Genomic DNA, 72089 nt, shown 5'->3' with positions numbered 1-72089 from the left:
ATGAACAATATAGTGCGTAAAAAATAAAAATAAATTCCAATCGGTTTTTCTGCCAAAACAGAGCACCTGAGAGTATGAACTTAACAAGTTTCAGAGCTTTAGGCTCTCAAAAAAGTTCAGCTGACTTCCACAAGGTTATAAGAACAGTCCAGCTTCTATTTTACACAACATTGACCCTGAGGCGTCATACGTGCATAACATCTATTTCACGGACAGCGACCTCATGCAACATATAAGACGGGTAGCCTGCATTGTTGCAGTATTTGCCAAATTTGGATACAAATTCAATTTAAAAAAAAACAAAATAGCCTTCCTTAGTGGCCTGTTTTTGGGATAAGAACTGTCGGATGAAGGCAAGAGCCTTGCACCCCAATTTTTAGAAAAATGTGCACAATTACAATCACCAAATACATTAAAAAAGCTCTAGTCCTTATTGGGCTTTCCAAACTTTTGGCGAACATACAATCCAGATTATGCACAATCCATTAAACCATTGTATGACTAAATATGTCCTGACTTTACCAGCAAATACTGGACAGTCGAACACACGTGCATTCTCAGAGCATTATAAAAAGACACAGTTAAAGCAAAATACCTACAGACAAGGGACAGCAAAAACATCTGGTCATCAGAGTAATTGCTGGTGCCATTGTTTTCACCTACGTGACATTCAATGAGGGTGAGACTGACCCGATTGCATACAAATCACACTTGTATTCCACAGCTGAACAATGCTTTGGTCCCACTGAGAAAATTCTCACAGCTGTTCAGATGCCCCTCAGAGAGACCCCTGAGACAGGGGAAACGTATCATGGTTGTATCCCCCATTCCAGCCCTTGAAGCTGTTACCAAAGCTAGTGTTCCTAATGCTAAAGCATTATATCAACTTTGGATCAAATGGGAAACATCTCTGACAGCCACTTATGTTGACTATATTTTTGACTCAAAGTTACAAACCCAAGAGTTCTTGCAATATGAACTTGAATATCCAGTTCCAGCAAACACATCAGACAATTTTGTGCACTGATGGTTTAGCCCAACCAGTTATAGTCACCAAACATCAATATTCCGCTGCTTGTGCAGTCTTGAGTGGATACATGAAGAATGGCAGGTTCTGTCCACAACATTCTTACACGCAAACCGTAGGGGACTGCACTGCAAACTTTCAGAGCTCAAGGCTCTGGTAATGGCACTTGAACATACGGATCCTGAGCAGATGAGGCTGACTGTATGTGATTCATAATATTGTGTCTAGTCCTTCAATGAATATCTGCATTACTGGCACCAGAATGGGTTCACTGATTCAAAAGGACACACCATTAAACACAGACGCCTGTGGGGGAAAGTAGCGGATCTGAAGGAAACGCTACCCAGCGTCCATGTTGTACATATACTAGGACACCTGCATGTTGGTATACGTGTTGCAGGCAACACTTTGGCTGATGAAGCAGCCAAATCAGCAGTAGCTACAGCTTCTGTTGCTGCAGTAACTTATTCTAGAACAAAATGGGATGATGAAACACTGGCAGCTGTGAAAGCTTTGACTGATGGCACGCCCTTACCCAAAGCATATCCTGCTAAATACTCCTACCGCATATCATGCCTAAATACAGCCCTGGTAGTGATACCAGGGGTGGAAAATCGTGTGATTCTCAATAAAGATCAAAGATCAGAATTGATTAAAACAGCGCATGAGGGAGTTGCCTCTGCCCATGCTGGTGTGGCGGCTACAATTTAATTGAATCAAGCATGTTACTGGTGGCCAGGTGTCTATAAACAGACCAAGCAGTATGTCTTTTGTTGTGACATCTGCTAGTAAATAAAATGATCCAACGGTCAAACGCCCACCACAGATACACCTCTTTCTATCCAAGAGACCATTAAAATGTGTGTACTTGGACCATTGTGGTCCTCTGACACCTGATAATGCATACAAATGCATTTTAGTCGCTGTTGGTTCATGTTCCAGATTTGTATGGGTTTAGCCACAACGCTCGGTTGACGCTCTAACTGTTATTTAAGGTTTGCAAGTCTTTCTCAGCACATATGCTGTTGTGGCTTTCCTCTCGGATCAGGGCCCTGCTTTTGCCTCAAGAGCTTTTAGGGACACCATGGCTTTGTTAGGGATCCAACTGCATTACTCCTCTCCATTTCATCTCGAGGGAACTAGTGTCATGGAGCGACAAGACCGAGATTTAAAGCAATCCTCAACTGCCAGAGTATTATGCACGGGTCGAAGTTGGCTTACACACCTGTATGGAGTCCAAAGAGCATTTAACAATCTGTCCAGAAGGTCCCTAGGGTGGAGTACTTCATACATATGCCTGTTCAGAACAAAAATGTATGTTCCAGGTCTTGATGGTCCTGGCGTGAAGGCGACAGATACACCTTTTGACATAAATGAACGTGCCACTGTCTTGCAGGACTTACAGCAGTCCCATGATGACAACACATCTGCCAGTTCTACCTCCTTGGGAATAAGGGATGTATCAATAACATCTACCGCCTGGATTCCAAAACCTAGGGATCTAGGGCCATATGTATGAAGCAAGCAAACAAATTGCGAGTCGGAAATAGCGACTGCTTGCGAATCGCTATTTCCGACTCGCAAAACAGGATGTAGGTAAAAACCGCAATACCTATTTGCGATTTGGTGTGGAGTCGCACCGCAATTTGCGATATCACAATTTGCGAAATCGCTATTTGTGAAATTGCAATTTGCGATGTCGCAAATTGCACAAGGATGTGGTCCGGAGTCGCAAATTGCGACTGGCTTGCAAATTGCACACTTCCTGGTTCTCAGTGATGACATCAGAACCAGGAAGTACCCTCATGGAACAGGGAGGAGCCTACCCAGCACAGGCAGCAGAGGCACACCCAGCTGAGAGGAGCAACTACAGCCATGTCAGCTCAGGACAAGCAGACACCCACTGCTGGGAGGAAGAGGAAACTCAAGTTTTCTGAAAAGGAGCTGGAGGTCCTAACTGAGGAGTGCTGCCTGCACCATGATGTCTTGTTTGGCAAGGCATCAATGAGTGTCCTTGACACACAAAAGAAGAAGATCTGGCAGGACATCCTGAGTAAGATGAATGCGATATGAGTCAGCCATCGCACCATCAATGAGGTCTGCAAAAGGTGGTACGACCTCAGGTCCAGGACCAAGGAAAGGGTGGCAGAGCGGATGAGGGAGATGCACGGAACTGTAGGAGGACCATCAACAGTACCACCTCCTACAGCCATTGAGAGCATGGTGGAGACCACTCTGGAGCCGGAGGCAGTGGTAGGAATCGAAGACCTGGACAGTTGTGCACCGGGAACATCCAAAAGTAAGTACCAAAAATCACTTATTTACACCACTCAATGCACCATGCACACAACCATAGTACACAAAATCATGCATCCTCCAGATATGCTCCATTCCCATATTGCAACCTACAGAACAATGCATTATGGGCAATGTAGTACAGTAGTCCAACTTTTGAGAAATATTTATTGTGATACACCAAACATATGAGAGACACTGACAGTGTATCCTCTGTTTCCCACAGGTCTCCCACAAGTACCCACCAACAATCCTACTGTGCAGGGAGAAGAATCTACCACCAACACAGCAGACAAGACAGCCAGTGTAACAGCAGGGGATTACATGACTACACCACTCGTCCACCATGCACGAGGGACCACAGAGGACACAGATATTGATCTTGAGGCATGCAACCTGACACCGGGCCACAGATAAGTGGGAGTCGGCCACATAGGTCAGCTGGGTCTGGGCGGAGACGGCAACGTCCAACACAGTCAACCAGTGAGGAGGATGTCACCGGTGAACAATTCCTAGGACTGGAGGCATCCTTACTGAGCAGTCACCGGCTGCAAAATAAACACATGCGGGTTATGAACAGGAACCTGCACACACTGCAACAGACCCTCTAATAGGGTTGCCAATGTTGACAACCAATTCACTGCCATGAACAACAACATGGCAAACCTCACCAGCTCCATTCATGACTTGGTCAGGGAAATGGTGGCAGATGGTGACAGGTGGCTGATGCAAGGCGCAGAGAGTGCAACACTGCTGCCCGTTTTGACCGACTGAGTCAGTCAATTGGCCGCCTTGCAACCACTACTACCTGCCTAACAAGGCGCACCGTAAAGCTGCAGGTTGAACTTGGCCATTTTGCTGGTGATGTAGCAAGGGGACTAGCGCGCATCAGCCATGCAGTGGACCTAATAGAGACCACCCAGGAAGCAAGGGGCATTGGCGATATCCCTCAGGATAGTGAGGGCATCTCAAGCGTGAGCAGTGTTTCTGCCTCAGATGCACGCATCCTGTGGAGTAGCAGTGCCCGCCAAGGATCAGGGGACCAACCAGGATTGGGCCATGGTGGCCGTAGTTGCAGGAGGGTGTGAGTTACCTATTCTGTGATTTGCCTGAGGCACATGATGTTAATGTGTCAGACATTCTATTTTGCTTTTTTCTTGCTGTTGAGATGTCAAAAGTTCATCATTACATTCCTGACATTAAAGGGATTTTTTTTTGTACTGCACAACCTGGCTATGTGTGCCTTACACTTGTGAGTGTTGTCACGGTTGCCACGTACCTGCCAAAGTAGTGAGTTGCAATGTGGTCCCGTCTCTGTCTGCCCTCCAATGCGATGCTACCATCCCCAGGCTGCTGGTGTGGTAGCTCTTGCTCCTAATCCTCCGAATCTGCGTCGTCAAGGGTGAGATGTAGCCCACGTCTGGGTGCTATGTTGTGGAGGATGGCACATGTTGTAACGATCTTGCATGCAGTCTCTGGGGCATACCGGAGTGCCCCTCCACTTTTGTGCAGGCATCGGAAACGTGACTTCAAGCCAAAGATCCTCTCAATCACAGCTCTGGTCCGCCGATGTCCTATGTTGTATCGCCTCTCATTCTGATTGCCAGGTGTTAGGTATGGGGTGAGTATCCATGGCCTCAGAGCATATGCACTGTCACCTGTGTGACAAAAGAGCCAATATTAGCACGACATCACATGGTTATGCAGTGACATGTATTTAAGACATCAGAGTGTATTACACAGTACCTAATAAATATCCTTCGCCAAACTCCCCAAGTTCTAGGCGTCGGTGTATCCCACTGTGCCTGAATATGTATGCATCATGTGTACTCCCTGGAAATGTAGTCACTATGTAAGTAATGACATTATGGGCGTCACATACCACCTGGATGTTTAGTGAGTGGGTACATTTCCTATTGGGGAACACATATTCCAGATTTGCTGGTGGGTAATTGGTATATGTGTCCCGTCCACATACCCTATTACATGGGGGAAGTTGGCAATTCTGTAGAAGTCAAACTTGGTGCTGTTAATTTCCGCCTCATTCCTGGGAAGGTATATATATTGGGACATGTGTGGGAGTATGGCATCTAGGAACCGTCTGAAGAATCATGACAGGGCACTTTGGGACACCCCACCAGCAACAGCAATCACCCCCTGATAGCTACCCAAGGCCAAGAGGTGCATTGAGCAGAGCACTTGCACCTGTGTGGGGATGGAGCAGCTGTGAGTTGTCTGGCGTTCTAGCTGAGGTTTCAGCAGTTCAGTAATCTCTAGGATAACTGCGCTGCTCAGTCTGTATTTATCATAATTCTTGTCCTCACTTTGTTGAAATAAGGTCGGCCTGGTTCGGTATATCCTCTCCTGTCTCTGCGTCCTCCTCCTCTGCTGGGCAGCCTGGACTCTCCTCCTCCATGCATTCATGGATAGTGCAGCCATTTTGGGAAACCCTGATGCCTTCTGGGTCTCCTTTTATACTTTGGCTAATCTGGGTGTGAAAAACTGGCTTTTTGCGACTAGTCGCAATTTGCTACTGCCTTGTGCATTCAGTTTGCGAGTCGCAATTTCAAGTCGCAATTTTTGCGAGTCGGTAATGGGTTGCATCGTTATTTGGAACTCTGAAATGGTATTGGAACATACCATTTTGCTTTTTGCGAGGTCGCAAATAGCCCTGAGACCGATTTGCGACTCGCAAAACTTTCGTACATCTGGCCCTTAGTGCGTGAAAAGATTGCTGTGAAAAAGGAATTTGGAGCTTCTTATCATGCACTGGTTCCAGTTTGGGAATGAATGGTACCAAACTGTCATACTACCACCACTGTCTGGTTCTAAAGAAAATCGCTTTATCTCCATCGACAATATCAAGTTACACCATGTGGCCAATCTTGCACAGCAGACCTAGGGGACTCCTGGGTAGTACTCAAACCCCTCTCACTGCAGACCAGGAGGACCCTCAAAAGGTTTTCAGCAGCAACACTGACACCACTCCAAACTTGGGGAGGGTGGAAAATTAGCTTTCATTGGTTCCACTAACTTCTACTACTACAAATAACACTGATAAGATTAATCAAGGTTATTCACATTCTACACAAACCAATGGCATAGTCTACTATGAACCACAAAGGGAGTCATCTGCAAATTCTCCACTTCCAAACTCGGCTCCAGTTTTTGCATGACTGCTTCTGGATATTTTACCAACATCAATGACACCTTCACTGACTCATTTGCCTCTACTACAACAGAACTGTCAAGAGCGCATAAGCTAATAATTTGGCTCAAAATTAATTACTTTGTTCTTCCATGGTACTACCTATGGTTCTTACTAACTGCACTTGCTTTTGTCCTTTGGATTGGGTTTGTCATTGTTTTCTTTTTACTCATATATTGCCATTACTTTCCTAAGCGCTCTACAGTTGAATTGGTGGATGAAGTCCTAAAACCACATTTTGCATCGCACAAAGTCTGCAGAGACTTGTCCTTAGTGAACATTTCTGACATACCAATTCCTGATTGGATTGTTTGGGATAAAGTATTATTTGATATATATGGCCAGACGGAGGTTGTTCAAATTCCATATGTATTTAAACTTTCGATGAAAGATGTAATTACACCCAGAGTAGTTTCTGATGATAGGGATTTGAAAACAGTTGATTGCATGATGTCTTATTTACAGTATTATACAGTATTTAAAAATGAAGATGTGTTAGAAACGGGGTATTTGTTCGACAGTCAGGTTACTCCATGTCCAAGCAATGACCCTCACTCTAGTCAGGGTAAATGAGAATCACACTCAGTTAACCCCTGCTCGCCCCCTTGGTAGCTTGGCACGGGCAGGCAGGGTTAACTCAGAGACGATGTGTTAAGTATCTGTACAAACATACACCTTAATACAGTGAACCACTACAAAATGACACAACACAGGTTTAGAAACATAGTCAATATTTTATCTGGATAAAATAGACCAAATATGATATAAACCCACAATATACAGTTAAAATATTAATTTAGCACTCAAAAGCAAGAAAACAGTCCCTTTGGGCACAAATACGGCAAGTTGGTATTATGCGCCGTCGTATCGGAGTTGTTTCCTCCAAAGGCGACACCAATGGCACAGTTTACGGAGTCGTTCGACCCCCAAGTACAGTACGTTAAGAAACAAGTAGAAAACAGGCTGGTGCACAGAGTCGGGGAGAGCAGCTTCACTGGGTTCGAGGTGGCGTTGGTTCTGGTGTCACAGGGTAGAAGGACTGCAGTGTTGCTCAGCCGCGTCAGGTCCTCACCACAGCGTGGTGGAGATGAAGCGGTGTCAGATGCGAAGTTGGTCCCTTAGTTCCGGCAGATGTGAAGTTTGGCGGTGTCACGATGCTGCTGGGCAACCTCACAGGATCGTGATGACGTCACAGGGCTGCAAGCACTGCAATTGTGTCAAATTGTCACAGACGTTGGACTTAAGACACTCCGGTCTCAGCGAAATCGGGCAGGATCAGTGGCTGCAGCGACGCGAGGCCTTCAGGGTTGTCAGACTTCTGCGAGGTCCACAGCCTTGGGGCAGGCATTGTCACAGTTCTGGGATAGTGGGGTTAGCTCATAGGGTTGTCAGATTCATCAAGTCAGTGAGGTCCATGGCCTCGGGGCAAGCAGCATTGAAGTTCCGGGCAGCGGAATCCTTTGCAAAGTTGCACAGCGTTGTCCAGTGTCATTAGACTGTTTTTTCTACAGGATTTCACTTGCAGGGGTCCAGGAACTGGAATGGCCCCCTCTGGCAAGCTAGAGTCCACGGCAAGTAGACTCAGGTCTGGTTGGTGAAGCCTTTGCTGTCCCTGAGGCTTCAAAACAGGAGGCAGGCTCTTCTCCAAGCCCTTGGAGTCACCTCTCAAGCAGGAATGTAACAAAGACCAGTCTCTGTCCCCTTGCACAGGCAGAAGCAGCAACTGCAGGATAGCCCAACACACCACAATCACAGGCCAGTGCAGCACTTATCCTCAGCTCACCAGCTTTTCTCCAGGCAGAATCCTTGAAGTAATCTAAAGTCTGGGGTTTGGGGTCTGATACTTATACCTCTTTCTGCCTTGGCAAACTTCAAAGTAAAGTCTCAAGTGTCTGGAAGATCCTTTCTTGTCCAGGCCAGGCCCCAGCCACACACCAGGAGGTTGGAGACTGCATTGTGTGAGGGCAGGCACAGCCCATTCAGTTGTGAGTGACCACTCCTCCCCTACCCTTCAGCCAATGCTACTATTCATCCACTGTGGGGCAAAATTAGTGATTACCATCCAGGCAGAGATATCTGCTGTGGCGTCGGCACAAATCTACATGTGGGGAGATCTTCACATGTAGAATAGTGGCCTGTAAATTTATATTAAATAACAAAAGGAATCCCTGAATATTAGACCTTATGGAGCTGCCTGGAATGTGCATTTATTTTTTATTATCTTAAGTAGCTTTTTGTGGGAAACGCCCTGAATGCCGACTCCGGAACAACAAAGTCGTGGGCAACGAAAGCGGAACAACGCCTTCATTAACCACGACTTCGTTGTTTTGTGCCTTAACCACGCATGTGCTGAACAACGCACATCCGTGGTTAAGGCACAAAACAAGGGAGTCGGCTGAGGAGGATGACGCGACGAGTTAGGTAAGTGGGGCGGGGTGGGGGGCTGGGGTTTTAGTTTTAGGGGCGGGGGTCGGGTATTTTTTGTTTTAGGGGTGGGGCAGGGGGTTGGGGTTTTAATTTTAGGGGTGGGGGTGGGGAGTCGGGGTATTTTTAGGGGCGGGGGTGGGGGGTTGGGGTTTTAGTTTTAGGGGCAGGGGTATTTTTAGTGTTAGGGGCGGGTGAGGGTTGGGGTTTTAGTTTTAGGGGAGGGGGCGTCGGGCGGTTTAGGGGAGGGAGTGGGGGGTCGGGGTATTTTTTGATTTCAGGGCAGGGTGGGGGGTTGGGGTATTTTTAGTTTTAGGGGCAGGGGTGGGGGTCGGGGGTTTTAGTTTTAGGGGAGGGGTGGGGGGTCAGGGTATTTTTAGTTTTCGGGGCAGGGGTGGAGGTTGGGGGGTTTTAGTTTTAGGGGCGGGGTTGGGGGTTTTAGTTTTGGGGGTGGGGGTGGTTGGGGTATTTTTAGTTTTAGGGGCGGAGTGGGGGTTGGGTTTTAGCTTTAGGGGAGGGAGTGTCGGGCGGTTTAGGTTTAGGGCGGGGGAGGGAGGGGAGGGGTATTTTTAGTTTTAGGGGCAAGGGTGGGGGTATTTTTAGTTTTAGGGGTAGGGGGTCAGGCGGTTTAGGTTTGGGGGAGGGGTATGGGTGGGGTGTCAGGTATTTTTAGTATTTGGGGTGGGGGGTCGGGGTGGTTTAGGTTTTCAGGGGTGGGGTGAGGGATTGGGTTGGTTTAGATTTTAGGGGTGGGGGTTGGGGTGGTTTTAGGTTTTAGGGGAAGGGTGAGGGGTTGCGGTAATTTTAGGGGTGGGGGTTGGGGTGGTTTTAGGTTTTAGGGGTGGGTTGGGGGGTCGGGTAATTTTAGGGGTGGGGTGGGTGGGTTGTGGGGTTATAGGTTTTAGGGGTGGGGTGGGGGGCTCGTGGTAGTTTTAGGGGCGGGCTGTTGGGGTGGCTTTAGGTTTTAGGGGTGGGGGTTAGGGTAGTTTAGGTTTTAGGGATGGGGTGGGGGTTGGGGTTGTTTTAGGGGTGGGGTTTGGGGTGGTTTTAGGTTTTAGGGGTGGGTTGGGGGGTCGGGTAATTTTTAGGGCGGGGTGGGAGGCTCGGGGTAGTTTCAGTGTCAGGGTGGTTTTAGGTTTTAGGGGTGGGGGTTGGGGTACTTTAGGTTTCAGGGATGGGGTGGAGGTTGGGGTTGTTTTAGGTTTTGGGGCAGGGTGGGGGTTGCAGTAATTTTAGGGATGAGGTGGGGGGTTGAGGTAGTTTTAGGGGAAAGGGTGGGGGGTTGGTGTGGTTTTAGGGGAGGGGGTGTGGGGGTCGTGATAATTTTTAGGGGTGGGGGTGGGGGTCAGGGGGGACGCATGCTGGAACCATGCAAGCCTATCACTAATGCCTTTACCAGGAATGACTTTACAACGAAAAAGCGTTGTTATGGCATTCGTGGTAAAGGCATTAGTGGTAACAACGCGGTCGTTGTTTCGACCTCGTTGTTCAGGCATGCGTTGTTCCAGCATGCGTTGTTCCGACATACATTCACTTTGTGTTACCCAAACGAAACTGTATTTGTCAGAAAGGCTACTATGACTGCATATTATCAGGCAGCCATTACAGTTATTGTTTAAATACAGAACAGTAATTTTGAAATCACATAAAAAAAGCAGACCATGTTGATGTTTCCTCCTTGTCTATTTATTCCTTGCTGTTTCTTCCTCCTCTCACCCTTAAAATGGCTAAGGAAATTCTCATGCCTAACGTGCCATGAGTTTTAAAGGGCCAAATAAGACTTCCATCCTTCTGAGACCGGCAGATTGAGTACCATTAAGTTGAGTGAAATTGGCGTCTGCTGTTTAATGCTGTTAGTAAAGGGCGGGTGTATGGTATTAAGCACTCCATATCGCTCTATAAAACAACTTATTTATAATGCTTATTATGAAGCTCTCTTTAGCCAGAGGTAACTTGGTGTATTTGCCTCACCGGCACAGGAAACCTATCTGTTCGATTATGACTCACTCGTTGTGTTCTCTTTTGCATTACAGCGAGCACATCACACATGCATTTTCCTTTCACATTCACTTCTTTCAAACTAAAAGGTCACTGCGTCCTTCCTTGAGGCCCATACACCTGTTATTTATATTGAACAGACAGCCACAAATTCCCTCCTTTATCTGTAGCATATTCAATCTCTAGAAAGAAAAAGGCGTTTTCGGTATCTGTGTATAGTAGGGGGATATTAGAAGAGTATGTCTAGTACATTGCTATATTGCTAATGAACAAGTATGGAGTTTTTGGGCTCCAGAGTCTGAAAAAAGCATTTACTGTTTAACATGTTACAGGAATTTTGCTTTGGAGGTTCACCCTGAATTTCTCAACGCCCTTTTCTAATAATATATCACGGTTCATTTTTAAAGAAACGGCACATTTATTGAAAACAAATCTAATTTTCACCAGCATAAATATATTTTATATCTGAGCCCCCAGCAAGATGAATTCTCTAAAGATCTCTCTAGATGCGAAAGCGCAGTAAATTTCAATTTAAATCTTCCAAGCAAGCCCCACATCACGGGCCTACAACCACGAAAAACGACATTTACATGTAAACATATTCCAGCATTGAATATTGCATTTTTATTTATAGGAAAGACACAGGTCAAGATTATTTTTAAAGAGCATCCCCAGTTGAACAGAATCACTAAAAGATTGAACATTTATCCACCAATTGCAGCCATAAAAGATGTGCAAATCTGCCGGATAAGCATAGGGGCAAAAACATTATTCTTGGGTGTAGTAATCTCTCAGCAGCCTCCCACACATAAACACTAACTGTAATCACACATTTTAGTTTACCTCTCTCTCGCACCCTGATGGCCAATTTATCTACAGCAGCATATTTACAGCCCTGTTTACTACATTGAAATTCTCCACCAGGGCTGTTGCTGCGCTGCCTTGAAGCACTATTGAATTTAATTGAACCAGCATGAGAGAGCTGATGAATGGATTTTGTTGCAACGAAGGGACTGGCGCTGGGTTGGAATTTCAATAGATGTTTCAGAAAGAGCTCGTGTGTTTGCTACAGTGTCAGTGGGCAAGTACTGTTCACTTCTAAAGAACAGTATGTATAAATGTAGAGAATGCTTCTGCTTTGGTACTAATAAGAACTCTCGTCAAGAATGTATCATTATTTTTTTATCACGAAGCGTGCACTTGTGCATTGTGTTCGCTGTTTAGCTATGCAGAAGTGACACCGGCCTGAAAGTAGCACTCGTTGCAAGCCCTTCATACCACAGTAAATGCTCTGTTTTTGTCACCAGTATAGATCAGTTGAGGCTGCTGCTCCACTGCCTCTAAAAAAGCCTAAAACATTCTGCTCTTGGTAAATTGTGTCTCCTACCCCCTCGGTGAATTATTTCTCCTGTACATGCAGGATGTACCGCCTCTCCTGTGATTCTGTGTTAGTTTGAGCAGGAACTTGCTATATAATTCTAGTACACAGGTTTAAGAAAATTAGGCCCATATTTATACTCTGTTTGTGCCAGTATTTGCGTCATTTTTTTTACGCAAATTCGGCGCAACTTAACTCCATATTTATGGAGTTTGAGTCATTTTTTGTATGTGAAAACCTACCTTGTGCTAATGACATGCAAGGTAGGCATTCCCGTGCAACACATTACTCTAAGGCATGTGCGCCTTATTTATCCTCCAGTGTCAAAATGACGCACAAGAGGAGGCAGGCCTTAAAACATGGTGCCCAGCCAGATTTGCGCCGTTTTTTAACGCCTGGGTCAAGGCAGGTGTTAAGGGACTTGTGGGCTCATTTCCATGGTGGGAGACCATGGAAGCAGTCACCCCCTGCCACCCTCGCCCACCCCTGGAGGACACCCATGGATGGTGGGACCCATCCATGGTGAGTGCAGGTAAGTGCAGGTAAGTATATATATATATTTTATTTTTTATGTGGCATAGGGGGGCCTAACTTGGGCCCCCATACTTGCCACTGTGCCCAATGGCCATGCCCAGGGGACAGAAGTCCCCTGGGCATGGCCATTGGGCAGGGAGGCATGACTCCTGTCTTTGCTAAGACAGGAGTCATTTCCATGGGGGTTGTGCGTCAAAAAATGGCGCAAGTCAGGTTAGAGCCAATATTTTGACTCTAATCTGACTTGCACCATTCTTTGGCGCACAACCCCAGTCTTCCCTTCGCCTCCGCTGCCCGGTTACTGTCATTTATTTTGACGCTAATCAGGCCGCAGTGCCGGCTAACGTCATTCCATAAATAAAGCGCCCGGCTGGCGCGTTGGAATGGCATTAGCCGGCGGTAAATTCTTTGACGCAAATCTGCCCTAGCGCTGATTTGGGTCAAAAAGTATAAATATGGGCTTTAGTCCCCCTTAAGAGGCACTTTGGATGTATATTTTTACATTTATTTAAATATATCCAACTCTGCATTTGTATATACATTAGTTATTCAATATATGCAACTGTGATAGACATGAGTGATGCATATTTTCACATCATATATTAATGATTGGGTGGCACAATATGGATGTAAACATGCTATTGGACATCTTGTTGGACCAGAACCATTTTAATCTCAGGATATCAGTTCAATATATGTGCTATTATATTTACATGTATGTACACACTGGGATAACCCGCTGAATAATGCCATACACCACATCTGAGAACAAGATATAATGGTGATAGTGAATAATTAAACTAAAGAGTAGTTGTGTACACAACATTTTGTTTGATATGTTGGATAGATTATGTAGCTTTCTTAAAGTTAGTTTTCGTATGTTTTAGATGTCAGGGCACTCTGTGTCCAGGATATCATCCTATTACAGAACATCTCAGCAGTGACTGGTGACCCTATTAGGGTAAACATATTTTGATAATACTTACTTTGTCCCTGCCCTGAAACATAATAGGGCATCTTAGATAGAATGGAACTCAGTCACAACAGACCAAAAACAACAGTATTAACATCCCAAAAAACAGGCATTATTGTACTATGGATATATGGTGTATGCCCAATCCCAGCATGAGGTTTAATATTAATATATTACCTCCTAAGCACACTGTGGGGCATATTGATAATGCCCTAGCGCCACCTTGCGCCACATTAACATCATTATTTTGTATGTTAATGTGGCCCAACGAGGCCCGAAATCCCAGTGCCGAATTTACAGAGTGGCGCAATTCATGCATTGCGCCACTCTGTAACCCTTTGCGCTACATTAGGCCTGCACCAGGCATAATGTATGCAAAGGGGGGGGGTTCCCCTCTTATGGAAGCAGGAAAAATGGTGTAAGGAAATCTATGAGATTTTCTTGCGCCATTTTATACAGAACTTTTAAAGCCTGCTCAAGAGCACGATCTCTTGCTCTAGCAGGAACATAATACCAAGATTTATCTTGACATTTTATTGCTGCCTGAAAGTTATCTATGCCTGATATATATATATATATATATATATATATATATATATATATATATATATATATATATATATATATTAGAAAAATACCCCTCTCTATATTGCATACATATATATGTTTTATGATTTTGTTTGGCTTTAGCAACCCACTTGGGATATAATTTTAAAATGTGCAGGACTACCTTTACCAGGAGCTCACTTGAGGTCCACTAGGACAGAACTGGTATTCAACTGATAGCAGGGTCCTGCAATTAAATCTGCTGTACAGCCAGGAAGTTGGCCTTTGAAAAAGAAAGGAAATGTTTGTTCTCTGCTGTTAGAAATTGGGTTTTTGGTTGGCAGTCAGGTTATCCTCTGTCCAAGCAAGAACCCTCACTCTAGTCAGGGTAAGTCACACACAATCCAAATTATCCGTGCCCACCCTCTGGTAGCTTGGCATGAGCAGTCAGGCTTAACTTAGAAGGCAATGTGTAAAGCGTTTGTGCAATAAATCATACAATAACACAATTTAGCACCACACAGTGTGTAGAAAAATATATAATATTTATCTGGGTATTTGCAGGTCAAAACGATCAAAGATGCAATATGAATTTGTAAAGATATCACTAAAAAGTGATATAAAGGCGGTCATTCAGAAGGCCGCCCGCCCGCCCAGCGGGAAACCCCCTTCCACGAGGATGCCGGCTCCGAATGGAGCCGGCGGAGTCGAAGGGGTGCGACGGGTGCAGTTGCACCCGTCGCGATTTTCAGTGTCTGCCACGCAGACACTGAAAATCTATGTGGGGCCCTGTTAGGGGGCCCCACGACACCTGTTCCCGCCAGCCAGGTTCTGGCGGTGAAAACCACCAGAACCAGGCTGGCGGGAAGGGGGTCGGAATCCCCATGGCGGCGCTGCTTGCAGCGCCGCCGTGGAGGATTCCCTGGGGCAGCGGGAAGCCGGCGGGAAACCGCCGGCTTCCCTTTTCTGACCGCGGCTTTACCGCCGTGGTCAGAATGCCCCCGGAAGCACCGCCAGCCTGTTGGCGGTGCTTCCTCCGTCACCTACCCTGGCGGTCATAGACCGCCAGGGTAGGAATGACCCCCAAAGTGTCTTAAGTCTTTAAAAAGCAAACAAAGTCTCTTTCAAGCACAAAGTACCTGGTTTGGAGTGGAAAATCTCCGCAGAGGGCCGCAGAAGAGGAGATGCGTGGAAAAATGGTGTGTGCGTCTGTTTCGCCCCTTCACACACGGACTGCGTCGTTATTTTTCACTCGGGGAAGACGTGCGTCGTTTTCCAGCGCGTGGACTGTCTCCTTCTGTGGATCGCAGGATTACCAGATGTCCCAGGGTCTGTGCGTGGATTCCTCGGCTTGTTATCCGGCTGCGCGTCGTTCCGGGGGGCTGTGCGTGGTATTTTCTTTCTCACGGCAGACGTCGCGTCAATTTCCTTTCTGGAAGTCAGGCACCATTGTCCATGCGAGGCCGTGCGTCGAAGTTCCGGTCGCACCACAGGCGTCGCGGCGAGCGGCGTCTTTCCGGATTGGCGTGCGGTGAATTTCTCACTGTGGAGCAAGCTGTGCGTCGAAATATTCGGTGCACAAGGAGTCCAGTTGAAAAACAGAAGTCTTTTTGGTCCTGAGACTTCAGGGAACAGGAGGCAAGCTCTATCCAAGCCCTTGGAGAGCACTTTTGCAGCAAGACAAGAGTTCAGCAAGGCAGCAGGCCAACAGCAAGGCAGCAGTCCTTTGTAGAAAGCAGTCAGGTGAGTCCTTTGAGCAGCCAGGCAGTTCTTCTTGGCAGGATGCAGGTTCTGGTTCAGGTTTCTTCTCCAGCAAGTGTCTGAGGTGGTAGGGCAGAGGCCCTGTTTTATACTAAATTGTGCCTTTGAAGTGGGGGTGACTTCAAAGAGTGGCTAAGAAATGCACCAGGTCCCCTTTCAGTTCAATCCTGTCTGCCAGGGTCCCAGTAGGGGGTGTGGCAGTCCTTTGTGTGAGGGCAGACCCTCCACCCTCCCAGCCCAGGAAGACCCATTCAAAATGCACATGTATGCAAGTGAGGCTGAGTACCCTGTGTTTGGGGTGTGTCTGAGTGAATGCACAAGGAGCTGTCAACTAAACCTAGCCAGACTTGGATTGAAAAGCACAGAAAGATTTAAGTGCAGAGAAATGCTCACTTTCTAAAAGTGGCATTTCTAAAATAGTAATATTAAATCTGACTTCACCAGTCAGCAGGATTCATATTCGTACTAAATATGACCTTCCTGCTCCTTTCAGATCAGCAGCTGCCACTTCAACAATGTATGAGGGCAGCCCCAATGTTAGCCTATGAAGGGAGCAGGCCTCACAGTAGTGTAAAAACGAATTTAGGAGTTTTACACTACCAGGACATATAAACTACACAGGTACATGCCCTGCCTTTTACCCACACAGCACCCTGCTCTAGGGGTTACCTAGGGCACACATTAGGGGTGATTTATTTGTAGAAAAAGGGGAGTTTTAGGCTTGGCAAGTACTTTCAAATGCCAAGTCGAAGTGGCAGTGAAACTGCACACACAGGCCTTGCAATGGCAGGCCTGAGTCAAGGTTAAGGGGCTACTGAAGTGGGTGGCACAACCAGTGCTGCAGGCCCACTAGTAGAATTTAATCTACAGGCCCTGGGCACATATAGTGCACTCTACTAGGGTCTTACAAGTAAATCAAATAGCCAATCATGGATAAACCAATCAACAGTACAATTTACACAGAGAGCATATGCACTTTAGCACTGGTTAGCAGCGGTAAAGTGCCCAGAGTTCAAAAGCCAACAACAACAGATCAGAAAAAATAGGAGGAAGGAGGCAAAAAGTTTGGGGATGACCCTGTCAAAAAGCCAGGTCCAACATCTGCTGATGAAGGGCTGAACCTAGAAACACGTGTCCAGAGATGCTTGAAAACCTAAGGCCTAAAATAATGAAAATGCAAAGATTTCTCTGTAAGTTGCTGACTTTGTTACAGTCCATAAGGACTTTAGCATATATATATATATATGTATATATATATATATATATATATATATACATATATCTTTACATCCCAAAAAATACAAATTAGTTCTAGAGAATTTGACAAATGACTCAGCCTGCGTTAGTAAGATAATGACTTAACACAAGATAAAGTTACTCAACAGGTTACTATAAATTTCTGTGTTTTTTATTTTGTGAAAATGGCACAAACACACATCAAAACTAATTAAAAATATGCTGGTTTAATGTTCCAGAATGTGTGTGACTGATTTGTCAAATTTGTGTTTCATAAAAACATAACTAATTAGAAGTCACTAAATGTTTTTGCTCTTTGCTTTTTTGTATCCATACAGGTCAACTCCCATCAGAAAAAGGAGATCTGGAAGGCCATCACCAAGAAGGTGTGGATCCTGGGGGTCTACAAGCTGCACAGCATTTATTGCAGGAAATGCTGTGAGGACCTTCAACGCTGGACCAAAAAGTCAGCTAAAGATCAGCTCGGCCACTCCTCCGAACTTGGGGAGTGTGTGTGCAGCACCCTGACCCTCCTAATGGCGCACATACTTGCTGTGGCCTGTCCCTAACTTGATGGGCAGTTGAAGGCAACACAGCAGCATGAAGGAGGTAAGTTTGGTTTGCAATTTTCTTTTAAAATAACTAATATTGGTTACTGCAATAATATTTCCCTTCAACATTAACTGTGACAAATGAATAACACACAAGAAGTGTTCTGGAAGGTGTAAGTTTTTCAGAAGGTGTCTGATGCTGAGTTTTTTTTGCAAAAAAGATACTGTTATATTTTGCTAGAATTACAAAGGACTGTTTTGAGCAGACACATAAGCTAACACGTAAGAATCTTTTGTGACATTTTATAAAGGACAGTTGTACTAAACAGGGCAAAAATACTTTTTATGTCACGCGTGTTACTTCTTCACAATTGTGAAGGTTGTTATGTTTCCCCTATTACAAATGACATAGCATCAAATGCAGCTATGATATAGTGGATATTTCTAAATTCACAATTGTAAGTCCGCATTTTGAACAATCAGCATAGAACATGTGAGCCAAAATGACCAAGTACATTACAATATATGGTTTAAAATTTGAATATTACCATATTAGAAATGTGTGTTTAATGTCAATTTATGTCAAACATGACAATTTTCCATTATGTGTTATCTATTCATAAATGTGAATGTAAGCCAGTATTTTTTTTTAGAAAAATGCATTTTATAGGCATAATTTATTTAAAACAACGGAGAGGAATGTGAATACATTTGCAACAGGGTAACATATGGTAAAAAACGTATTAATTGGCTGTCCTTTGATACATCCAGTTGAAATATCAATAATGAGGATAATCAGATTCCTTGAAAGGTCTTTTGCTGATGGATGTTCCTTCACATATATATTGGAGTATCCCATCGAGAAAACCCTACATCAGACATTTTTACAATGCATCAAGCTATGATCTTTTGAATAAGTGTATTTAAAATATGATGTAAGGTTTCACCACTGTTTTTCTAAAATGAAAGGCAGATACCATTTTTTAAAATTCACAATGGTAAAACAATTTTAAAATAACTAAAGATATTTAGGAGTTGATTGTAAAGTTTTTTTTAGCTCTGTGCTAAAGTGGATTGGAAATGCATAAAACCCTATGTGATTATTTATGCTGTAGAAGTAATTTTGAAATTTAAACAAATAGTATTTTTGTGTTTCTTCAACAGCATAAATAAATACATAGGACCCTATTTCGAGTTTGGCTGATGGAAAACTCTGTCTGCCAAACTCCCAACAGGGTGGCCGCCGCCCATGTGGCGACCTCCCAGACGAAGTTAATAAGAGTTTCCCACTAGGGCAGTGGGAGGAAACAGTGCATGGGCATGGGCTGTGCATGAGCCCCCCTGGTCCCACTATGAAACTGCTGGCGGAGAAGGGGGTCATAATTAGGACCGCCGCTGCCTCCACACTGCCGGTATATCTGATCCTGGTTGAGCTGGCAGCTCCCTAGAGGCCCAACCGCCAGGGTTGTAATGTGGCGCTCAAACAGCCACATTGGCAATGGACTGACCACCATCCGCAAACTGCCATTCTAGTGACCGCCAGATTCGTAATGAGGCCCAGAGTACATGATTTATTAATAAGCATCTTAGGTTCTCAACCCATTTCATTAATTTTCACTTTTGAAAAACACTTAAGTTACTTGAAGTAAGTGTTACAAATGTGAAATACCGAAACAAAAGCAGGTTATACAAATATTGGTACAACATTGCAGGGATTATTAACACACATTGATTCATGGTTATATTTTTTAAATGATGATAAATCAGCATTTTTGACTTATACACATAATGTACAAAGAGATTTCTGCTTTATATTATTGTTTGTGGCATATGTTGAGAATTCAAAAGAACAAATCAGAACCATTCCGAGGTGTTAAACAGCTTTTGGAGAACTGAAAATGGTTAGGAGATTTTAACAAATAATATAAGAACAATAATGAGAAATGAAAAAACTGTGCCAAAATGGTTTCTGAAAATTGTCCCTACATGCATGAGATAATGATAAAAATAAGCATAAAACAAAGTTTAATAGCCTTGAAGCAAGTGGAATATGCAAGTGTTTAAAAGGTTTTGAGAAAAAAGTTCATGGTCAATCATAGTTACACAGATACACTAAAACTATTGTATATGTGCATCTTCAAGAACAGGAAAAGGGACATTGGTGAAGAAGGTGGGGAAGCATCTGGCTACTTTCTTTCAGGTGGTGAAACATCTGACACTGATAGACACAGGGGCAAGGAGGGTGAGAGGTCTGGAACAGAGGCCACCATCTCTTTATCATCTTCGAAGGCCTCCACAAGCGACAAGTCCCTAGTGGTGGTGAACTCTACAGGAACTGTTCCAACATCAACCTTGTCCTCCACCCTGAGACCCATCTCTACCTTTCCTCTTGTCCACCCCCTCAATTTGCCAACCTGACTCCCTAAAAGGACTATGGTCTCCTTCGCCACAGACACCTCACCCCTTGTCCTTTTCATTCTGGCTGCACTGAGTAAGAAGGTTATTGACCTCTTACGCTGATTCTCTGTAGACCAGACCGCCTCCTTACTGACCACAATCTCCAAATCAGCCCAAACTTCTGCCCCAACTCCGGTCCCTTCCTGAACCCAAATCCCAATTCCCACCACAATCCAAAGCACTCTCATGTCTATGCAGGTGCCCACTCCAACAGACACAAGCAGCACAATCACACACACACCACACAAATAATCAGACAAACAACACACACACACTAATGACCCCACACCCACAGGCACCACAAACACCATCAGACCACAACCACCACAATCACCACCACAGCCACTACTACACCCACAACCACCAGCACAACCATCACCACATCCATACCCATATGCACCACAATCACACTAACCACTTCAACAGCACACTTTTCCAAACCAACATACTCACACAAAAGCACATCTACATGCACAACACCACCCAAAACCAAACACTTACCCAAATACCACACACCTGCACAATTCACACATCCAAACATATACCACATATACCAGACCCGCATGCAACACCGAAGCATGCAGACACACACACACCTCCCACTCCAGCCTCTTCTCCCTCTAAAACCCAAACTTCTCCCATCCCTCCTCACTGTTCCCCTCTTTCTGAATTCCCAAAAAAAAGATCCTTGAGATTCCTGCTCTGTGCACACTAGATGCCCCATACTCTTAGCATGTGTAGGAGGCAAGTTAAGGGCAACACAACCACAGCCTGTGATCACATTAAAGCATTTTGCTCTCCTCTTGCGTTTTAATTTTATTAAATAATTTATGAGAGCATTATCTCATCTAATAATAAAAATAATTTGATTTTACAAAGTTTGTCTGAACATTAGTTTTCTTCTACAGTTCATTGATTCATAAAAATGTTAATAATGAGAATGTGATTTGCATAATTTTACTTACCATTACCATTATGACAGGAAATACAACTGTTATGTTTTTAAATGTTTTATTTGTAAAGTCCATACACTAGAAAAAAAAGAATGTGATGGACATACAATGTTTGTTGCAAGCATTCATTATGCTAATTGAACATACAAAAAATTGTGTTTTTTAAGTTTTTATACAGGTGTTTTATTTAAACTTAGTTAGTGAATAAATGAACACATATGCATTGCACCTTACAAAAAATAAGTTAATTTGAATTTAATCAAATACAGAAAAACAATAGACACAGAGAAATGTTACATTAATAAATATATGAAATTATTTAAGTATAGGACTACAATTGATGTTACTTCTATTTTTAAAAACAAAACATTTTACCTTCTTTAGTGCCATTACTTAATTATATTAAATTTAAATTATTCAAAAAAATGTGATGCATATTTTTATAATGGTATAGTTTACAAAAAATGAGGAAACACACTTATATGAACACATTACAATGTTTTTTTACTGTCATCTTTGTGTAAGTGTCCATTATCATGAAGGAAGTATGCAACAAATTTGACATTAACGAAATTAATTTAATGCAGGCGTGTTTCTTAAAAATTCTTAAAAGACAACATTACACATAGATGCATTACACATTTATCATAAATTGCTTGTAAGGGAAATTAAAAAATGCAGGAGTCCAGAGCTAATGTAAACAGAAACTTCAAAAGGAAGCAAGTAAAAAAGACACTTATCTTTGATTCCGGCGGCAATGGGGCTGATTTGCTGCATGGTCAAATAGCAGCAGCAAAGGAAGGACTTAGACGATCGGGTTCATGCCAGAAAAGCAAGTGGAAAAAACAAAAAAAGGTAAGTTGCTCCCTTATATCCCTTTGAAACTGCCAACTCGGGTGTGGAGGTTTAACTGCTACAGTTATGTCGATATGAAGCCGCATCGTGATTGGTCTGGCAAAAATATTGGCTGCACTCTCTCTCCACAGTGGGTGGAAAATTCTGGTGAAGAAGGTGTGACATGGATGGACTATCGTCCTTAGACCCAACAGCATCTAAAGAGAGCGGGTAGACCACCTAGTAGGCCAAAGGATTAACCAACAGAAAAGTGACAGTTGGACCAAATCCACCAAGATCTATGGGCCTGATTTAGATGTTGACGGTAAGCAGTCTTTCAACCAAAACCCCGTCCGCTGCCTTGATGTTCAGCCTGACTGATTTAGATGTTGCTATTATTTACTGAAATCTTTAAAAATTCACTGCTCCAGTTTTCCTCATTGGATTTTTTTGTCTTTTCATTCTCATTTCCTTCATTTAGTTGTTTTTTTATAAATTGCACTGTGATTTTTGTTGTTTTGGTTTTGTGACTTTTTTCACTGTCTTGGTACTTCTAAATACTTTACTCATTCTCTTAAGTTAACCTTGTCTGCTCTGTTGCGTAGCTCTCAGAAGTTGAACTCTGGTTTACTTTACGGAAACCTTTGATTGAATATAACAAGATAGTCACCCTATTACTTGTGGAGGACTCCCATCCACCCTACCCTAAGAGCTGTTCATTTATTGTTCACTGCCCAGACAAACAGAACCTTATAATGCTCTGAGGGAGCTTTTCAATTAAGGTTTGTGACCCTGGTCATGCCCTAAATGGGGCTAGGGCACCACCATCCATTTTTTAATGTTGTGGAGGGCTGCAGGGAATGCAGAAGCCCACCAGGTAACATTGGAATAAAAATAAATGACCCAAGGAGAGCTTACCATAATGTTTAAAGCATTCCATGCTACTACTGTATGCTTCTCAGCTGGATTGCAGACACCCCTTGTGGTTGGTTCTATGGCTTCGTTTTGTAGCCTCAAAATGTGAAAGAAGAAAAAAGTATTATATAATATTTCAATGTATGTATTTTTAAAATATACATTTGATTATTATTGCTGCTGAACTAAATCAATAGATCTGGCATGTAATGTAATGTAAGGTAGATTTGTAGAGTGTGTCATGTAATCTGCTAGGGTGTCCAGGTGCTGATCTGCTTTATGTATATTGATGTGCTCACCTCCTGATATTGTGAAAGCTAACAGACCTGCCTTTTATATTTATATATTTTATAAAGGGGGCTTGGCACTCATGGGGGGGGTTAGACGTGGGGCTTGTCCACAGGGTGAATGGCACCACTCAGTACACATGGGAGAAGCCATTTTTGTACTTGCTTCTGCTTCTACTGCCATGCTGGTCCTGCTTTTTCTGAATGCAACTTAATACTCCATCATCTGCTGGTCACTCCAATCTCCCACCCATCATTTACTTCGTCTCTATCACTGTGTGTCTTTCTATGTTTGTATTTTATGATTCGGTCTGTGTCTTTTACTTTTCTTGTGGCATTTTTGTGAATTTTATGTTTTCTTTCCCTACTGTCCTCCTTCTTCTGTTCCACCTCCTTTCTCCACTACTATCCTATGGCAGAAGCAGGCAGCAGTGCCGGTGCCATCCTGCAACCCCTGTAGGTGCTGGCACTGTGGCGACTCTTGTGTTTTGGGTGCAGTGCCACTTTATATCGCTGACCTTCACACTGAGCTAGTTATTTTTTTCTTCTATTTATTTTTGTATCCCTTTATGGGATTTCTGGGATTACAGGGCAACCCTCAAGGGCTCCCCTGCGATCCCTACATTTTTATATTTTTATTATTATTATTTATTTTCCAAAATGCCCTTTATGGGCTTTCTGACACTGTGGGAGAAGCCTTAAGGCTTCCTTTGTGGTACCATTGCTTCAGCAACCAAAGAGCTGCTTTAACAGCAGCTCCGTGCTTGCTGGAGCATTTCATCTATGTTCCCTGCACAAGTTCAGGGGACGGAGATGAAAGCTTCATTTTCTGACAGTGGGACCTGTTTGACAGGTCCTTTTGTCAAAAACTGAAGTGTTTGTTGTGGCTTGGCTGCAGCTGCAAAGCTGCAGCCAGGCCACAGCAAACAGCTATGTCCAAGTGTGGGCACACCGGGACATAGCAGGAGCTAGCCCTGGGGGTGGCATTCCCCAGGGCCATCAGTGGCTCCACAATGGGGACCGTGCAGCCCCCCTTCAATGTGTTAGAAGCCCCAGGAAGGTGGTGATCCCCACTGCCAGGGGTCCCAAAGGGACCCCATTTTTAATCGTGACAATTTGCCCCGGAGAGGTGGTGCTCCCCGCAGCAGCAGTGAGTCTGCATCCCCCCGCATTATATTTGTTTATAGTCCCAGGGAGGTGGCAGGCAACGGGGCAGTGGGAGGGGCCAGGAGGCCGGCTCCGCATTTTTCAGGAAATGCCCCCGGCAATTGGCGCATCCGGGGCTTTATAAAAGCAAAGCACAGGAGTCTGCGTTTTTTTTATGGCAGATCCATGAACCCACTGCAACTCCAGACGTAAAATTTTAAAAAAATGCTTTATAGTCGGGTGGGTGGGGGTCACTTTGGGACTCCACCACCACAACTAAGGGGCCAGGGTGCATTGCATCTTTATTTTTTTACCTTTTTTCTGGGATTCAGCTTCAGCTGAGTCCCAACATAGCTGACAACACTTCAACGGCTTCCTTGTTGAAGTGTTGTCAGACAATCAGATCTCAGCATAAGTTCGGGAGGAGTTGGAGATCCTACACGCCCTGAAATATACAAATTTGATGTCCCCTTAATGTCCCAAAAACTACTGAACAAATTTAGACCAAAACAAAAAAGAATGATTTCTGGACCAGGACCTACCTTTCTGCCTAATTTGGTGACATTCCGTTCAGTAGTTTTGGGGCTAGCGCTGCTCAACATCCCTATAGAAAAATGAAAAGGGAAAAGGTGTTTTGGGACCCTGCCTTTTTCTCAGCTCTCCCGGACAGATCACCCCAAAACTTTCCAGACACCAGCCGACGTAACCAGTTTCATTAAGATTCATCAACTAAAGATATAGGTAAGTAAAAAAACACTTTTTATATAGAAATACTAGGTCCTAACTGTAACTACCTAATGGCAACCACCACTAGGTTTTATATATATATATATTTTTTTTCACAAGAGTTAGGATTAGAATTTACTCACAGAAACCCTTTTTCCGGCTTGATAGACATCTTACCAAAAGGCTTATTGAGTTTTTGTGAGACTGCCATATATAACAATATAACATATCCAAGCTGTTTCAATAGATTTTTCAAACAAATAACAAGATTGTTTTTTATATATATATACAAACAACAGTTGGTCTTTATGAAAGCGCATTCCCAACAGGTTATGTATTAGGGAATATGGCAAAGCCAGCAACTTACAGTGAATTGTTTTAACATTTTCATTATTCCTGGCCTTATAATTTCATTCATCCCTGGACACATGTTTCTGGGTTCATCCCTTCATGAGCAGTAAAATGTAGTCTGTAGTGTTTCACCTCAGTAGGTGCAGCCAATGCTGAAAGCGTTCCAGACATCTCCTTCCTTGTTCAAAGACCAAGTGCATGGCTGCTCAGCTGGTTTAATTGCAGGCACCTGATTACTCTGCTAAATACCAGCTCTGCCCCAGTGGGCCTCTAAAGTGAGTTAAAAAGTGTATTCTGGTAAAGGAGGCATTTTATAATATTTTCCCAAGTTAGGTTCACATTTCAAGCTTATGAAACCATAGAAATTCAGCAGTTATAGTTATGGTTAGCTCAAGTATCTATAACTTGTGGCCTAAGGTAACTATAACTCGCTCCCCCACCATGCACTGTTTTATTCTGTTTTATTCTCCATAGTTTTACTTCAAATGTTACATTGATATTATCAATGAGGTTATCAAACATGTCATGAGTGACGTAATATGTGGAGTAATTAGCAGTGCATGACGAGGGCTGAGTTATAGGACCCTTAGGCTACGAGTTAAATGTACTTGCGCTAACCATAGCTATAACTGTTGAATTTCCATAGTTTTGTGCAAGTAATTCAGATTCTAACTGTACCATCCTTGTAACCTTTGGTTTTTAAGTGAATTTCTATGGTTTTTCAAATTATATTTCCTAACTATAATGTCCCTGTAACCTTTGTTTTTTTCAGTGAATGTCTGTTTTTGTAAACGTAAAGCAATTTTAATTACTGTATGTTAATCTAACCTCCGCCACACATGGTAGGGGTTGGCCGCAGCCAGGCCTTGCAGCCAACCCTTCATAACTATCTAACCCCGTGCCACACATGGTCTTTGGCTGCGTGCGGTGGTGGTTGGCCTCAGGACTTGGCCTGCGGCCAGGCCCTGCAGCTCACCCCCTATAACCCTCTAACCCTGCAAGCATAAGTGGGTCTGTCAGTGTATGCATGTGTACCTCAGTGGGTTTGTCAGTGGGTGCATGGGTCTCTGAGTGGGTCTGTGAGTGGGTACATGGGTCTCTGAGTGAATGTATGAGTGGATGCAAGACTCTTTGAGTAGGTCTGTGAATGGATGCATGAGAAACGGAGTGTGTCTATGATTGCGTGCATGAGTGTCTGAGTGGGTCTGTAAATGGGTACATGAGATTTCTAAGTGGGTCTGTGAGTGAGTGCCTGAGTGTCTGAGTGGGTCTGTGAGTGGGAGCATGATGCTCTGAGTGGGTCTGTGAATGGGTGCATGAGTGTCTCAGTGGGTCTCTGAGTGGGTGTGTGTCTCTGAGTAGGACTTTGAGTGGGTACATGAGTCTCTGGGTTTCAGAATAAGTCTTTGAATCGATCTGTGAGTGGGTGCATAAATGCCTGAGAGGGTCTGTGAGTGGGTGCATGTATGTCCAAGTGGGTCTGTGGGTGTGTGTGTGAGTGTCTGAGTGCATCAGTGAGTGGGTGTGTGAGCGTCTATGTTGGTGTGTCAGTAGCTGTGTGAGTGACTCGGCCACTAAGGGACTTTACCTGCCCTTTTATCCAACAAGAGTTCACAGCTTTGCACAAAATGTGTGGAGTTCTTTCTGTCTCCTTGGGTAAATGGCCAGTATGTATTCCACACTACAGATGTGTAATGGAGCACAAGGAAATGTTACCAGTGATTTTGTGTGTGTTTTGGCAACATGATTGTTCCTGGTTCGTCATTCTCTAGAATTCTGTAATCACATGAATCCTCCTATAGAGAGGCAAACAAGACTACTCCAACAAACCAGGGTTCTTCCTCTTATCTATATGACATATGTGCTTCTTTGTTTTGTGGAGATGTCCTCATATTCCTCGACATCATGAACGCAGCACCTAACTCAGCAGGAAATGCACTGGGGGGCCCATTGGTAAGCTATCCATTATCCTGGCAAAAGGATAGGAAAACATATGCATACTACTAAGGTGGACAGTGCGGGACCAAGCGAGTGCAGCTTCAGGTGATTGGCTCATTTGCATACTCAAAGCAATTTAGAGGTACAGTCAAGGACTCTGCTATCACCAGAAGAGGACAAGAATTAACCCACTCATCACAGTCACATACAGGTTGCGCTCTAATAGATTAGTGATGCATTCACCTCCACAAAGGATTTCAGATGATTTTTCAATATGGGATTTCCTGGGCAAACACACTTAATAGTGGAGGAGGGCTGTGTGGCCAATCTCGGCCTCAGGACCCCCATCCTCACGGGCCCAGCCTTCATTCATTGGGGGAGGGGGCCCCAACTCCCTATTCCCATCCATCCATCAAACCCCTACCCATCTTGCCCCAGGGTGATGTATTGAGGTGCCACATATGCCATAAATGGATCACACACTTGCTGGGGGGTGTGATGAAAGCAACACCAAATCACTGTAGGATCTTGTTACCTGAATATTAGCCCACACCCACCCCACTTACTCATGACATGAAAGAACATGAAGGGCATAACAACATCATCATAGTAAACAGTCAGACAATGTATGTTCCAGTGTACCTTAATGGGTAGTAGCACTAGCGTGCACTATCTGGCCTGATTCACATAGGTAAAGTTGCACTTTTGCTGCAAGTTCACTCTTGCAGTTTAACTGAACTACCAGAAGTTTACCATTACAAGTAGTAACCTTCCGAATAGTAACTAACTAGTAGTAGCTACGCTGTTTAATGTTTAAAGTGATAAGGATTACTTATTACTCGCAAAGTTACTTCAGGAGTGAATCAACACAAAAGTATAACATACGTCACCTTTCAGAATCAGGCCTTGTGTTGCCTAAATGCTTAACTTTACCCTGAGTCAACTCCTGACTTGAGGACTTTGTACGTTTAATTCTTTTATTAAATTAAATTCTAGCTTTCCATTACTCAGACGTTCATACTACTAGTTTTTGTAAAGTGAGGTCTTTGTGTCATAGTGATGGTCTTTGATATGTTATGATAATAAATAATCCACTAACTCTGTGTTTTCTTTCAGTCTAGTTGCCTGTGATGGAGAATTCTTCTGAATAATTCTACAGTTGGAGTTCATCTCAATCCTAATAGGTGGGAATGGAACCTCACTTTTGATGTCTTCCATGTTAGCGCTAGTCCGCTACTACCACCACCAATAAGAAGGCCCTTTGGGAAACCCTGCAAAAAGGTTTTAAAAGATTAAGCGAGGCAGCAGTCATTGCTCCATCTATTCAGGTAAGAAAACTAAGCAGTGAAGTGAACTAGTTTAGTTAGTACCTTTATACTGAAGTTGTTTTTGGCAAGCAGAGATAGATAAGAAAGATTAAGATTTTGTGTATGTTGTGGGCATAGGCGTACACCCCTATTGCTACAGATGGCAGTAGGAGGACAATAGTATTATCAACTAATTGGAATTCACTTTGATAAATGGCTGGGTACTGCAAAAGTGGCAAAAGTTAACCTCATCAAACTTTATGACAGACCTACCTTGTATTATTTCCACTCTGATAGCAGGGTATTGATGTTTGGGTACACTGGACTACATGAAGGAGGACTTCAGTAAAGCAGGTAACCTCACAAATAAATATATGGCAAGAGAATTCAGATTAGGATGGTGTGATGGAAAAGTTAATGTGCATTATGTGACTATTTCAGAAGACAGCTTTTGTCAATATAAAAGCAGGTGAATACTCTGTCACACACGTCACGTATAACAGATAACCCATCTGCCATAAGTAGACAGTGCACAGATTATAAACAATACACTGCAATACCAAGAAGGGAATGGGCTATATTTTATTTGGCATGTTTGTCACAGAATATCTCATCTTCCAAACTCTAAGTCAGGCACTTAGGCCCTCATTACATCCCTGGCGGGTGGTGATAAAGTGGCGGTAATACTGCCAACGGGCTGGCGGTAACTACTGCCAAATTATGACCAAGGCGGTGACAACTCAGATAGACAGCCACTTTACCACACCGACCGCCAGGGCGGATACAACAGCCACCATGGCGGTAACCGCCTACAGCCAGGCGAAGGTCAATGTTCCACCCACCATATCAAGACCCTGGAAACCACCACCGGTACCAACGACATCAAAAGCCTGGTGGAAACACATTGCAGAAGTCAAAGGACTCACCTTTGGAGACACAGGGAAGAACCACGCCACCATGGAGCCTGACTTTCTAATATTTCCTATGATTTTCTACGTCCTGCTCCACCACGAACACCAACGCCGGCGAAGACAACTATGGTGAGTACAGCCGCCTAGCACAGAAGGGAGAGGGGGAGAAAAAAAGAGAGTGGCACACACATGCAACACTCCCACCCTCAACACCATACACACAATCAGCTGCAGTAATGAAACATTTTTACCCCATACCCTTTAGAAATAATGCAAGGACAACAGGAATATATTAAAGTGATTGTAATAATAACAGCACATTAGAAATCCGAAAAGTCAATCTCAGAATATATACATATATACAGTTCAAGGGATACTGCCCAGTCCACATTGAGTAGGCCACAGGGCCACAGGCCAAAGTCCAAGGTCCCACTTGTCTCGGGCAACAACACAGAGAGAACACTGCAGGGGCATCAGTTGGAAATAGGCAGGCACCTTAGGGGGACAGGGAAAGTGCTTGGTCCTGGGGAGTGCAAGGCCACAGTCTCTCAAGTGGGTGACTTGCCCACATGCTCTGGGGGGGGGGGCAACATGCCCTGTGCTTGGTCCTGGGAGTGCAAGGCCACAGTCTCTCAAGTGGGTGACTTGCCCACATGCTCTGGAGGGGGCAACATGCCCTGTGCTTGGTCCTGGGAGTGCAAGGCCACAGTCTCTCAAGTGGGTGACTTGCTCACATGCTCTGGAGGGGGCAACATGCCCTATGCTTGGTCCTAGGGATGCTGGGGTTGGTGGGTGTTTTACCCACTGGTTCTGTAGGGGGCATTGCGCCCTGTGCTCTTGATCCTGGGGATGCTGGGGTAGGTGGGTGTTTTACCAACTGGTTCTGGAGGGGGCATCATGCCCTGTGCTCTTGATCCTGGGGAGGCTGAGGTAGGTGGGTGTTTTACCCACTGGTTCTGGAGGGGTCTTCGTGCCCTGTGCTCTTGATCCTGGGGAGTGCAAGGTCACAGTCTCTCAGGTGGGTGTCATACCCACTGGCTTTGCAGGGGGCAGGCCGCACAGCAGGCCATGGAGGCAGGACTACATACCGTCTGCCAGCTGCAGCCGCTGCTGGGGGGCAGGTCCAGCCCACCCCCCGCAGCCTCGGACGCTTGCCCACTGCTGGTGGTTGTGCTGCTGGTGGTGGTGGGGGAGGCTCCAGCCCATCCCCTGCAGCCTTGAAAAGCTGCCCACTGCTGCTTGTGGTGGTGGTGCTGCTTCTGGTGGTGGTGGGGGGAGGCTCCAACCCATCCCCTGCAGCTTCAGATGGCTGCACAACCATGGTTGGTGGTGGGAGCTCTGTCTGAGTCCCTGCACCAGGCCCCTTGTCCTTCCTGCCTGCTGGTGCAGGCCCCTTGCCCTTCCTGGCAGCACTTGGGGCAGGCTCCTTGCCCTTGTGGGCAGCAGCTGGGGCAGGCTCCTTGCCCTTCCGGCAAGCAGCTTGGGCAGGCTGGGGTCCTGGATCCACTAGTGGGTGTGGAGAATACTGGTCCCGTGGACTGGGTGGCAGAGGTGCTTGCCTGGGTTTTTGGCACCGTGGCCAGACGTGAAGTATGGGGGGGGTGAGGTAGGGAAGAGATCAATGGTGGAGAGGAAAAGCTTCTTAGGGACAGTTGGGTGGGAAGAGGGAGAAGGTTTGGGAGTGGAAGAAGAGGGAGTGGTTGTAGGAGGGGTCTGTCTGCTGTATTTGGGTGCAGGTGAATGGGCTTGATGCTGTTGTGAGGTGGATGGCTGTTGGGTGTCTGAGTGCTTGCATTTGTGTACCTTGGGAGGGGGGGTGGACAGACACAGTGGAAGAGGACAAAGGGGACATGGCTGTTGAGGTGTCTGCAAGTGAGGTGTGTGTTCTGCTAGGTGTGATGGTGATGCTGGTAGTGGATGAGGATGTAGTGCATGCAGGTGGGAGTGTAGATGCAACTGGGAGGGAGGTGGAGGAGGAGGGGGGCACAGTGGACGCAGTGAATGTTGGTATGTCTGCATCTGGATGGTGTTTGTGTGAGTGCCTCTGGGATGATATGTGGTGCTTATGTTTGCCGGTGCCACTCTTGCGTGTTGTCTTGTGTGCATGCTCATCTGCCTGTGCTTGGGATAGGTAGGGGTTGAGGGGAATGGGATTGTGAAGAGGAATTTGGAGGGGGGACGATAGAAACAGGGACAATGGCTGCCATCAGAGGGGAGGCCAGGGCCTGGATTGATCTCTGTTGGGACACCAAGCCAGTGTGAATGCCCTCCAGAAATGTATTTGTCTATTGCATTTGGGCTGCCAGCCACTGGATGCCATTCACAATGGTTGACTGCCCAGCAGAAATGGATCTCAGGAGGATAATAGCCTCCTCACTCAGGGCAGCAGGGCTAACTGGGGCAGGGCCTGAGGTGCCTGAGGCAAAGGAGATGCCAACCTTCCTGGGTGAGCGGGCATTTGTAACTCAATGAGGGGCTGCTGGGAGGGTGGTGCTGGTATGGGGTGGTGAATGTACCTGTAGCTGGGGTGGGCACAGAAGTGTCCTCCACCACCAGAGAGCTTCCATCGGTGGAGGTATATGTGTCCGAACTGTCCCCTCCAGTCTCCGCTGTTGTGCTCTCCTCGCCCTCTGTCCCACTGGTGCCCTCAGCATTGGTCGACTCTGCCTCCTGGGTCCAGTGGGATGCAGCTCCCTCCATCACCGGTGCTTCTGTTCCTCCGCCAGATGATGCTAATGCACATAAGGACATGATGACAAAACAAAAAGGGGGGACAGACAAAGGATACACTTGATCAATGTCTACACCAGCACCACCGTTGGTGTACACACCACCCTCACACACAGGGAACAGCCCTGAACACTATGCAATGCAATACCTGTGATAATGCTAGCCACCAAGGCATGGGAAGAGGCACACACTGCCAAAATCAGCACACCTTGGACCCACACAGCCCTGACCAGTTGTGAATGCCTACCAGCTGAGTAGCAGGATTATCACTTCAGAACCCTGGCCACCATGCGACCTGCTCTGCAATGTCAGGTCTGGCCTAGGGGCACCCACAGACACACAACCCCCACCCAGGTACCCCCCTACTATGCATAAGTAGTGATTATGGGCACTGTACTCACCCCCTTGTGGCTGCTGTGATGCCCTCAAGCACCCATCCAGCTCCGGATAGGCCACCGCCAGTATGCAGGCCATCAGGGGGGTCAGTGTTTGACAGGCACCCCTTCCTCATTGAGTGGCCATCCCCAGTTGGGCCTCTGCTGTCTTCCGGTGCCCAGCGTCTCAGGTACTCCCACCGTTTCCGACAGTGGGTGCCGTAGACCCCCAGGGTCTGCATCTCCTTGGTGATGGCACACCATATACCCTTCTTTTGATGGATGCTGACCTGCAGAGAAATACACACAGCAAAAGGTATCAGTCAGACCATCCTGCCTGTTATACTTATGGCCCACCATACCCCTTCACATCACCATTTACACACACATGGCCTGCAACACAAGCCAGGGGACATCCACCCACCCCCCCTGCACAAGGCCTTCACATACCTCTCCATGCATTCATGCCACATGCATCGTGCTCACAGTGTACTCACCTGTTGGTCTGGAGGCCCATATAGCAGTCCTTACTGGGGTAGGACCCCATCCACCAGTCTTTCCAACTCCGCCAAAGTGAAGGCAGAGGCCCTTTCCCCAGTCTTACGAGCCATGGTAGGTTCGAGACACAGGTGAAAAGCAGTGCATGCAGTGTAGGTCCTCTCCTGCTGAAGGTCAGGTAGCAAGTGAGTGATCAGATAGAAAATGGCAGTCACATCCGCAGCGGTGCATACCGTCACTGTTGGCATACATCACCATTGGCTTTAGTACCCCATAGGGCCCAATGTTAGCCAATGAGGAGTTGCACGGCACTTCATGACCGCCTCCCGCAACGGCGCAGAATGTCAGCGTAATTACCTCACTTCCACCTGTCCATCCACACAAGACAGGTGAACGGCATTTCAGGGTGGGCAGGCCCTGGATAATTACTGTGTCATAGTAAAAAATAGGACATACAGGACAAATCCCACTTACCCATTACTTGTTAACATCATGCAATGTACTGTTGTGTCTCCAATGTACAGTTTGTGACCGGCTCCTCTCTCTTTTGTCCCTTAGACTGCAACCGCTGTGGATGAATAGGAGATGGAGTCATACCCCGTGTACAGACCCCTGGTGGACTTGGCAACGATGAAGGACAGGCACATTATCCTCACCTACAGACTTGACAGGGCCACAATCACAGAGCTGTGTGCCCAACTGGAGCCTGACCTGATATCCGTCACCCCACTGGGATCCGCCCCCTCTTGTGCAAGTCCTATCTGTGCTCCATTTCCTGGCAACTGGTTCTTTCCAAGTGACAGTGGGCTTGGCAGCAGGAATGTCACAGCCAATGTTCTCAATAGTGCTGACAAGAGTGTTGTCTGCCCTGATTAAACACATGTGCAGCTACATTGTTTTCCTCCAGGTTGAAGATTTGGACACAGTGAAGGCTGACTTCTATGCAATGGGACATATCCTCAACATAATTCAGGCAATTGATGGAACACATATTGCATTTGCCCCCTGTCAAAATAAACAGGTGTACAGAAATCAAAAGAGTTTTCACTCCATGAATGTGCAGATGGTGTGCTTTGCGGACCAGTACATCTCCCAGGTCAATGCTAAATATCCAGGGTCTGTGCATGATCCCTTTATCCTGAGGAATAGCAGCATCCCAAATGTGATGGCCCAACTACAGAGGCACTGGGTGTGGTTAATAGGTGAGACCTGGGTCCCACCCAGTAGATATTGATGTATGGGTATGGTGTGGGTCATATAGGATAGTGTGTGGCTAAATGTTGTCCCTTGACATTTGCAGGTGACTCTGGTTAACCCAACCTATCATGGCTACTGACCCCTGTGAGTAATGCCAGGACAAGGGCAGAAGAACGTTACAATAAGGCACATGGGCAAACAAGAAGGATTATCGAATGTAAGTTTGGCCTCCTGAAGTCCAGGTTCCAGTGCCTCCATCTAACAGGTAGATCCCTGTGCTACTCACCCAAGAAGGTCTGCCAGATGATCGTGGCATGCTGCATGTTGCACAACCTTGCCTTGAGACGACATGTGCCTTTTCTGCAGGAGGAGGAGGCTGGAGATGGCGTGTGGTAGCAGTAGACCCTGTGGACAGATAGGATGAGGAGGCAGAGGATGAGGATGAGGACAACAGAACTGCAGTGATTCGACAATATTTCCAATGACACACAGGCAAAACAGTGTTACTTCACATTTCATTGTCATTTTTTGAATTATCTATGGCACTGGCATGCTGTTGATTCCCACTTCTATGCCCACTCACTGTTCCCTTTGGCAACTCATTTTGCTGATGTTGGTGCCATATTATCACTCCTGGTGTGATCACTGCAGCAAAATACAGGTCTTTACTATGTCAACATTACTGAACAGTTGAATTGCAAAGTTTGAACCTCGTTAAAACAATAGATACTTAAAACATTTGACATACTCCATACATGTTCATTGAAGTGCTAAGAAGAGGGGCAAGTGCAATGGGAAGGGGTGATGATGGAGGAAAGTCCAGGGCATTGTTCCAGTCTATTTGTAGCACAGTGCATTGTCCAAGGGGGCATGGGAAGGGGAGCAATGGCAGTTCAAGGTGGACAGGGTGACAGACTGGAACACAAGGGTGACAATCAGGAGAGTCTAATTTCCTGGCAGGGGTCTTGGCAATAGTATCTGGCTTCTGTCTGGATCGCAGGGAACATTTGTGGGGTGGGTCACCTTCTGCAGGAGGAGGGGTGCTGGTGGCCTGTTAGTCCTGTGGCGGGGCCTCATGTCCACTAGCGGCAGCAGAGGTGGGTGGCCATGTCTGCCAGCACCCCTGCAATGGAGACCAGGGTGGTGTTGATGGCTGATCCCCTGGTACTGTCCCTCCTGCAGCCGCCTGTTATCCTGCACGTTGTCCAGGATCTGGCCCAGCGTATCCTGGGAATGTTGGTATGCTCCCAGGGTCTCTACAAGTGCCACCTGGAGAGTCGGTTCCCTGGGCCTTTACTCCCCCTGGCACACAGCAGTCCTCCCAATTTCCTTGTTGTCCTGTGCCTCTGTCCCCTGAACCGTGTGCCCACTGCCACTGATCCCAGGTCCCAGATTGTCTTGGGTATGAGGTGTGCCCTGGGGTCCCTGTAGTGGTGGACACACTGCTGATTGACGTGTCCTGGGGACAGAGGAATAGGTACGCTGGGAGGTTGCTCTGGTGGTGTTTCCAGATGGGGGAGGCTCTGTGGTGGTGTGTGACTGGGCCTGGGTAACCGGCTGTCCAGAGGTCCCTGATGGGCCAGGTTGGTCATCCAGATCCAGGCGACCAGAGTTGCTGTCATCACTGTGGGCCTCTTTTGTGGGGGACTGGATAGTGCTGGCACCTCTTCGCCACTGACATTGGCTGGGATACCTGTGGGGATGTAAATGCAGTGTTATTGTTTCCGTGTGTGACATATTGTGCATCTGTGGGTTGCCCTCTTAGTATTTGCCCTGGCATCTTTCACTTGTGTAAGTTGGTATATGGTGGGTTAGCTGATTCTCTCTAGTGTGCATGCTTTAGTGATGGGTGTCCATGCAGGTCTGTGAGTGGTGTCCATGCATTGGTATGGCATGGAGGGCTTGGCATTGGGATGAGTGAGATGTGATGGTGGGGTGTATGGGGTGGTGGAGTGATGGAAGTGAGGGTGAGGTGGGGGTATGTGATGACCTGCAGGTAGGGGGTGATAGTAGTATAGAGTTGACTTACCAGAGTCCAGTCCTCCTGCTACTCCGGATAGGCCCTCAGGATGGATGATTGCCAAGACTTGCTCCTTCCATGTTGTTAGTTGTGGGGGAGGAGGTGGGGGTCCACCGCCAGTCCTCTGTACAGTGAGTTGGTGTCTTGCTGCAATTAAATGTACCTTCCCCCATAGGTCTTTCCACCTCTTCCTGATGTCATCCTGGTTCTTGGGTGCTGTCCCATGGCATTGACCCTGTCCACGATCCTCTGCCATAGCTCCATCTTCCTAGCAATGGATATCTGCTGCACATGTGCTCCAAATAGCTGAGGCTCTACCCGGATGAATTCCTCCACCATGACCCTTGGCTCCTCCTCTGAGAATCGGGGGTGCCTTTGTGGTGCCATGGGTGTGTTGTGTGAGTTGTGTAGGTGAGGGTATGTAGGGTGATGTGTTGGGGTGTGCGATGTGGGGTGTGTGGGTGGTGTATAGGTGTAGGTGGTGTATGGCTCTGGTTTTGTCTGTAGTCATGGTGTCTGTCTTATGCCAATGGTTTGTAATGGTAAAGGGATGTGGGTAATGTGGGTGGGTGTTTTATAGTGGTGTGGGTGTGGTGTGTGTATGGGTGTCAGGTGTGGTATATTTAAATTGACCACTGTGGTGTTGTTTTGTATGTGTCTGTGTATTTTGAGCGCGGCGGTATGTACCGCTAATGGTTTATCGCTGTTGAATGTTGTGGTGATTTGTGGGTCATAATGTGGTGGGTGTTGTTCTGTTGGCGTAACGGTGTGGGTTTTGATACTGCCAGTTTATCACTGACCTTTGGTGTGGCGGATTTGTGTGTGTTGCTGAATAGTGACATTGGTGTGTATGTGTCATAATATGGTGAACGGATATCCGCTGCCGCCACAGTATGTTGGCGGCAGTCAGCATGGCGGTAAGTGGGTTTTACTGCCAATGTCATAATGAGGGCCTTGGTCCCGCATTACACACTGGTCTTGTCCTGTACCACAAATAATTTTCAATACCTTTGCTTAGCAGGAGGGAAAGTTACTCTATTGCAAGATAAGTTAGAGGCATTAAGCTAGGTTGAGGTTTAGCTATTGAATATTGGTGGTGTCGCTGATCATGTGTTACACTTTGCTTAGGCAGCCACTGTAGCTGATGAAAGACAAAAGGCAAAAATTTGAACAAGTGTAAAATCTGTCATGGAAGCTATGAAATATAAATCACTTGGGCAGAAAAATGTGGCACATGCCAAGAAAGAAATGTACAATTCTTTAGTAGGCTGGGGCAGAAGAAAAGAATGATGGAGTGAAGTATTAGTAGTAGGTGATTGAGTGGGCACCGGGAAACACCTTTTATTCAGTTTGTAATGCATTGCAAACTTGACAATGCCACATTAACTGAAGCAGATGCACATTGCACAGCCAACACTGTTGTGCCTAAGTGAACCATGCTGCACATAGGTTACAGATGGCTATATAACATGGGCATGGAGGTGATGATGATGGATCAGTGGGATATTCACCGCACTTAACAAATACAGTATAATTAATTTGTCAATAAACATGCAAGGTGACTTAACACTTGACCCTGCCACTGTGGGACTCCTCCTCTTCCAACTGCCTAGGCACCCTCCGACCAGTCTCTGCCTCACTACTGGCACTGGCTGTGGGACTTGTTGTCTGTGCAGCTAGAAAAAGCATAAAACATTTTAGATTCCAGACTCGCCACTTACGAAATTATTATTTTGTTAAAAATATAACAGCAATACCTCACTACAGTTCGGTTAGCAGTATCTTCTATCAAAACTATCACTCTGGGAGGCTTATTGGCTGACAACATGTTGTAAAAGCCAGGTAGTCAAGTCAACCAAAAGCATTTTCTTCCTAATGGAGGGACGGGGATATGAACCTAAGAGACTGAAGCTCAATGAAGGGGTCAAATAGAATGGTCAATGAAGAACATTTGGTTGGCAATGGGATCTCTTTCCTGTCATGCTGCACTGTCATGAAAACTGCTAAATAATAGTTTATTTGGGTCTGCAATCTTCTTCATGGCACTAAAAATGTGTTGTCTTATTCTTACAGCACAATAAGACAAATAACTGAGAGGCGAGGGAAGGTTTCCTAAAAAGAGAGCAGAAGAAAGCCACAGATAGGAGAAAGTCAGCTACAGAAACAAGAAATATAGAAAGGCAAGATAATGCAGGGATAACAAACATTAGATAGAGGAGTTGAAAAAAGTGTTGATATAAAATATAAAATAAAATATAGACACAGGTCCGCTGACCCGACAGACCTCAAGAACTACTGGCCCATCTCCCTGCTCCCCTTTCCGGCCAAAGTCATTGAGAAAGCAGTCAACAAACAATCCACTGCTTTCCTGGAAGCCAACAACATCCTGGACCCCTCTCAGTCAAGATTCAGAAGCTACCATAGCACCAAGACTGCCCTCCTCGCTGCCACAGATGACTTCCACACCCTCCTCGATCAAGGGGAGACCATCACCCTCATCCTCCTGGTCCTTTCTGCCACCTTCGCAACAGTCTCACACGACACGCTACACACCCGTCTTCAGGACGCCGGCATCTGAAACTCAGCACTGCAATGGCTCTCCTTGTTCCTAAACGGCAGAACACAGAAGGTCCGACTCCCCCGTCCTTTCTCTCGGATGCCACCAAGATCAGCTGCTGCATCACCCAAGGATCCTCACTGAGTCCCAACCTCTTCAACCTCTACATGACCCCACTGCCTGCCATCATCAGAAGCCACGCACTCAACATCGTCTCCTATACTGACGTCACACCAACTCATAGTCTCCCTCACCAACAACTCGACCACCACCAAGAACAATTTTCACAAAGGAATGAAAGCAGTCACCGACTGGATGAAGGACAGTTACCTAAAACTGAACTCGGACAAAACAGAAGTCCTCATCCTTGGCTCCACACCCTCCACCTGGGATGAATTCTGGTGGCCCACTCCCCTTGGAAATGCCCCCACACCCACCAATCACGCCAGTACCCTCAGCATCATCTTAGACTCATCCCTCTCAATGGACAGGTGAGTGCAGTCTCATCAGGTTGCTTCCACACCATGTGCATGCTTCGAAAAATCTGCAAGTGGACCCCCAACGAAGCCAGAAGGACAGTCACCCAGGCCCTTGTCAACAGTTGCCTCGACTATGGCAATGCACTCTATGCTGGGACAACCCCGAAGAAAAGACTACAACGCATCCAGAATGCCTCCGCCCATCTCATCAAGAATGCCCCACGACACAGCCTCACCTCCGTCCTTCTAAGAGACCTACACTGGCTGCCTATCGACAAGAGACTCACCTTCAAGCTCCTGACCTATGCCTACAAGGCCCTACACAGTGCTAGACTAGCCTACCTCAACCACAGACTCTCCTTCTACACTCCCGCCAGACAACTCTACTCCGCAGACCAGGACCTCACTAACATCCCCCACTTCCAGAAGACCACAGCCAGAGGAACATCCTTCTCCCACATCACCGCCAAGACCTGGAACACCCTCCCCAACCACCTCAGGCAATCTCCCACCCTGTCACAGTTCAGGAAGGACCTCAAGACCTGGCTCTACGACTCATCCTCAACAACCCCCACCTCCCCCAGCGCCTTGAGACCCTCATGGGTGAGTAGCTGTGCTTTACTAATCCCTGATTGATTGAAATTATTTCTCTAGTGCGGAGAGGTAAAAGTAAGAAATAATAATAAACAGGGCTTATGGGACCAGCATAACCATCTGCTACTGTGGTGGTGGTCGTGGAAGTTTCACCCACCGCTGCATGGTGGTGGCAGGCCCTACACCCTGAGATGCTCTGTTGCCCTTGGGTGGTGATGTTAGAAATGAAGAGAGTAAAAAAAAAATGATTAGCGGTACAGTTATTCTCTAAAATATATTTTGACAGTCATGCACAGCAGCTGCATTGTCCTTTCTAAAGCAGATTACTTAGTGACCCATTCCTAGTTTACTAAACCTAAAAATACATTTGAACTATTAAGGCAATGCAGAAAATGATCTTTGCTTCTCTGACCCTTTGCCGGGCCAACTCAATCTTCTATTACAAAGCATACTACGCCTCACAGAGATTATGACTGTATGAGCTATTTAAAGGCACAGACCAATAACTCCCTGATACGCTATTATCAATAGTGACAAGACAGATGGAGTCACCATCACTTCTTAAATCAGCCCAAGTGAGCGCTGAGCACCCTGCTAGCTCAAGCTGGATCAGTTTCAGAATCCAGACAGTATCATTAATATGGAATCCAATCCGCTCATATAGTGCCACACCCTCCCTGTCAGGCCCAGCCTGACACCATGCAGCAGTATTTCCAGCCAAGGCCAGGGGCCATATTTGTCAAGGGTTTCTTGTTTGTGTTAGTCTTGCCTATAAGGATTGTTGTTGAGCAGTAAGATGTCCCCTTCCTGCACAAACAATCTATGGTGCCATGTAATCTTTGTGGCACCCTTGACTGTGGGGCAAGTTGTCTTAATTGGCATAGTAGGCTGCACCAGCAGGAATGTGATATATCTTGATAAATTATTAGATATATTGCATTCCTGCTTCCTCCCTTGAATGCAGCACATCAAGTTGTCTTGCTGTCCTGTGCTGGGAGAAAATAATAGTAATAACTCTGTGCCCAAATCTAGTACATTCAGCAAAGTGTATAAAGGATAAACCCTGGCGTATTACTATGTTGCATGCCCATTGCTATCAGAAGAAATACAGTGGACAGTGGACAAACACAACTACAAGCACTCTCTATGCTAAGTAAATTTATTTAGGTGAGTGTTACACACTAACCACTTGCAACTAGATGCCTCAGCATGGCTGTGCTACCACGCTCATGAATAAAATTCTTACACCAGAGGGCATAAATAATTGTCACCATCGGCAGCACCCCCCCCATCAGGACACCACCATGCTGAATTACTGGTCGTAATACAATGTAGGCATCCTTTTGGCATTGCGGTGCCAACAGTGAGACCGCCTCTTAAGTGCCGACCACCAGCACGACTGCTGATGGATTTCCGCCTGATTTCTGGTGAAAATCCCTCAGCATTCATGATATGGTGTCTGAAGACTGCCAGCACTGGTGGTTATCTGGCAGCCGCGGCTTTGGCGGTCTTGAGATAAGACCACCAAAGTTGTAATGAGGGCCTTAATCTTTTTCTTGAAGATTTTCTTCAGCGGGACGAAGTCACCAATCTGATCCGACATCCCTGGAGCCCTCTTCTGATACCCATCACAGGGGACCTTGGTGAAGAATTCTACCTTCGGACTTACATGATTTTTTTGCATGAAACTCTTCATCTGGGCTGAAGTTGAAATTGGATCCGACGTCCCTGGAACCCTCCTCAAATAGGCTGCGTGTGAAGTCCCAGTCAGCTTTTTACGTCCGGTGTTTGTCACTTTTTTGGAGATTTTTCTCTCCGATGTTGGAAGACCCTTCACAACAAGCCAATTTTGAGTTGACATTTTGGATTGCCTTTCCAGAAGCCCCCGGTGAAATCCTGGAAGTGTGGGGCTCCAGACCTTTTCTGTGGGATGAGCCTGCAAGTCAGGCCAGGTCGTGGTTGAGGTAAGCCAGCTTGACTCACGACGTCGGGTCCATCTCTTTATGGAGCTTTTTTCCAAAAGTTCTCCAAACATCTGGATCTTCTTCCAGAAGGTTGTTGAAGGTCCTTTAGGAGTCCACAACTCACCATAAGGTTCCAGAAGCTCTGACTTGCTCCTTGAGGGTTAGGACTCCAACACCCAGAATGCACCAGTTCACAAACCCAAAAATGACCATTAGCCACTGGTCAGCTGGTCAGTTCCTTTGGGGTTTGATGCAGGGGACTCTAGTTGGTTATTTTTCACCTTTAGCAAACAGGCAGTCTCTTCTTGAATCAGTTGAAGGCAGGCAAAGTCCTTTTAGTGGTGAAGCCAGAGTGTGCAGCTGGTCCAGTCCTTCAAAGTGCAGTGTCCAGGTGCAGGTCAGGGGTTCGACAGGACAGTCCTCCTTCTTCTGTTGTTGTTCCTTGTAGGGATCTGAGGTGTGGGTGCAGCTCTGCCATATTTATCCTTGATCCTTGGGTGGATTGCATGGGGGGCTACTGTCCAATCACAGGCAGACCACCACCCTCTTAGATGGTCACTTCCTGGGAAGTGTGGCAGAAGTCAATCCCAGACAGCAATATTCCTTAAAAATCCAAAATGGCAGAATCTGAATTTCGGAGGTTAGGTCTGGCTGAATCCACCTAATGGTATGGCCATGTTCCCTTAACACACCCCTCTCCAGCTATCTTCTAAACTAATAAGGGGGGGGCTTGGTTGTCTGGGTTTGCAGGAAATGTTTCACCATCTACTGAGGCAGATCTCCTCCCCCAGGCACTTTCTTTGTCTGTAGCCCAGGCCACTTCATGCCTCATCAAGGCAGTGAGGCCAGGCTGCGAGAGGTTGGCCAATCAGAGAAGGGTACTACAGAGCTGAAGTTGGCAACTTTCAGGTAGAGCTCTAAAATTCTTTCCCTGAACTAGTTTTATTAAATTCAACAATAGCAAGGTGCTGGATTTATTGTACCAATACATTTGATACCAAAAGTGATATGGTTAGCTCCTTTGGGACTTTATTCATTAAAATAACGCCTCCCAATTTTAGCCTATGGAGCCCAAAGAAAGATAGCTATTTTACCTCACCAAGGTTTATAAAGCATATTTTGTAAGGTCCCTACTTATAGTTACACTGCACCCAACCATGGGGGCACCTATGACACACTTTATGAGTGACAAAATTAGGCAGTATAAAACTTTGGAAATACTTTTCATTCCAACGTCAAATTTGTATGCAACTTTAATTTAAAAGCAGCCAGCAAGGCAGGCTTACCTTTAAAATGACACTGGACTTCTCAGCAATGCGAGGGTCCCTAAACCTACATGTCCTACAAAATACTAGGGACTTATAGGTAGTTGATACTGTCAATTATAATAAGCCCAATTTACATAAACATTTTAATCAGAGCACAGGCCCTAGGACTATTTACCAGTGCCCAGGGCACCATCGGAATCAGGAAAACACCAGCAAAAGGTAAAAAATGGGGGCAAAAAGTTAGGGGCTTCTGCAATCGGCCCAACATTCTCACACAGTTAAATCTAGCCAGTGTGAAAGAGACAATCAACCCCCAAACATTGCAAATCATTGAAATTAAGTTTACAAATATTAATTGAACAGCCTAACGGTCTTCCGCCACATCAAACATAATCACTCACACTCACTCAATATATATCAATCTTAGGTGCAATAGCTACCTGTCCCAATCTAAGCATGGTGGTGGTAAACATTTCTCTACTGTATCTCCTCTTTTACTGTGGAAACAACACAATGGCAGTCTTGTAAATTAAGAATGGGCCAGAGGTAGGCATTTTCTTCTTCATTTCCTTTCAGCAAATGGAGAAGCTTCTTCTGTACATAGTGATCCAACTCCAATCCTGCCATAAATGTTAATAAATGGTGGGGATGCATAAGTCAGATGATAAATATTTAAGTGTTCCTCTAGCTATATCCTTTTTTGTGCAAATCAGTGAAACAATAATGTGGACGTTCTATTGTGACCTACTCAGTCAGCAAAGTAGAGTTCATCCTCAAACTCAGCGGGTTCTGACCAATTGCCCTCATTCTCCTTCTGTGCTGTTTAAGGAACAATGTAAACTTGTGGTATGATGTGTTGGTTCATTTTAATCACGGTCAGTCTTGTCATATTGTGCAGTGATAGGCTGGTGCTTCTGACTGTGACAACTGAACCAGCTGCACTGAACACATGCTCAGGAGACACACCGGCTACCGGACAAGCCCGATTCTTTATTGCCAGTCTGTTGAGCTCTGGTCATTGGCACATCTTCCCATACCAATAGACCAATGGATCTTGCTCCACGTAGACCTTTTTTGGACAAACATATAGTCCTGCACCAACATCTGAGTGGTCATTGGTAATGTCACTTGCTTTACCTCTGTTGCCTTTGCCTCTGTACTTGACTTGTACCCTGGCACTTAAAACCAAGCTGTTGCAGATGTTGGTCCCATTCTTCATTTGCTGGTGTTGTTGTTGTTGCTAGGGGTTTTCTTGTTTGTGTTGGCTGCTGTGAGACAACAGCACTGCCCTCTCTGGAGGTTTAAGGCAGCACACCAGTACTTCTGCTCAGGCCTCTATCTTCAAGCCGTTCTTCTTCCAGGTCTCTCACTTGCTCAACAATCCACATCTTGTATAGTGAAACGTCCCCTTCTGAAAAAGGAATGAAAGTGGACAGTATATTTTTGTACCGTGGTTCTAGAATTGGGCCACAGGTATACTTTTTGGAGGACACGATCCCTCTTTGTAGCCTTGGATTACAGCCAAGCAAAGGATTAAGCTCTCAACCAACTCATACTCTTCTTCTTTCACACTGGTGAACCTTTGCAACCGTTTTTTTTTAACTGGTCTGTGCAGATGCAACAATGGGATAGCTTGGCTCAATGTACTGTATTCCTTGCTGGCTTCCCATGGGAAAACCTCAAAAGGAAGTAGCATTTGTGCCAGGCATTTAACAAGAACCATTTTTATATTTCCATGCTCATGCTTTTTTCCATTTGCATCCCCTCCTTTTTGATGGACGTAGCCAGTGATAGGTCTGTACTGTTCAAACAGATGTTACAACATGCAGTAGGTCGAGTTCCAATATACTGGCATTTACTGAATGAGGGCCTTAATCGGTACTCTATCAACACACTGAATGATCCTCTACTGCTTGCATACTTTAAAAAGATGACTTAAACGATTGCAGATTCTTCTCCACGTGGCCGGTGTGTTTTTGACTTTGCTTCCTTTTTTGAGAAAGTCCTGCACAGTTAGGTGGATGCAATGCACCAAACACAGGACCCTGAAATATTCACCACCTGACAAGTCCTTTACAACATTACTGCCTTTTTCCATGGCTTAAATTCAAATCTGACACATCTTGATCTCACCCATTAAAATACCTTGCTGATAAAGTCTTTCAAGTCTAATAAGATGTTTGCAGCTTTATGGGATTTCACCATTGCAAATATTGCTACTGTTGCATGCCACCAAAAACCCTTAAAAGTTTCTTCTGCACTGAGACCTGCAGATAGCTGTTTCCTAATCCCAACCAAAGAGATCTGTTTTGCAGGGACAAACATGTAACCACCAGCTCAACAACTGGTCCAAACATATGTTGTCAGATGGATACTGTAAACAGCACCCTGGTGCAAAGCTTGTCCAACCTACTGCAGCACATTGTATGGAGCACTGGAACAACAACTCTGGCTTAATAGGTCCAGCCAGGAATATTCCACTTAGGGCAGATGACAGCTACAAATTCTAAAGATCCCACTCATTCCACACAAAAAAGGAGGTGGTCTAACGCTTACATTTTAGCCAGCTTACTGTTGTACAAACGTGCCATTGGGTAGTTGCATTTATAGGGCCCCTACTACCTAAACATGCCTGTAATAGTAGCTGAGATTGTTTTCTTTTGTGGTGCCACTGACATAGGTGACTTCCAGAGAGAACGAGGAGGTGGTAGATTCAATGTGAATCATTATGTACTGATATGTCTCCATCTGAGTCTTGTGCCATTTTGAGGTTACTGATGCATGTGATGCTGGTGCAGTGCTGGGGACAGTGTTCCTTTGTGTAACGCTGTCACCCTCTTCTATCACATCACCTCCTTTCACTGTGATCAGAGCTGATTCCCCTCCCTCATTATCACTATCACCACCAGCTATTTTGGTGCTCCTCCCATCAGATTGCGTAGTGTTTTTACATATGGGCGGTTTGTCCTCCACTACCATAGTGAGAACCAGGTTTACCTTGACAAACACTAGCATGGAAAATGGAGCTTACTGCAAACCCATCCTCCTGCTTGCTGATCATAAAGAAATCCCAAACTGGGTAGGACAACCTTTTTAGTGTGCCACTGCCAGTGCCTTTATGAGTTGGAGGTAGGTAGGAATGTTGTTTGCCTCTCTGCAGTGCATACTTTGACTGGGGTAGTAGTGGATGCAGGTGCCAGCAGGGGCTTTACAAATATGGAAGCTGGTGGTGGTGATGCTGGAATCAGTGCCACATTTCTCTGTGCAGGTTGAATGAGGGAATAAACTCAGTGTCCTCTGAGCCCGTTTCTGTACTGACAATCACTGGCGGTCATCTATCCTGTTCCTTTCCATAATTCTAAGACTTTGAGGATCTTTCCTTTTCCCTTTTCTCTCATGGTGGGTCTCGGACTCATCCAGCGTCCAGTCCATGTCCAAATCATCAGAAGGGGGGCTCAGAGAAGATGATGGAGTACTCTTTCGTTTTTTGCTGGAGATCAGGAAGCCAATGGTCCATCAAAAGCTACATCTTACTCAACAGGAAGCTTAACCTCCTGTCCTGCCCCTGCTTCAGGAAGAACTGTTGCAGACTGTGGCTCTTGTTGCCCACTTTGCTTAATTTTCCTGTGACAAAGGGTACTTTGTGGCTGAGACAAATGTAATTCATACTCACTACTTGTCACCATGATTGCAGTGGCTGCCTCACTGAGAGAATTGCTTTTGGCTTAGATTGGGGTATTGCTGTTGATGCGGGAGTGCAGTTCCCAGCTTAATGCACACTGGATGATGTGGCAGGCACACTATGGGCCAGATGTACAAAGCAGTTTGTACGTCGCAAGCAGCGAATTTTGCTGTTTGCGATGTGCAAAAAGCACTTTGCAATGCACAAACCTCGTTTTGCGATTTGGTAACCTGGTTACCAATTCGCAAAATGGGTTTGCGTGTCGCAATTAGGAAGGGGTGTTCCCTTCCTAATTGCGAGTCACAGTGCAATGATTGGTTTGTGACCGCGAACGCAGTCGCAAACCAATTGCGGTTTGCACCATTTTGAAATGGGTTTGGGACCCCTTCCCTGTTGCGAATGGCACTGCAAACATTTTTTCCTATGGACCACTGCCTGCTCTGAAAAAATGAAATGAAAACGTTTAATTTTTGTTATGCATCTCGTTTTCCTTTAAGGAAAACGGGCTGCATTACAAAAAAAAAGCTGCTTTATTAAAAAGCAGTCACAGACATGGTGGTCTGCTGTCCGCAGCAGGCCATCATCCCTGTGAGGGCCGCCATTCGCAAGGGGATCGCAAACTGCGACCCACCTCATGATTGTTAATGAGGTGGGCCTTTGCGACCCCTTTACGAGTCGCAGATGGTGTCAGGGACACCATCCAACATTCTGAATTGCAAATTGCGAATCGCTCTGACTCGCAATTTGCGGGTCGCAATTTTGAATTTTCCTACATCTGGCCCTAAGTTTCCTGAAAAAGGTGGAGGGCGGCACATTAGTGGTGGCAATCTGCTTCTTCTTCTCCTCACTGGCCACTATCTTAGCAGGAACACCTTTCTTTTGTGCCCATCTTCAAGCTTTATCAGTTGGCACTTAGCTGCACAAGTGGAAACACCCAGAGGAGGAATGAGGAGGTGTAGTGTCAGTTTGTGCCAGCCTTCTGCCTGGCACTACTGAGGGGGATGTCTCTTGTGCACCTAAAAACAAACAAACAAGAAATATTTAGTGAAATGTGGCAGTTTAGCAGTTTTAATAATTTATAAGGCCAATGGGCCAGATGTAGCAAGCATTTTGCATGGTGCAAACAGCAAATTTTGCTGTTTACGCCATGCAAAACGCACATCGCGCTGCTCATTCCCATTTTGCGAGTCGGTAACCTGGTTACCGAATCGCAAAATGGGAATGCGACTCGCAAATAGGAAGGGGTGTTCCCCTTCCTATTTGCGATTCGCATCGCGATGTAGAATTGCTTTGTTACCGCGAACGCGGTCACAAAGCAATTTGCAATGAGCACCTACTTCAAATGGGACCCCTTCCCCATTGTGAATGGCTCTGAAAAAATGAAATACAAATGTTTCATTTTTTTGTGTGTATTGCAACTCATTTTCCTTTAAGGAAAATGGGCTGCAATACAAAAAATAAACTGCTTTATTAAAAAGCAGTCACAGACATCGTGGTCTGCTGTCTCCAGCAGGCCACCATCCCTGTGAGTGCTGCGATTTGCAAGGGGAACGCACCTCATTAATATTAATGAGGTGGGTCTTTGCGACCCCCTTGCGATTCGTAGATGGTGTCAGGGACACCATCCTGCATCTGGGTTTGCGAATTGCAAATTGCAAGTCGCAAACTTGGACTTACCTACATCTGGCCCAATATCATTTAATTGGGTTATACCAAATAATTAACCATAGTATATCCATTGAACATTTTAATCCAAACCATACCCTAATATTTAAACACGGATAACAGCAACATACAGATTTAAAAGTTAACTTTATGTGCCTCTATGGAGACACCTGTGGCAGGCAAGCAGGTTTAGGGACATATGTAATAATTCTTTAAAAAGTAAATGCTGATGTTTGCCTATGGCATAAGAGACATATTGCAGGGAGGGGGTTCAGGCCAGAAATAAATTGAATAATCCTTTAAAAAGTGAATACTGGTGTGCTCCTATTGCCTAAGAGACCTATGGCAGGCAGGCGGTGTAGGCCAGGGAAAAATTGAATATTCCTTAAAAGTGAATGCTGATGTACACCTATGGCCTACGAGACCTATGGCAGGCAGAGGATACAGGCCAGGAAAACATTATATAATCCTTAAAAAAGTGAATGCCGGTGTGCATCTGTTGCCTAAGAGACCTATGGCAGGCAAGAGTTGCAAGCCAGGATAAAATGGAGTAGAAAAGTGAATGCTGGTGTGTGCTGATGGCCCAAGAGACTTAAGGAAGGCAGGGGCTGCAGAGGCCAGGAAAAACTTGATTAATACTTAAAATGAATGCTGATGTGTGACAATGTCCTAAGAAGACTGTGGCAGACAGGGGGTGCAGGCCAGAGAAAAATTTAATAATCCTTAAAAAAGTGAATGCTAATATGCACCTATGGCTTTAGAGACCTATGGCAGGCACAGGATGTAGGCCAGGAAAAAATGGAAAACTTTTCTAAAAACTGAATGTTGGTGTATGCCTATGGCCTAAGAGACCTATGACAGGTTGGTATTGCAAGGAAAAAATTGAATAACATAAAAAAAGTAATTGATGGTGTCTCCCAAGGGACTATGGGAAATCGTTTGAGAGGTGCTAGAAGCTGGGTTTCTGGTTCACAGAGGTATACACCCTGATAAAGCAGGAACCACAGTCCTAGTCAGGGTAAGTCACAAACATACCCTAAATTAATTTTTGCTCACCCTCTGTTAGCTTGGCATAGTACAGTCAAGCTTAACTTAAGAGGCAATGTGTAAAGTAAACACTTTAAACAGTAAAACAGTAAAAATATCACACACAAACATAATGCACCTGATTAGAAAAATAGACCTTCATTTTATCAATTACACAGGCCCATAACGAGGTTCAGTTCCAATAGCTATTTGTGCTTTTGAAGTGGGGGAAGCTTCAAAGAGATGCTTTTGAAGCGAACAGAGTCCCTACCCTTCCTGCCCTGGCTCCAAACAAACTACAGAGGAGTATGTAGCCCTTTTTGTAGAGACAAGGCATAGCCAATTCAGGTGTAAGCTCCTCCCTCCCTCCAGGAACCACAGTCCTAGTCAGGTTAAGTCACAAACACACCGTAAATTCATCTGTGCTCCCTCCCTTCCCAGGATGGCCCATCAGGATGTAGATGGACCATTGTTAGAAATGGGGTCTTTGGTTGGCAGTCAGATTACCCTCTGTCCAAACAAAGACCCTCACTCTAGTCAGGGTAAAAGAGAATAACCTTCAGCTAACCCCTGCTAACCCCCTTGGTAGCTTGGCACGAGCAGTAGGCTTAACTTCAGAGTGCTAGGTCTAAAGTATTTGTACCAACACACACTAACCTAATATAAACACTACAAAATGACACAACACAGGTTCAGAAAAATAGAGAATATTTATCTAAACAAAACAAGACCAAAACGACAAAAATCCACAATACACAAGTCAAGTTATCAATTAAAAAGCAAAAAGAGTCTTCATGTAGTTTTAAACACACACTAACACTGTTAGCGTGAAAATGTACCTTGATGCATCAAAAATAACCCCGCATGAGTGAGTGTGCGTCAAAAATGGCTTGCGATGCGTCGATTTCACTCATAAGCGAGACCTTGCATCGTTTATCCTTTCGTCGGGTCGGGCGCGTAATTTCTTCCATCCGGAGGAGAGCGATGAGTCGATCGGGTCCGGGCAGACCTTTCATTGCATTTACACTCCCAGTGGTACTTGTTTCTCCAGCTCCGTGCGTCGATCTTCCAGTCGGGTTTGCAGACGAGCATCGATTTTCAGCCGTGAAGCCGGCGGCGCATCGAGTTTTCACCCCCTGATCAGATTCACGTCGATCTTTTTCCCACATGGCATTTTGTGGGTGGATTTCTTCCTCTTAGGCTGCTAGCTTCTCTTTCAGGGTCCCTGGAACTAGATGGGCACCACAGGGAAAAGAAGGAGTCTCTCCAGAGACTCCTGGTGCTGGCAGAGAGATGTATTTGCTGTCCCTGATACTTCAAACAACAGGAGGCAAGCTCTAAATCAAGCCCTTGGAGATCTCCACAAGATGGAAGGCACACAAAGTCCAGTCTTTGCCCTCTTACTCTGGCACAGAAGCCGCAACTGCAGGATAGCTCCACAAAGCACAGTCACAGACAGGGCAGCTCTTCTTCCTCAGCTCTTCAGCTCTTCTCCAGGCAGAGGTTCCTCTTGGTTTTCAGAAGTGTTCTAAAGTCTGTGGTTTTGGGTGCCCTTCTTATACCCATTTTCTCATTTGAAGAGGCCTACTTCAAAGCAAAGTCTCTCTTGAATGTGAAATCCTGCCTTGCCCAGGCCAGTCCCCAGACACTCACTAGGGGGTTGGAGACTGCATTGTGTGAGGGCAGGCACAACCCTTTCAGGTGTGAGTGACCACTCCTCCCTTCCCTCCTAGCACAGATGGCTCATCAGGAAATGCAGACTACAGCCCATCTCCCTTTGTGTCACTGTCTAGTGTGAGGTACAACCAGCCCAACTGTCAAACTGACCAGAAAGGGAATCCACAAACAGTCAGAGTCACAGAAATGCTATAAGCAAGAAAATGCTCACTTTCTAAAAGTGGCATTTTCAAACACACAATCTTAAAATCAACTTTACTAAAAGATGTATTTTTAAATTGTAAGCTCAGAGACCCCAAACTCCACATGTCCATCCGCTCCCAAAGGGAATCTACACTTCAATCAGATTTAAAGGTAGCCCCCCTCGTTAACCTATGAAAGGGACAGGCCTTGCAACAGTGAAAAATGAATTTTGCAATATTTCACTGGTAGGTCATATAAAACATATTACTATATGTCCTACCTTAACCATACACTGCACCCTGTCCTTGGGGCTACCAAGGGCCTACCTTAGGGGTGTCCTACATGTAAGAAAAGGGAAGGTTTAGGCCTAAGTGGGTACACTTGCCAAGTCGAATTTACAGTTAAAACTGCACACACAGACACTACAGTGGCAGGTCTGAAACATGATTATAGAGCTACTTCTGGGGTGGCACATTCAGTGCTGCAGGCCCACTAGTAGCATTTGATTTACAGGCCCTGGGCACCTATAGTGCACTGTACTACGGACTTACTAATAAATCAAATCTGCCAATCATGGATAAGCCAATTCCATACAATTTAAACAGAGAACATATGCACTTTAGCACTGGTTAGCAGTGGTAAAGTGCTCAGAGTTCAAAAGCCAACTGCAACAGGTCAGAAAAAATAGGAGGCAGGAGGCAAAAAGATTGGGGATGCCCCTGCATAAACTCAAATGTCTAACCCCCATCAGTCACACCTAAGCTTTCTTTGTGTGCGGTTGTCTAGGGAGAATGCAGAAAGCCCGGCTGTCACCCACCCATACGTGTATTCAGACAGGCAGAAGGCACCAAATGGCTAAAGTAAGAAAATACCATCTTTTTGAAAGTGGCATTTTCAAAATTACAGTTTAAAATCTGACTTCACCAAAAGTTGTGTTTTTAAATTGTGACTCCAGAGACACCAAACTTGGGGGTCCCAACCCTTCACAATTGAAAATTACATGTATAAAATGTAAGAAGGTTAACCCAATGTTATCCTAATGGAGAGATATGCCTTGCAGTAGTGAAAAACGGATTTAAGATTTTTTTAATACTAGGACATGAAAAACTTAAAAGTACATGTCCTACTTTTTAAATATAGTGCACTCTGCCTTTGAACTGTCCAGGGCCTAACTTAAGTGTGACTTCTATGTGTTAAAAGGAAAAGTTTGGGCCTGGTAAGATGGTTAACTTGCCAGGTGAACATGGCAGTTACAAACTGCACACACAGGTTCTGAAATGGGAGGCCTGAGACAGGTTGAGGGGCCTATTCAGTGGGTGGCACAATCACTGCTGCAAGACAGCTAGAAACATTTAATTTACAAGCCCTGGGAACAGGTAGTGTATATTACTAAGGACTTTTAATTAAAATAATTATGCCATTTGTGGATAAACCAATGTTACAATGTTTTAAGCAGAAAGCACATATACTTTGGCACTGGTTAGCAGCTATAAGGTGCCCAGTGTCCTAAAGCCAGCTGTGAGAAATTGGGTTGGTGGTTGAATGGGGTGTGAAGAAAGCAAAAAGACAGGGAACCCCAAACCAATGATGCCAGGTCTAACACGAGGCAAGGAGGTGGAGGGGAAAATGGAAAAAATGCCTATCATAAACACAGTTTAGGCATACTACAATGATCCTCAAGCACATTAAAACTGAAAGGTGAAAACATTAAAAAAAACAAAAAGATATAGACCTGAGGCAAAAGCACACTGGCTGACTACACAAAAGTGCCACCGGCCAATTGGTCAAATAACAAGAAATGACGCATCAATAACAAAGAACACATGCAGGCCGATGACTACACAAAATGGCCCCTGGACACATGACATACAGAACAAAGACAAAATTGTGGCATATGGCAAACATACACACTATCTCTCTCTCTTGCTCCATCTCTCTCACACACACACACATAAACGCATTGACACACACACACCAGTCAGACAAGGGAGGCATGTCAAACAATCTAGAAAATACTGTTGTTAATTCAATGCCAAGCCTCGCCTAAATCATTAATGTCTTAAACAACATATATCACAGAAACAGTTGTTTCATGTACCCAATGACTAGTACTGGCTGGATGGCCCATGGGCAGATGAGGCCACATGGTCAAATAAATGAAATAGTGCAAATTTAACAAACATGGAGGAAATGTATTATACAACCTTTTTAACTTATAAAGCAAGATGTAATCCTCATACAAAGAAATCACATCCTCTTAATCCTCATCCCAGTCGAGGCCCCTCAACTGTCTCTGGGGAACCAAGCCACCAGCAGCTCTATCACCACTGCAAAAAGTAGTGGGGAAAAGGGTTTACCCTTGCCCGGTTCCCCAACACAGCTCAGACTCCTCATTTAACAGGGCTCTCACTGTCAGGCTCTGGTATAGGAGCCTCATCCATGTTTGGAAACCCAGGCCAAACCCCATTCACTACAAAAGGTACAGCCACTCCACTTAATCAAATGACTTCTGGGCATCAAGCACCACAATAAGAGATGGTTCCCCAACATGCATCCCACTGGCCAAACAACCAAAGAGTCGTCAAAGATTATGACATGTGGATCTATGCGGCATAAATCCTGACTGATCCAGGGCTACAACATCTTCTACCACCAGGGCAAAGCGATTCGCATGACCCAAGCAAACAGCTTAGTCTTCACATTGAACTTGGAAATTGACCGATATGAAGCACAGTTCTCCGAGGGTTTTATTGGTTTACGAATCAATATGACTTGCACCTGCCGTAGATTCCTCTGCAACATCGTTTGGATCAGCCTCTTAAAACAAAGCAAGCAGAAGTTTGAGCACCATGCTCTTCACACACTTGAAGAATTCTGGGGGAAACCGTTGGGACCCAGAGCCTTCCCACTTTTGAGCTGGGACAAGGCTTCTGCAAGTTTCTCCCCAAAATTTCAGCCTCAAGTGATTCCTGGGTATCCCCTCCCGAACAAGGCACCAGAAGATCCCTCACAAACCCAGCATGCCCTCAAGTGTGAGAGCCAAGAGGCACATAGGCTGCGAACATAATCAGCAAAAGAGGGCGTTTCTGCCCGTGCCTCGGTCTCCAGACACACCATAGGAATTTAACTTTGGTGCTCCTCCCTGTGGGCTAACTGTACCAGCATCTGTCCTGCCTTGTTCCCCACCTCATAAAGTCTGCTCTACTGCTCCCTGTACAGAGTCTGTACGTCCTGGTGAACATCCTTCCAATAGTCCTCCCAGAAGAGAATCAGGCATCTAAATCTGGTTACTCCACGTACTGTGCCTCCCTTTCCATGAGATCCCACTCCACCTCTCTCACCTTCTGTAACCATTGCCTCTGCTTACCCACCAGATGCACAATCAGTTGACCCCAGAACAGCAAACTGAATACCTCCCAAAGCACGTTCTCCATGGACACCAACGTTTTGCTCTCCTGAAAACCGAAGCCTGATGTCTCTACCACATAAAAGTGTGTGTTTCATTCCCTCAACACCCACTGATCTAGCCACCAGCCTGATCCAGGACAGGGTCCAGGAACCCACTGATCCAAGATACCTTTAGTCAAGTAGGCAGTATTCCTAAAAGGAATCTCTGTGACCCCGGCACCAAAAAAGTGTCCAGGTGCAACTGCGAGCATGAGGCATTAGCTGCATGTGAAAACTGCTGTCCCCGTTGACACGGTATCCTCCACAAGCCCTCCTGTACTACAGCCCTCAAGAAGGAGGAGAGCCTTGGGTCATTCCTGGGTTTCTTTCCCAGCCATGCTATATGATCCTCCGCCACATGAAAGGTCAAATTGAGGTCCCTCCCCACCAGCAACACCACCTCTTGGCAATCTACAGTCCCCTTTCCAAACTCTTCAGGCCCTAAGCCTGCAGTTTTGGGGGGCAATACCAGGAAGCCATGATCAAATGCTCCCCATTCAATGGACTGGCCATTGCCGACTGCGACTGTCAACATCCTGATGAATCTGCCCATGTTTGTTTGTATCACCTGGAAGGGTGTAAACCTTCAGAACAGAATTTCCGACCACCCTGGGCCACAGCTGAGTAGCCTGAGTGGCCAGTGCCCGAAACATGTCCCTTCCCAAGAAGTCTCAGTGGGAACCCTTTAGATGTATCTTCTGCAAGAGGACTGCCTACCACTAAACCACCCTGCTTTAATTTGTTTCCATGCTGATTCTCATCCCAAGAGAGGATCCTAAGGGAGGCATCCCCTTCTACAGGTGACTAACCCATGTCCTCCAATACCTACTCATGCTGATCACCACATGCCTCCCACCCACCAGGCACCAGGCCACTGATGCAAAAAAACACCCCTTTGCCCCCTTTAAACAGAAACCCCCCACCCTGCCACCTTGCCCTGCAGGTATGAAATGACCTGCCCCCAACACCAGAGGCACCTGTCAACCCAACTATCCGTATTGCTTACCACCCTTTCTTCCAAGGTCAAAAGATCATTGTGACTCCCCTCACTTGATAAGAAACTACCAGGAGACCATTCTCCCACCACACTCCCACTCACTGGCCCCCCTCTCAAAAGTCTTGGGAGTGACCCTCAAAGGATCCACTCCTTCATCACCCACTCCTTAGTTTGAAGAACCCTCCTCTAAGGTCTCTGAGACAGGAGCCAAAGCTACTCATCAATTCACCATGGGCTGGAAGCGTCCATGCTGTATCTCTGCCACCACCTTGTCCTGTTCTGTACGTGCCACAGCACTGATGTGAGCCACTCTTGGTCCTCTACGCTGGCAATGCTGCATCTGCTGAGTCTGCCAGCCTGGAGACCTTTCAACAGGATGATCCTGTGGCAATGGATGCCCTTGCCTCTCAAGATAGTCCCACACCTCCTTCGCTTCTGTGATGAAGTGCATCATAGAATCCACCTCCTCCCTGAGTGTATCCAGGAAAAGCAGATTGTATTTAAGTTGAAGGTGTCTCAAAGGCCTCATGTCTCCCAAAAAGGACTCACGTTTTTGTTGGACCAATGTTGTATAATCTGGATAAATGCTCCCTGGGCTATTTATGATCTGCCAAGTCCCATGAGCCTGAGTCAGCTGGATAATATGATTACAGCCTCTGAAGTTCATCTGGAGAGCCACTAGTGGCAGATGGGGAGTGCCCAGCAAGGCCCAGGACTCGGTGCACCTTTTCCACCAAACAGAAAAGCGTCACCTTACCTCGTAGCACCTCTGAGGCCAGCCACTGCTCCACAAACAGCTTCACTGAGGGGCCTCCACCTTCTCTGGGACCCCCACAAATTGAATATTATTCAAGTGAGACTGCACCTCAGCATCCTCCACCCTTGTTGAGAGGACCTTCACCTCTTTCTGCAGCTGTACCAAATGCTCCTCATGATCTGTCACTGATGAAGTCAGCCGGGTTGCTGTTGATTCCACTTCCATGACTCTCTCAGCCAGTTTGAGTAGTCTTCTCACAGGAGTTGTACATCCACCACTACACCTCAATATTGTTTTCCAGAGCATCTTTTGTGTCATGAACAGCTGTCAGAATCATGGCTGTGTAGGATTCCAAGTCCATCCCGAAGCCTGGCATTCCACAGTCCTCGCCTGCTGTCACCCGCTTCCCCATCATGGGGCCCACCCTGCTTAGTGCGCACCATTGAGAGAGGTCTACAATGGAAGCCCAGCCACTAGCTGACCCCAATACCTCTGACCAGCTCTCCACAGGGCCACACCTTGCAAGTCCTCTACAGCCCGGGGGGGGCCTCATCCCATAAAGTCTTAGAACACCCCTTGGGGAAATCAATCTGCTATTGGAGAGGGGCATCCCGGGCCAGTCCAAGGGGTGCAGACGGGCTGTCCCTTCCAGCACTCCTCTAGCCCATTTCATCAGCAGTGCACAAGTCTAATGGGCCTAAGCAGCTGTCCTCAAAGTCCACCAAGACCTTCCTAGGCCCCCAGACTCCCATGGGTACCACCATAGCAGCGACTGGGGGCAGTTCACACCCCTCCTTGCAGCAACAGGACTGGGTCACTTCTCATGACTAAATCACAATGACACCTCCTCAGTTTGATCATGGCACCTGACTGGCTCCCACCATCATTCCGTGGCTCTCACGCTGCTTCCAGGGGGCCCTGGCTGCCTTAGACAACTAGGTCTTTCCCTCTGGCCTCTTGGTGCCTCCTCAGACGTTTCATCTGGACAGGGGCTTCACCATTGCTCCACCATTGAAATGGTGGTTTCATCCGATGGCCAGGCCCAGCTTCATTGCCAGTCCACTGATCCAGCCCTTCACTTCTCCCCATCCCTGGGGAGTGCATAGGTCCAAGGGATCCAAACAGGCTGCCTTCGGAGGGGCCCTAGGCACTCTAGGCACCAGCAGCCCTTCTTCACGGTTCTGGGCACCTGCTCTGGGGCTGCAGCTGGACACAGGCTGCAGCTCTGCTCTGTCACCAAATTGGCGACCACCTCCAACAGCTGGGCCAACACTCCCGCTGTGCTACTCTTGTGACATAGCTCTCCGGGGGCTGTCTCAGCTTCACTAGCCCCTCTGTCTCTCTGTGCTTATGCTCTCACCGATGAAAATGGCCTCCTAACTGGGCTCAAACCTGCATCGGTCTGTGCTGGCAACCTTTGCCTCAGTCCGCAGCTCATGGCAACTTGGCTCTAGCATTTACCAGCCCTGGAATCCAGCCCAAAACAGCCCTCAGTTTCTACCCAGCAAATAACAAGTACCGGGGACAGATCTGGGGCAGAAGCCACATGATAACCGATCCAGCAGACCAGCGGTGTCTGAGCCCCGACTCAAGCTCCCAAAGCCATTGCCACCATGGCTATGCCCCCCTGCTTTTGGTGATTGCATGTAAATCCATTCAGTAGTTTTTAAGCAACAAAGTTTGAAAAATAATTGTATATCTGGACAGTTAGTGTTCAGATATGCTCTAATTGGCCATGTTAAAGGAGACTAGTCAATTCTGGTTGGTTGGGCTCAACCTGAACAATATGTGTCAGCAGCCATTACAAGACTCAGGGACTAAGGTCCCTGTGTTCTGAAAATGAGTAAAAAATAAATGTAAGAGCTCATGGTCAGCACACCCAGACACCAAAGTCCATGTAGGGGTCCCAAAGGGATACCCCCACTTTATTGGCTGGCCACAACATGGACAACATGCTGTGGCAGCACTTTCAGGACTATGGGACATGGTCCCTCTTGAATGCATTGTAGTGAATTCCTGTTTTTGAGGGACGCAAAAAATAGCACATATAAAGGGTGAACAGATTTTAGTCACAATTTAAATAGTTTGCTGGTCTTACTATATATAATTTGTAAGAATTGTGATGTGTTCTAAAATGAATTTACCCTGTGAGCAATAATGATCCTCTTCTAGAACTGTGTGAATCATGTTTGAGAGAAAACTGTTTACTCTCATGATTTTCCTATAGAGATTATGGAAGGTGCTCAAGAAGCCAAAATGAGAGTATGTTGTCTGTAAATTCACACTATCGTTCTCAGCCATGTGAGAGTAAAGTCTGACAATCTCAATTAAATGTACTTCTAAAATGAGCAGCCTGTCATTTGATCCCCCTGTGTTTTACTGCAGCCTCCTAGAGTATTCTAATGAACAACTAGAGTGCTAACTGTCTCTTTTTCGAAAAAAGTGTAGTACACTTCAAGCTATCTTGTCTGAATACAACTAGTAAAACTTAAAACATTTAATTTTGAAAGGAATAAAATGAGGGATTTCATTTTGTCGTATAAATAAGGGTTAGTGTTGTAGGAAGCAAAATTAGGACAAAGCTCAAATCAGTTCTCAAATATTTTCCTCATCTATTTAATTAAAACACTCCAACATACATTCTGAAACATGCACTTTCAACACTAGCAGCAGATTACCAGTTAAATCAACTGCATCTTTAGCACAGTTTTCTAGTGAGCAACTAAAGTGCTAACATGCTGAATGCCATCTCGTTGGGATCGAAGTGAAAAACTGAAAGCATTTTCTATTGCAGATACTGCAGTACATGAGGAAATTAGGGAGCTTCATAACAAAAAAAGTATTGCAAGATGGATTACCAAAGACAATGAGCCCAATATAGCCCAAATAACACCCAAACCTATCCCAAGTATAACACAATGACAGAAGTGAGAATAACACTTAGGGACATATTTAAGAGCCACTAGTGCCATTCTAACATCATATTAACGTATTTTTTTACAGTAATGTGGCGTCAGAATGCCAAAAAGCTGTGCCATATTTACAAAGTGCCGCAATGCATGCATTGCGCCACTTTGTAACCCTTTGTGCTACATTATGCCTGCGCCAGGCATAATGTATGTAAAAGGGGCATTCCCTAGGTGGGGGGGGCAAAACAATGGTGCAAGGAAATCTAAGAGATTTATCAGCACTTTTAATGCCTGCTCAAAGCAGGCGTTTAAAAGAAAGCCTCTATCGCTTAGAATGGGCCTCTGGGTGCTTTGCAAGATTAGCAACAGAATTTGTTATGCTAATCCTGCAAAGCGCCGGACTAGCGTACCCAATTCAGACACTAGTCCCCTAACTACCACCATGGTGCACCCTATTTTAAATACGGCACACAAATGGTGGAGCTAGGGGGCACTAATGGGGGCAAGAAAAGTGGCACTACACTGTGTGGAGTACCACTTTTCTTAAATATGGACCTAAATTTTCTATTTTTATTTTAGTTTTTTTGCATTTTTTTATGACACAAATGTATGAGAGTGGTATGAGAGTGGTTCAGAAACGGAGAGATTAAAGGCCTGATTTTAATGTCAGCAGAGAGGAATACGCTGGCACAAATGTGATGGATATCCCGTCTGCTGTAATTCAATCCCATTATATCCTATGGGGATCGTAATATGACGGATGGGTTATTCAGTACACTTGCCGTAGCGTATTCCCTCTGCCGACATCTAAATCAGGTCTTAAATGATTTTCCCAGAAATACGGGATGTTTTGTCAATGCTCAAACTCAGCGCCAAAACTCAAACCTGGCTTCCCAGTTACAAAGTCAGCAGCTCTGACCGTAACACCACATCCTCACCCCAAAAGAGCAACAAATAATCTAGTGATGAACAAGGTAAAAAGAAACAGATAGCTTAAGTTTAAAAGTGCTTTGTCGCTATTTGAGAACTAAGAAAATGTGTCCTCATTTTAGTTTTTTAGCATTTCTAAAGGAAAAACTTTAGATTTTACAGTTTTGATTCCATCACGATCACCTCACTGTTTAAGGAAAAACTTTAGATTTTACAGTTTTGATTCCATCACGATCACCTCATTTTTTTTAACAAATACAGAATTTTAGAGGTCTAGTTGTTCATTAGAATACTATGGGGAGGCAGAGGTTAAGTGCATGGACTCAGACAATAGAAGGTAGACAGGAGTGGCCAGAAGCAGCAAGCTGACCAAGCTGGGCAGGCAGGATGGTCAGTGGCAGCACACCAGAGCATGGAGGGCAGGGAAAGAGGGACAGGGGATGTAATCCAAACTGTGCAGGACAGGCAAGAGTGGCTTTGTAAGCACAAGAGGTCTTTATTTTAGCTATCCCCTGGCTAACATCTCCTCTATTTCAATGTAAGTCAACAAGAAAACTAATTTCCCCAAATTTTCTTCTCAAAATCTGTATGGAAAAATGGACCATGGAGGACAGCATGAATGGGGGAGGGATATAGGTTCGGACAATGAAGGGCAGGAGGGAGATGGCTGGGGCACCAGAATGACCCTACAGCTCAAGCACCAAGGGTTGTGGCTGGACAATACACCACACAGGACAAGCAGTAGGGCAGTGCAGCAGTAACAGACCATGAAAAGCAAAAAGAAGGGGACAGAGCCATGCACACGAACAGTGAGGGAAAGGAGGCAAGAGCAGCAATCTGACAGTACAGGGCAGGCAAGAGAGACAGTTGCAACACAACTAATGGAACATTTTCTGTATGCGCTTAACTTGAGGTCAACAATATTTTTCTCTGGAAGAGGATTATTTAAAAAGTTAGGTAACGATATGTCAACATCAATCTTCAGTGTAACCAGTTTGGCCATGCCATGAAAACCCAAATCGGAGATAAAGTTAAAGAGTTTTATTCCAAATTAACACTCAGGTTAATGTAAACAAATCTCAAAAAGATACTATAAAGATAAAGAATATCATTTGGGTAGCCAAATCTTCTGAAGAAATTTAGCTGAATTAGCATAAGATAAATCAGAAATTTGGTAACAGCAATACAAAATATCAACAACAGGATTTCTCTTTTACTCATGAGCGCTAGTTAAAAGCATATAACTATCTATCTATGGGTCAACGAGGAAATCCCATAAGGGTCAAAGCTATTTAAAAGAAAAATCTATCTAGGAAAAATGCATAAGGAAATAAAGGTGAGGATCAGAAATAAGTAAAAAATGAACGAGGAATATGAAAAAAAGGTGTTGCATTTCAGAAGCTCGGTCAAGAGTCTTCTTAGAGAGATAGGTGTAAGCCTAAGCCACACTCAGCAAAGCATGGGGGAAAAAATGGACAATCAGAGGTCTGTGCCTCTCAGAATCCAAGGGAAAGAATCTGCAAATCAATCTGTGAGAGCCCTAGATAATACCACAAAATACAATCAGATAACACCCTCCATTGCACCATCATGTGCTTCATTGTATTTTTCAGTCCTGCAGTGTAACTTGCAACGTCAGCTCTCAATCCCACAGCAGTCCTGAGAAAGTGTTTTCCTTGGTCCTCTGGAAATCATTTGCAGCATGTATGAAGACAATCTTCTTACTCTCATCTTTTGGTGTTCTTTTCTCAGACTCACTATTATTAAAACAATAGCACAGCTATGTCCAAACTAACATTTTGTGTGAATGCACCTGCAATAAAATCACAAGTCATCAGATATGAAAAACAGTTTCTTACGTTAAAGAAATTCAGACCTAGTCAAGTCAACTTTAAACATTATTCAGCAATGCACATTTAATTTTGAGTTATACTTTGCACATGTAATTCTCTACAGCTATATGAATATCAGTTTGATCACTTCCAATAAGACTTCATGCTATAGTTAATCTAAATGAAATACAATTATTAATACATAAACTTAGATATGATTGGGAACTTTATTTCTCAACGTTAAACAGCATACATTAGTGTACACATCACACAAATTGTCATTGTTTCTAATGCAAATGCCTTCAAATTATGTGAAGATGGTTATGTGAATACATTAATTGGTTATATTTCCTTTAATAAGGTTAAGGCACTCTGAGTACAAATTCCCCTTAAACTACAGTGAATACACTTTATGATTAATATTGAGTGCACCACTTTACATTATTGTTTTAATGTTGAACACACATTATTTTGTCTATATGAATACATTTATATCATGATTGTGATGTCGGTGGTGGCAGCCAAATCTATGCTGTTCCACATCGGACCATGGAGGGAAAGAGGAAGGGGGCCTGGGCATGCAAAGGGACCATGGAAGGCAGGAGGGAGGTGGTGGGGGCTAAGCTGGCCATGTAGCACATGCAGAATGGGCACTGGAAGCACAACACACCATGGAGGACAACAGGGAGCCTGTAGGGCCATACATACAGACAACTGAGGGAAGCTGGGAAGACGTCAGAAACAGCAAACTGATCACACTGGGCAAGATTGGAGGGACAGTGGCAGCAGAAATTACCATGCATGCAGGCAGGTGGCTTAGTGACAGTGCAACATTCATGGTGGCAAGAGAGAGGGGGTAGGAGCATGCACTATGGACCATGGACGGCAGACAGGAGGAGTAGGGGCTGGACACAGACAGAAGAGGGCTGAGGAAGGGTTCAGGGGTCACATAACAGACCAAAGAGGGCAGGCAGGGGTAGCAGTCGCAACACAACAGAGCATGGAGGCAAAAGAGAGTGGCAGTAAAATGGTCATGGAGGCCAGTGTTTAGGGGCAGGGACAGGTTGCAGCCATCTGAGGATGCTGGACATGCAAGAGAGGCAGTGCCAGTTCACCTGAATACTCAGAGCAGACAGGAGAGGCAGCTGCAGCTCCATGGAATGTGGTAGGCAAAAGGAAGGGAGCAGGGACATGCACACATACATCAGAGGGCAGAGGGAAGAAGCAACGGGGAAGCAAACTAAGAGTGGAGGAGAAGCAGGAAAGCAGTGACAGGGTCACAGACTCAAAACACTGAGGGCAGGAGGAGTGAACGTGAACAGCAAGCTAACTGGTTGGCAGGGACATCATATTGAATCATGCACAACAGGAAGGAGGTGATAGGTGCATGGTCCTGGACGAGAAAGGGCAGGGAGAAGGTGGGTTTGGGCAGTAAGTTAAAAGCGCAGGCTGAGCAGGAAGTGCATTGGCAGAATAACAGCTAAACAGGGCTTAAATGATGGGGTAGGGGCATGGACTACTACAATGTACTGTAAGGTGGGAGCCGGGGTAGCAAGCTTTGGTGGGGACAGCACAACAGAAAATGCCAGTCCAGGCCGTGCGTCCAACCCTCTTAACGGTCATTGTGATGAACCTCTTGCTTTATGTTATAAAACCCATAGAAATTCACTGAAAAAAACAAAGGCTAAAGTGATAAAAATAATTTTGTGGTGAAAATGTTGCATAAAAAATTGCATTTGAAACTAACAAAAAATATATAATTAACCTGTTGTAGTTATCTCAAGTGACTACTACGTGTCACCTAGAGTAACTATAACTTGCACACCACCATGCTAAGTATTGTCAACAGTGATGGCATTTCAGATGTGATTAGGATAAATATACTATAAATGTAGTCAATGAATATGTCATGACTGATTGAATATGCAAGGGTAAAAGCAGGGGGCTAGGGTCCCCGGGGGCCAATTAAGGGTCGGGAAGGGAGCAACATGCGCTCTCTCCTCAATGTTTTGGCCCCAGGGGATGGGGTCTCAGGGACCCGAAGGCCAACCCTACACTGTGAACAGCAAAGGCTGTGCACAGTGTGGGGTTGGCAGTCTGCTGGGGGTTTGGCTACAGAATCTGGTGGCATGCCAAGCACTATGGCAAGCCCTCTGCTGCGTGCAGCCCAAGTGTGTGTACAGCTTTTGTTTGGCTGCCTGCTGGAAGTTGCAAGTGGAGAATGGCTGAAAGACAGATCCTGCGGTTAACCCCATGCCATGGATGACCAAAGGTTGTGCATGGCCTGGGGTTGGCTGCCTCGGTGGCTGCCTGAGGTGAACCCTAACGCACCTGCCGCAAATGCCCAAGTGCAGTGGGTGTCAGGAGATCGGCTTTACTTATGGTAATAAAATATTGCATCATGTTACAAAAGCCCTATTAATTCACTGAAAAAAACAAAGGTTAAAGTAATATTATAGGTAGCTGTGATAAAAGATCTATTTTTGATTAAAAAAGCCTTAGAAATTCACTGAAAAACAACAAGGGTTAAAGTAACTTTATAGTTAGGTGAACATGTGAGTGATAACATTAACATTTTAAGCTAAAACAAAGATAGAAATTCACCAGTTATAATAGGCAGAGCTAACTATAACTTCTGCCCCTGCCACGGACTGCTTTTGACCTCACATATAACATCACTTATGACATGTTCTATGACATCATTTATGACATCACTGATGACATTTTGAATTACATAATTGTTAACATCACTGATGACATTTTCTAAGATTCTTTTGAACACATTGCTCTGTAAATGGGTATAGTATTAAAGCTCTGAATGTAAGTACAAAGTACCTCAGAAGAATAGGAGGCATAATTTATGCCATCACAGATACAATTCTCTTAGTTGTAGAACCATGTGCCACATTGACCCTATACCATACTCTTCACAGATAGCGTAGTTCACATTCACAATCAACCACAGATATGAATGAAAACCTCATTGCAAACAGTGTTCGATCTGTATATGCCTGATTGCAAAAAGACAAGTTCTTAAAAAATAATGTTCTACTAAGGGCAGTTTTTATCAGTTTTTCTCCACAACAAAGTGAGTCAACAAACTGCCTTTGAGTGGCCCGTCTCTTTCCTCTCAGGCAGCACATAGAGCATCCACCACCCTTGCTTCACTTCTACTTCTAAGAACATCATCTGCAGCACACCCCAATGATCCTCCCTGAGCCCAACCTTGTTTTACATCTACATGATTCCTCTCTCAGACATTGTCAGATCCTATGGTCTCAATACAGTCTCCTACGCTGACGATCATCAACCATCAACTGAGCTTCTACATCCCACCAAGACAACTATGCTCCACCTTGCTAAACCTCACACATACCCTGCATCCATTGCACCCGCTGTGAGACCTGTCCTTCCCCTACACAGCAACCAAGTCCAGGAACAGCCTGCCCCTCCACCTCTAAAAAATCTTCCACCCTGGCTGAAGACATGACTTTTCAATTGAGACACTGCACCCTCTGTGCCCCGATACCCCTAGGGGTAATAATGCTGCGCTTTACAAATGCTATGGTTAATTGATTGATTTGTATCAAACCCCTGACAGTCAGTAAACCTACATTGAGAAATGAAGGTGAAATAAGCAAAGACTTCAAAGAGTATTCATTCTATTGTGAGAGTTTAACCTATACCAGACTGTTTGCTGACAGTAAATCTTTCATGAGAAGTACACTACAAGGTACTATAAGGTATCGACTATGGTGGCGAAAAGAAAATATTCACTTAAAATAAGCAATGCCTGAAGCTTTCATACTGTGGTGGAAATTTACAAGGTGCGCCACTTGCTAATTATTATATGTACATATACATATATATGTATGTATACATTTATGTATGTGTGTGTGTGTGTGTGTGTGTGTGTATATATATATATATGTATATTTATATAAATGTTATACTTAGGAAATAGAATTAAAAAAAGCCATAGAAGTTCACTTAACCGGTTCTGTGCCGAGGACGTAATGGTTGCGTCCTGCGGCACAGTGCTGCTCCCTCTGTGGGGTTCCCTCCCACCCCCCCAAGTCAGGGATGGAAGGGGAAGCCCTTCCCCTTCCACCACCGAACCCCCCCCAACCCCCCTGTGACGTAAACTCGCGAGCAATCACAATGCCTCCACCTTCGCACTGGAAGCTCAGCTTCCAGCGCGATGATCGGAATAGAAATGCTTTGCATTTCTCTTCCGATCACGTGGAGGAGGCAGAGAGGCTTCAAAGGGAAGTCTTTGAAGCCTGTCTCTGTGTTTTGGCAGCCGGATTGTAAAGCAATCCGGCTGTCAAAACGCCCACTAGACACCAGGGATGTCATTTTGCAAAAAGAAACTGGCAAAAGGAAGTGACCCCTTGGGCAAGGGTCGCTCCCAGGGGGGGGCATTTTTTTTAAGGCCTTTTCTGCCCCCCCTGGGGGCAGAAACCTCTAGGCACCAGGGATAAAAAAATTGGGGGGTTTTGTTTTTGTTTACTTTTTTGGTTTTTGAGGTGGTGAGCGACCCCTTAGGCAAGGGTCGCTCCCCTAGGGGGGAAATTATATTTAGGCCATTTCTGCCCCCCTTGGGGGCAGATTGGCCTATTTTTATGAGGCCAATCTGCCCCCAAGGTGGGCAGAAAGCACTAGACACCAGGGAATTTTTTGTTGTTGTTGTTTTTCACGTAAGGGCAGCGACCCCTTAGGCAAGGGTCGTTCCCCTGGAGGCAAATTTATTTTAGGCCATTTCTGCCCCCCATGGGGGCAGATCAGCCTATTTTAATTAGGCTGATATGCCCCCACGGGGGGCAGAAACCACTAGACGCCAGTTTTTTTTTTTTTTTTTTTAGAGATTGGGAGCGACCCCTTAGGCAAGGGTCGCTCCCCTAGAGGGGAAAATCGTATTTAGGCCATTTCTGCCCGCTTTGGGGGCAGATCGGCCGATTTTAGGTCAATCTGCCCCCAAGGGGGGCAGAAACCACTAGGCACCAGGGATCTTTTTTTTTGCGACTTCACGCAAGGGGAGTGACCCCGTAGGCAACGGTCGCTCCCCGAGGGCGGGTGGGGGGTTAAATTTATTTTAGGCCATTTCTATCCCCCCTGGGGGCAGATCGTATTGGTATTAGGCCGATCTGCCCCCGGGGGGGGCAGAAACCTCTAGGCGCCAGGGCAAATTATTTATTTGTATTTTTTTGTTTTTGTTTGGTTTTTTAGATATGGGGAGCGACCCATTAGGCAAGGTGCGCTCCCCTGGGGGGCAAATTGTATTTAGACCATTTCTGCCCCCCTTGGGGGCAGATTGGCCGATTTTAGGTCAATCTGCCCCCAAGGGGGCAGAAACCACTAGGCACCGGGGATTTTTTTTTGGCACCAATGTCACACAGGGGGATCGACCCCGTAGGCAAGGGTCGCTCCCGGGGGGGAGGGGGCTGGGGTTGTGGGGGACAAATTTATTTTAGGCCATTTCTTCCCCCCCTGGTGCCGGCGGAGCTAGAGGCCAAAATCCACAGGTAGGCACTGTTTTCTATGAAAAAATGTGATGTGTCCACGTTGTGTTTTGGGCCATTTCCTGTCGCGGGCGCTAGGCCTACCCACACAAGTGAGGTATCATTTTTATCGGGAGACTTGGGGGAACGCTGGGTGGAAGGAAATTTGTGGCTCCTCTCAGATTCCAGAACTTTCTTTCACCGAAATGTGAGGAAAACGTGATTTTTTAGCCACATTTTGAGGTTTGCAAAGGATTCTGGGTAACAGAACCTGGTCAGAGCCCCACAAGTCACCCCATCTTGGATTCCCCTGGGTTTCTAGTTTTCAAAAATGCGCTGGTTTGCTAGGTTTCCTAAGGTGCCGGCTGAGCTAGAGGCCAAAATCCACAGGTAGGCACTGTTTTCTATGAAAAAATGTGATGTGTCTACGTTGTGTTTTGGGCCATTTCCTGTCACGGGCGCTAGGCCTACCCACACAAGTGAGGTATCATTTTTATCGGGAGACTTGGGGAAAACGCTGGGTGGAAGGAAATTTGTGGCTCCTCTCAGATTCCAGGACTTTCTGTCACCGAAATGTGAGGAAAAAATGTTTTTTTAGCCAAATTTTGAAGTTTGCAAAGGATTCTGGGTAACAGAACCCGGTCAGAGCCCCACAAGTCACCCCATCTTGGATTCCCCTAGGTCTCTAGTTTTCAAAAATGCATCGGTTTGGTAGGTTTCCCTAGGTGCCGGCTGAGCTAGAGGCCAAAATCTACAGGTAGGAACGTTGCAAAAAACACCTCTGTTTTCTTTAAAAAAATGTGATGTGTCCACGTTGCGTTTTGGGGCATTTCCTGTCGCGGGCGCTAGGCCTACCCACACACTTGAGGTATCATTTTTATCAGGAGACTTGGGGGAACGCTGGGTGGAAGGACATTTGTGGCTCCTCTCTGATTCCAGAACTTTCTGTCACCAAAATGTGAGGAAAATGTGTTTTTTTAGCCAAATTTTGAGGTTTGCAAAGGATTCTGGGTAACAGAAACTGGTTAAAGCCCCACAAGTCACCCCATCTTGGATTCCCCTAGGTCTCTAGTTTTCATAAATGCACAGGTTTGGTAGGTTTCCCTAGGTGCCGGCTGAGCTAGAGGCCAAAATCTACAGGTAGGCACTTTGCAAAAAACACCTCTGTTTTCTTTCAAAAAATGTGATGTGTCCACGTTGCGTTTTGGGGCATTTCCTGTCGCGGGCGCTAGGCCTACCCACACAAGTGAGGTATCATTTTTATCAGGAGACTTGGGGGAACGCTGGGTGGAAGAAAATTTGTGGCTCCTCTCTGCTTCCAGAACTATCTGTCACCAAAATGTGAGGGAAACGTGTTTTTTTAGCCAAATTCTGAGGTTTGCAAAGGATTCTGGGTAACATAACCTGGTCAGAGCCCCACAAGTCACCCCATCTTGAATTCCCCTAGGTCTCTAGTTTTCAAAAATGCACAGGTTTGGTAGGTTTCCCTAGGTGCCGGCTGAGCTAGAGGCCAAAATCTACAGGTAGGCACTTTGCAAAAAATAACCTCTGTTTTCTTTCAAAAAATGTGATGTGTCCACGTTGCGTTTTGGGGCATTTCCTGTCGCGGGCGCTAGGCCTACCCACACAAGTGAGGTATCATTTTTATCGGGAGAATTGGGGGAACGCTGGGTGGAAGGAAATTTGTGGCTCCTCTCTGATTCCAGATCTATCTGTCACCAAAATGTGAGGAAAATGTGTTTTTTTAGCCAAATTTTGAGGTTTGCAAAGGATTCTGGGGAACAGAACCTGGTCAAAGCCCCACAAGTCACCCCATCTTGGATTCGCTAGGTCTCTAGTTTTCAAAAATGCACAGGTTTGGTAGGTTTCCCTAGGTGCCGGCTGAGCTAGAGGCCAAAATCTACAGGTAGGCACTTTGCAAAAAACACCTCTGTTTTCTTTCAAAAAATGTGATGTGTCCACGTTGCGTTTTGGGGCATTTCCTGTCGCGGGCGCTAGGCCTACCCACACACTTGAGGTATCATTTTTATCAGGAGACTTGGGGGAACGCTGGGTGGAAGGAAATGTGTGGCTCCTCTCTGATTCCAGAACTTTCTGTCACCAAAATGTGAGGAAAATGTGTTTTTTTAGCCAAATTTTGAGGTTTGCAAAGGATTCTGGGTAAGAGAACCTGCTCAGAGCCCCACAAGTCACCCCATCTTTGATTCCCCTAGGTCTCTAGTTTTAAAAAATGCACAGGTTTGGTAGGTTTCCCTAGGTGCCGGCTGAGCTAGAGGCCAAAATCTACAGGTAGGCACTTTGCAAAAAACACCTCTGTTTTCTTTCAAAAAATGTGATGTGCCCACGTTGCGTTTTGGGGCATATCCTGTCGCGGGCGCTAGGCCTACCCACACAAGTGAGGTATCATTTTTATCAGGAGACTTGGGGAAACGCTGGGTGGAAGGAAATTTGTGGCTCCTCTCTGATTCCAGAACTTTCTGTCACCAAAATGTGAGGAAAATGTGTTTTTTTAGCCAAATTTTGAGGTTTGCAAAGGATTCTGGGTAACAAAACGTGGTCAAAGCCCCACAAGTCACCCCATCTTGGATTCCCCTAGGTCTCTAGTTTTCAAAAATGCACAAGTTTGGTAGGTTTCCCTAGGTGCCGGCTGAGCTAGAGGCCAAAATCTACAGGTAGGCACTTTGCAAAAAACACCTCTGTTTTCTTTCAAAAAATGTGATGTGTCCACGTTGCGTTTCGGGGCATTTCCTGTCGCGGGCGCTAGGCCTACCCACACAAGTGAGGTATCATTTTTATCAGGAGACTTGGGGGAACGCTGGGTGGAAGGAAATTTGTGGCTCCTCTCTGATTCCAGAAATTTCTGTCTCCAAAATGTGAGGAAAATGTGTTTTTTTAGCCAAATTTTGAGGTATGCAAAGGATTCTGGGTAACAGAACCTGGTCAAAGCCCCACAAGTCACCCCATCTTGGATTCCCCTAGGTCTCTAGTTTTCAAAAATGCACAGGTTTGGTAGGTTTCCCTAGGTGCCGGCTGAGCTAGAGGCCAAAATCTACAGGTAGGCACTTTGCAAAAAAAACCTCTGTTTTCTTTAAAAAAATTAGATGTGTCCACGTTGCGTTTTGGGGCATTTCCTGTCGCGGGCGCTAGGCCTACCCACACATGTGAGGTATCATTTTTATCAGGAGACTTGGGGGAACGCTGGGTGGAAGGAAATTTGTGGCTCCATTCTGATTCCAGAACTATCTGTCACCAAAATGTGAGGAAAACGTGTGTTTTTAGCCAAATTCTGAGGTTTGCAAAGGATTCTGGGTAACATAACCTGGTCAGAGCCCCACAAGTCACCCCATCTTGGATTCCCCTAGGTCTCTAGTTTTCAAAAATGCACAGGTTTGGTAGGTTTCCCTAGGTGAGCTAGAGGCCAAAATCTACAGGTAGGCACTTTGCAAAAAACACCTCTGTTTTCTTTAAAAAAATGTGATGTGTCCACGTTGCATTTTGGGGCATTTCCTGTCGCGGGCACTAGGCCTACCCACACAAGTGAGGTATCATTTTTATCAGGAGACTTGGGGGAACGCTGGGTGGAAGGACATTTGTGGCTCCTCTCTGATTCCAGAACTTTCTGTCACCAAAATGTGAGGAAAATGTGTTTTTTTAGCCAAATTTTGAGGTTTGCAAAGGATTCTGGGTAACAGAAACTGGTTAAAGCCCCACAAGTCACCCCATCTTGGATTCCCCTAGGTCTCTAGTTTTCATAAATGCACAGGTTTGGTAGGTTTCCCTAGGTGCCGGCTGAGCTAGAGGCCAAAATCTACAGGTAGGCACTTTGCAAAAAACACCTCTGTTTTCTTTCAAAAAATGTGATGTGTCCACGTTGCGTTTTGGGGCATTTCCTGTCGCGGGCGCTAAGCCTACCCACACAAGTGAGGTATCATTTTTATCAGGAGACTTGGGGGAACGCTGGGTGGAAGAAAATTTGTGGCTCCTCTCTGCTTCCAGAACTATCTGTCACCAAAATGTGAGGGAAACGTGTTTTTTTAGCCAAATTC

This window comes from Pleurodeles waltl, chromosome 9 (assembly GCF_031143425.1).
Source record: "Pleurodeles waltl isolate 20211129_DDA chromosome 9, aPleWal1.hap1.20221129, whole genome shotgun sequence".
NCBI lineage: Eukaryota > Metazoa > Chordata > Amphibia > Caudata > Salamandridae > Pleurodeles > Pleurodeles waltl.
This window is presented reverse-complemented; position numbering follows the sequence as displayed.